General features: G+C 34.3%; 1 protein-coding gene across 1 annotated transcript; it reads left to right on the top strand.

Moving 5' to 3' along the window:
- The first annotated feature begins 17,597 nt into the window (after positions 1-17,597).
- LOC128554257 (uncharacterized) lies at positions 17,598-56,150 on the top strand. The gene is made up of 5 exons (XM_053535507.1): positions 17,598-17,666; positions 27,157-27,261; positions 35,629-35,741; positions 36,920-37,052; positions 54,937-56,150. Exons 1-5 carry the CDS (start codon positions 17,612-17,614, stop codon positions 55,956-55,958), a joined length of 1,428 nt encoding a protein of 475 aa, XP_053391482.1. The 5' UTR covers positions 17,598-17,611; the 3' UTR covers positions 55,959-56,150.
- The last annotated feature ends 9,798 nt before the right edge of the window (positions 56,151-65,948 follow it).

The following is a 65,948-nucleotide window of genomic DNA, read 5'->3' as shown; positions in this document are numbered from 1 at the left end:
CTTTCAAGTTCAGAACTGACTAGGACTGAAATAAATAAATTTCTTTTTAATTCACTGCACAAGATATTATATTTGAAAATTTCTATTAATTGACTATTTGAAAAAAGTACCTTGGACCTTTCATCAATGAAATTTACCAAAATTCTCTAATATAAAGCAAAGAAAACCTGTAATTTGTTCAGGATTATTAATATTAAACAGTAATGTTCAAATCAAATAAAAGTACATGAATTTGTATACTGGGTATAAATATACTCAAACAGATTTTCTGAAAATCTATTAATAGAACAGTTTTACAATATGCTAAAATTAGTTAACCACTGGACCAATAAAAAATCAATACTACCTTGTAATGAGGATGTGGAAAATTGCTGGAATCCCAAAATGTGTACTGTAACTAATAAATGGGGATCCAGAAACTGAAAAAAAAATAGGACAAGTCTAAAAATAAATTCCACTGACTAAGATTAGTATGAAAGTACTGGCTTGTTGAATATACCTTTTAATTGTTAAATATATTGTTTTTAAAAGAAATTTTTATTTTGATGGCAATTTCAATAGATTCAAGAGATAAAATTTGGTTTGAAAAGAGATAGATAGAAGATACATCCAAAGAACTACAAAATACATTATAGCTATTTGATACAACATGCAGAATCCTTCACCAATTATAGTTTAATTCTCTTAAAATCCCTTTTACCAAGTTAATGTGACTTGTGAATTTTCTTTCTATCTTTTACAATAGCACATCATCTTGGCTGATAGTGATTCTTTTTTTTTTTTTCATTTGTACTTTATTGCAATCACTCAAAAATCATAACTGATAACTGAAATACTAAACAGTTGTAAAGTTTCAACATCCAATTTTGAAAAAAATTGATTAATTTAAATACATATTAATTTTACATTCACTCTAAACCTGTATGATATAATGAACACAATTCTCTCAGATCACTAGCTGTTTACTGGAGTAATCACTGTTTAAAAGTCAAATCAAAATAAGTGTAGATCAGTCTGTAAATACTGTCTCTTCTGTCAATGTCAAACCTGTTTCCAAACTTTTCCATACACTAAAAGTTTTCATTTTACTAGTATAATCTTTCTATGTATGTTGTTTCGTCAGAATCACCGGATTTTTTCTGTATCCTAAACTCAGTGTTGTCGACCTCTGTAATTGACTTTATACTTCTGTTCTGTCACCCACTAACAGTATTCCTAAAATTTATTCACTTGACAAATTAATCACCACATATGTATAAACATCAACATATGTGTGAAGTCTGAAGTACATCTGACATTGTACTTATAATATAAAATTCTGGTTCATGTATTTTTTTAAGTATCCTGCACAAAGCTCAGTAAAAGTTTCTCTCAGAACTGATAATTTATAAATTAATGTTACTTGTCAATCTGACTGCACATCATTTAACGACCACACATTTACAGTTGACACCGCATCACGAACTCTCACTGGGGCTGCATTATTGTACTCGCTCTTACTTGGCACTTTACCAGTTATAAGAAGGAGAAATGTGGTCTGTTCTGCTCTTTATTATTTCCTTAGTATCTGTTCTACCAAGACATTTCTCAAACTGTACTCTACTCATATCTGGTTCTGAAAATAGACATAATCATATCTTGTTCTGAAAATAGACAATCAATATAATTCGCATTGTTACAGAATACTAACTTGATTACTTATAATTAAATATTTTAAAATTATGTAAACTAGGTCTTTATTAATTTATTCATAAATCATCATGATAAAACATATTTAAGCACAGTGGTCCATTACTCCAGAAAAGATAAAAGAACCTTAAGGCCTCAACAGATGTTAAGTTCTAGTTGTACGACACTAATTATCTCAAAGATGTACAATTTTAAAATTGTACATCTTTCACATTCAGACAGTATTCCACTCCCATTTAAATAATAGAGCTTTACCTAGTAAACATAGTGCATTAGGTACTGAAAAGAATGTAACCATTCTTAACTAATAAAAAATAATATCCCATGAATTTGATTATGCATGACACAAATGAGCCACGCCATGAGAAAACCAACATAGTGGCTTTGCGACCAGCATGGATCAAGACCAGCCTGTGCATCCACGCAGTCTGATCAGGATCAATGATGTTTGCTTTCAAAGTTTATTGCAATTAGAGAAACCGTTTCATAGCGAACAGCATGGACAAGACTGCGCAGATGCTGGTCGGAAAGGCAATATGTTTTCTCATGACGCGGCTCAAATCATTCAACATTTCACTGTCATCCTTTTTCCATGCATTGGAAGCCATTTTATATTCAGATCTGTGTTTATTTTTTGAGCAACTGTTTCTGGAATTTCATTCACTTGCCTCTTATCAACTAATTATACCAATTTGTTGCTTGTCAACGTGGGTGGTACGTAAGGCAAAACTTACAAAATAGAACATGTCCTAATCCGTAGGTCAAGAAAGATTTACAAAATCAAGGAATAGCATCGTACACACGATAACATTTTGCTGTACATCTTAAATCACAGGAGTCTGAAATTCTATCAATAAGACCATAGAAGTCTATCTTTACAAAGAATACCCCCTATATTATATTACATATATAGGGGGTATTCTTTGTAAAGATAGACTTCTATGGTCTTATTGATAGAATTTCAGACTCCTGTGCTTAAATTTAATTGGTGTTGTACAATAAAAACCTACCGTCTGTTGAGGGCTTTAGAATGAACTAAAATAATTAATAAACAATTACACTACAGTATGATCTACTAGCAAATGACAATACAATATATATATATATATATATATATATATATATATATATATATATATATATATATATATATATATATATATATATATATAAAATAGACTCACTAGACTTTTGGAATCTGTAAACCATAAATGAACAGGAACAATGGCACACCACTCTGGACAACTTCCGCACTCATTCTGATTCTGTGCTATTTTGTGTTGATTTCGTATGTATTTCCATGTTTTTTTCCCAGTATTTATTTTGAAAATTTTATGGAAAATGTAGACAAGCTTACTGTCGCTCAGTGGCTGCTTTTAAACTTCTGACTTTTTTAAGCTGCCTTGAAAAGTGGTCCAATTCAATAAGTCCTTCCTTCCTGCCATTCTGGAAACTGGACAAAGTCCTCATTGATCACTAGTGTAGGAATTCCGAATGCCAGACAAACTGTCCTTTTTTACGAACCATATTTAGATCTATAGTCTAGAAATACTTCACAGTCTGTTCCGGTACTCTCGACAGCTAACAGTTACTGCCTAAAACTGATGGCAAACTTAAAACAAATGACAGACGTAGTGAGACGAAGAATTCGTCAACTTTTCAGCATAAAAACTGCATCAAGACGACACTTCCGCATTGCGCCAAAACAAACGATCGCTTTACGAAACCGGTGAATGTCGTTAAAAATCCCGCGATAAACTTAGATTTAAAGCCTCAACGAATAGTTTCCTTCTACTTTTTCCATTAAGACGCCGATTATTGAAGATTCTCTTGGAAAGCAAGCAAGAAATAAGTAAAATTCAACACACTTAAATTTTTCGACTTTACGTAAACCGAGATCATTCGCGCATGCGTACATAATGTATCGAATTACCTTAAAGTCCATTTTAGAACAATATGAGACTGGAATTGTAAGCAGTCAGTAGGAGAGCAAGCCCAAAACCAAAAAGATAATATATATGAATCACATTTTACAGAATGTAGGATTTAATGGGCATTACATTGATGTTAAGGGCCATTAAGTTTACTCTTAAAAGAAATCGTTCACAACCTGAACATTTAATGGGCATTAAATCAAATTTAAGGGCCATGAATAATCCTGTTAAATTCAAATTATACAGAATTTCACTATTTTTTCAAAGTCATTAACTATTTTAGCTACCAAACTAAATTGTAATAGCATGATTCATGGTCAAAAATGGGTATTTTAATAGTATTTTAACATGTAACCCATTAATATTGTGAAACCGGTTAAATAAAGTGATGCAAGAATTAATGGGGTTAACTAACGGTTTTTCCTATTTTAATGGATATTTAAGAGGGTTTTAAACCATGTTTAATGGTATGTGCATGCAGTAGTGATAGAGTTATACAGTACATCATGCCTTAGCGGTCACCTACAGCTATTGATTAAGCATCCACTTGCCTTTAATAGGTGGCCAATCAAAAAACTTCTCAAACTGACGTTTCTATTGTTCCGAATGAAAAGTTCTAAGATATTGTTTTGATATAATTATGGGCAACACCTTTGACCTTAAGCCTTGGTTGATAACACAATCTTGAAGCTTATTTGAAACTGCAGATAGAAGATTAAAAATTTAAACTGGTGTCTACTATGTATGACATATTGACAGACATTATGGATTTATATAAATTTTATTCAATCGATATGATATACTCGTACACGTTTGAAGTTATGGTATGTGTAAACGTATAACAAGTGTTTATCATTAGGCTCAACACATAGGACCAAATGGGTTTTAATTTCCAAATTTAATCCATTCTTCTTGAAATAAAAGTAGATATACATACATTTCCAGTTGATGTAAGACGTTGGTTTTTCCTGTAATCTTTTGAATATCCTTACATTTACAATATTAAGGTTTCTGTCTGTTTATATTTTTCGAAAGCAGTTACCAAGAGATTTTTTCTCAAATGCAATGACACATCAGCTCATATTTACCAAGTAATGAGATTCAAGCAAATAAAAAGGCTAATTACTTACCTTGCGGCATTCACTTCGCTATTTGCATTTAAAAGCAGTTTCATCGGGCCATGTCTTTTACTAAAAATTATTTACTGACGTGTCTGAATCATAAAAGGATCAAAAAGAATATTAAATTATGCTACCCTGTTAATCACTTTTTGTAACAGTGGTAAAACTTTTGTTGATATAAATTTACATTTGAGCATGGTGAACATTTACAGTAAAACAAAAGAACATTTACAGTGAAACAAAAGGACATTTACAGTGAAACAAAAGAGTGCGCGTCTACTATAGAAATTACTATATGAATGACAGTTGTGAAATATTTACTAAGCTTTAGGACTAGGAGTGCAAAAATCTGCATTAGGCAAGTACATTTATTTTGACCGTATCCAAGAGTTTAGATATGCATATGCAACAGAACTGTTTTATCAACCACCGAGCTAATTAATAAATTAATTAAAAATGAGGCATCTTTAAGTCCTTCAAACAGGTCTTCGTAGAAGGAGTACGAAATAGATGCTTTAATCACATAGCAAAATGTGTGACATAAGAAAGAAGAAAGAATCGGTACTATATAGCTAACATACGAAACATCAATTTATATAATATAAAATGAAAATATTCAATACACGTTGTGGTTTAAAAATGTTTTGATGAGCACTGAAAGGTTTTTACCATAAATTCAAAAAGTGACTCCCATGTTTGAGGTCATTTGAAGAAGTTTTCTTGGTTTATTTCAGTATATTAAATACATGGTATGGTACAACACAAATTAAGAATTTCAAATATTACATGTACAATGACTAGGAGTTAAAACATATTAAAAAGACAATAAAGAATCATAGCTAACATAAAATGGCAATAATGCCAAAAATGTATCAGGACATGTTTTCATATACCCAGGATGACAGAAAAAAAGAGAATATGAAACCACCTCTTATTTCCATTGTGATCTTTGCAAATATTCACTCATTCACTCATTAATACTTTTATCCCTATGTTCTTTTAACTAAATAAAATGCCATTGCTTAATACTAAGTCATGTACATTTGTAATTTGTATTAAGGTATATTTATAAGAGTTGATATGATAGTTCCCTCGCAGGCAAGCAAAAACAAAAACAAAACTAGATACAATGTGTCTTGGGAAATTATCTCTGTATCGATTTAAAAAAAAGACATTTTTTTCAGGGATATGAAAATGAAAAAAAGTAAGTAAAACAAAACTCATTTTTTTCAATTTTCTATCTATTTTAGATATGAAATGCACCAATTTTCTACCTTATGATAAGGCATTACTTAAGGTATCTCATATATTACGAGAAGATTGAGTTACTTAAGGATGTACGAGCGTCTTTTTCAGGATATCCGCCATTTTGAAAAACGTTTCTTCGAATATTTCTTTCTAACAAAAATTTGGCCAAAAATTAACGCTAAATCATTAAAATATGACTAATAATGTACCATTTAATCAATTAGATTTTACTTTTTGCGAAAAAAAATGTTTTTCACCCTTATTTTTGGCTGGCATTTGCCTAAAATTGACGCAAGATTTACAATTGGGTAGAGGTAGGTAATTTCAAATATCTATGAAAGTAGATCATTTTTGGTTTTGATATTTTCCTAACTGATACATATAACAATAAGCTGTAATTGAAATAAAAGTTTTCAAGACAGCACTTTATTCTATCTAGAAAATATCGATTAAAACAAAAAGAACAAAAATATCAAAATTCACCAGTTTTTAACAGTTTTTTCTTAATAAATCTCTCAGATACACGGTGACACCAACCTTTTTTCTTTCCGTTTTGAAGCATTTTTGTGTGTCATTAAAGCTGCAAAATATTTTGAAAATCTTAGTGTCAGAATTTTTTGTAGACCTAATTACATTTTTTCCATTGAAAATAAAGTGGGTGGGGTAGTTATATCAACATGTAAAAATGAAAGAGATTTGTTAGTGACATTTATGCTTATATAATACTGACATCACCTTGTATTCATATTAACCTGTAAGACATGAAATCCCTAAATGGGATATTGTATGTTTTATAAAGTGCCACCATTTTTTCAATTTTACAAAATTTCAGAAATGCTTAAACAGTGGGTGAAGAAAATGCCCTAAAAAAATAAAACGAGTTCGGTGACCTGTGTTTTTGTCTTCTTGTTTGTCTTAGAAATTAATGTTCTTCCAGCTCACAGAGTATGAAAAAATTCTTAACGTTAGAAAAAATTCGCTCCTACGTCCTTAAAAAGAATCCATACGAGCAAGAAAAGTTGACGTTAGTTTAGTTTATACTAGTTTAGTTTATATTGATTTGTTTTAGCTCGATTGTGATGAAAGCTTTAAGCTTTAAGCTTATTGTAACCAATTCCGAGTCCGCCTCCGGAAAAAAACAATTTAATTCAACATTTTGAATGTAAAGTCAAAATTGAAATATGTTGCATTTACTAATGTACAGTGACTATACTTATCATGTGTCGCTTTTAGATCAACAATAGTTGCGTGGGTCCCCGTAGTTTGCTAGCTATAGCGATGTTCACCAGTGACGAGTATTTTATCTTTTATAGATAAGACAAGTGTTTCTTTCGCGTCCTTATGATTAACAAAATGTTTATAATAAATCGCAACGTTTTCATGAATATCAGTCCAGGCATGTCTTCGTGGCTTGAATCCGTTTGGTTTTGGAATACAGTACTATATTTTTTGTACTATGGACTATGTGCTTTTTATAAATTCTCGTGACGTTATTAGTAATACAGTCATAGTTTAGTTATAAAATGGTACCAATATCTTAGTTTTGATTTAATCCTATTTCTTGCACTGCAATAAATTAAGCCTTTATCACGGTGTTCCGTTTGGACAATCGTGGCTCTTTATTTAAGGTATTAGACCACTAAAAGTAATATTTGAACAATGGCCGTTTTTATAAATTTTGTGTAATTTATGGTATTTTCTCAAGCTAAAGTAAAGTGATAGAATTTGCAGAGACTTCATTATACCAATATATATATAATAAAGGAAACATCAAACTATTGGTAAACAGTTATAAAACTTAAGGTAAAACTGTCAATATCATTGCTTTTTAGGGTGTCTCAAGTAAACGGATTTAATGATGCAGAATTCTAACTCCAGCCTTGAAAAGTTAAGGTCGAATCCTGCGGGTCTGGTTTGAATTTTGCTTAGTTCATTCAAAAATAACCTTGGGGAGGAAGTAAAACTTACCTACATTTCTTCCACAATATGTAATCTAAAGAACGAAGGCAAAATAGAGAACTTTTACCGCATGTAACTCAGTATTTTTAAATATGTCTACCTCTACCCCTTCTGTTTCAGAGGTAAATTCACTTGAACAGCAAGAAATTGATTGTTTATCAAATGATTTTTTACCGCTTTTGTACAATAATAAGTCTTGGAAGAAGTAAGACCTTTCTAGAAAAAGGGGACAAAATTGGTCCAGTCGGGCTTGTGCCTACGCCCCCCTCCCCGCCCCACATCCCCCTGAAAATTGCAGTCAAAGTAGGTTAATGGTAGGAATTGAATACTCTTCAAAAAGGAGGTACTCTATTATGACCCTTAATTAAACCTTCATACTAAACCGGGATGCAGGATGGTACGATGACGAAAACGCTACAGCACGATGATGAAACAACGATTGTACGATGTTGAAAACGCGATGGCATGATGATGATATCGCGATGTTGTGATGGTACGATGGTGAAATGTCTTTGTAATATCGCGTTTTCATCACCTTACCATCGCCTTCTCACCGTCGCACAATCGTGCCATCGCGTTTTCATAACCGTACCATCGTGTCATCGTGTTTTCAGCATCGTACTTTTGCGTTTTCACCATCGTGTAATTGTGTTATCACTTCCTACCATCGCGTTTTCACCATCGTACCATCGCGTTTTTACCATCATGCCATCGCGTTATCACCATCGTACATCGCGGTTTAGAAATCATGAAACACCGTACAAACGAAACCGTACATTGATATATAATTACATATAAAAATGCACTTAAATGAAACTTTATCCCAGTAAAGTTGCATGTCGGACAAGATTTCAGAAATAGCCCTGTTATAGCAAATGCCTGGTTATTACTAGCTTGGGGTAAGATGGTTCTGGTCAACAACTTTTCGCGATAAGTAGTATATAGCAAATTTATTTGAATACCTAGCTTGGGACTGTGTTTGGGGCGCTAGATTTATTGTTGCTAAAAAACACTTTTTTAATGTGTCCTCTTGTATTAGGGTGAAACCTTGCCTACAGCTTCAAGAAAAACCAAGGCTCGAATTGTGTTTGCAACCAGAAGGTTCATTTCTAGATGTGCTGTACTTGAAAACTCCACTATGTGCAGTGATCTAAGGCGCTGGTCAAGAGCACATTTACATTTAGGAATTTTGAAGAGTTGTGGTTGAAATGCTGATCGGAAATTAACTTTGTTTTTGCAGTTTTGATGGTATTAGGTTAAATGCAGTCAAGGTCAAAATAACACACTAAAAATAGAAGCAATTTCATTTAATAATTAGATTGTCAAGGTGAGCAGATGGAGTCCAGTCAATAGCTTAAGTTCGAATTTACAAGTAGTCACCAAACTCTGTATATAGCAAGCCTCTGTAGAAGCTAGAGGGACCGCTAGTCAATGTCAAGGTCGTTAAGATCGCTAATTTTTAAAATAGAACAGAAATTGAACACAGTATAATATAATCATAGTGTGATATAACACAGAAATAATAATATTTAAAACAGAACAAAATCAGTTCAATACCTCGCAATAAGATTGAATTATTACCACAAAGCTTACAAGGATAGAAATGCTTGGATTGTAATTTCAATTAATAAAAATAGATCAAAAACAGTTTTCGGCCAACAACTTGAGCTTGAAATGACAGTTTATAGCTGAAGTACATAAATTGTCACCGAACATGGTATAAAGCATGATTATATAAAGACCCAATTACATGACATTATTTGCGACGGCGCTGTTTATTGAAACTGACGAGTTTCGAAACTTCTGTTTTGAGAATTCCCCAGGACTTTGACTTGAGTACATAGTACGTCTACATTTACATTTACAACTCCGTGGCCGTTATAAAATTCTCCTATTAGACCTTTATCGCGGATTTAAACGTATATGCACCCTGTACTTCAGTCAAATTTGAGGGATCATCTCAAAACTGTAAATTACTTGTTCATGTTGTTGAACGTGCGTGTATATTAAGGATATATTAAGGGCTTTACGCAAAAAGAAGCTAGATCTAGTAGTATTTCATATTTTCATTTTTTTTCTCTATCAAAATGTGCAGATTAAAGTTAGGAATGTTGAAATTTTCTCTCAATGGACTATGGTTTTCTGCAATTAAATATTTAGATGGATAAATAATGCTGATACATCTACAAGCAAGTATTTTAACGTCATGGTTGAAATAACGTTATTAGCGTTTCTAGCTGTGACGTCACTGATAACGTACGTCATTTACACGTGAAATAGTGTATAACGCTAGAAAAAAACGTGTTTTTGCTATAAAATAATAATAATAATATTAAAAACAACAACAACAAAAGAAAAAAAAACAATCCGCAATGGAAAAACTTTCCAATATTTACATGGTCATGTTGAAGGAAAAGTTATCTCTATCACATAACAAAAATTTTACCGCTCGCGAATACTGAGTGTTTTTCGAAGGTCTGATATCTTGTAAGTGTTACTTTTTGTAAAGAAGCTAAATATAGTTTACTAAAATGAGTTTCTATTTATTTAAGTGTTCTTTGAACGACAGCACGTCGAAGTATGGAGATATGAAAACTATCTTAACAATTTCTTTATTGAATATTAATATGAGACGAGAGTCTATCCGGTAGATATAGTCCCTACAGATTCGTAACATGATTAGATCTACAGTTTGGCAGTAAGAGGTATTTTGGAAGAGTAAAATATATTTCAACATTTTGAAGGTAACTAAGTCAAAAATGAAATATGTTGTAAGTTCTAATGTACTGTACATATCATGTGCCGCTTTCAGTTTAACATTAATTAAAAAATATATGCGTGGGTCTCCGTAATTTGATAGCTACAGCGATGTGTCATGCATTACCAAATCTAATGAAACATACACTAACTTGAGAAGTTTTATAAACTACTCTGCTTACAATCACAAACTTTTAAAAATGCATCGAAGCAATCAATTTTTCATTTCATTTATCATCGATTTCAATGAAACGGTGGAAATTTCAAATTCTATATATTCTTTCAGCATAATACAGATTTACATAATTTTGATAAATATTCATTTGAGTGAATTATTAATATTTACACTTGAATTTTACAGGCGTTGGCGAAATAAATAGATGATATTACATAAGTAAGTTCTTTTACTGAAATCATTCAGCTAGTTAATTAACATAACAAACCGCGAGGCTCGTGATGAGCATTTTATCTTCAAATGAATAAGGCAAGTGTTTCTTACTCGTTCTTATAATTAACAAAATGTTATTAGAAATCATAACGTTTTAGCAAACTAGTCCAAAGTTTTCATAAATTTCAGCCACAAAGACCCCCAGTCATGTCTTTGTGGCTTTAATCCGTTTAGTTCAGAAAAACAAACAGTACTACATGTGTTCTATGGACAATTCACTTTTTATAAAATCCTGTGACGTTATTACTGATACAGTCTTAGTTATAAAATGGTACAAATATTTCAATTTTGATCCTCCTTCTTGCATTCCAATACTTTAAGCCCTTTTTATACAATTACACATTAAAATGCGCTTAAATGAAACTACGTTTATCCCAGTAAAGTTGCATGTCGTACAAGAATTCAGAAAAAGTTCCTGGTTATTACTACTTTTCAGATTGGCAAATTTACAAGATAAATAGTATATAGCAAATGTATTTGGAGACCTGGCTTGCGATAGTGTTTGGGGCACTAGAGTCAATGTCAAGATCAATATGGCTAAAAACCTTTTTTTTTTAAATGTGTGATCTCAATGAATTTATATTAGAGTGAAACCTTGCCTACAGGTAGCTTCAAGAAAAACCAAAGCTCGAATTGTGTTTGCAGCCAGAAGTTTCAATACTAAATATGCTGTACTTGAAAAATTCCAGTGTATGCAGCGATCATAGGCGCTGATCTAGAGTACATTTTCACATTTAGGAATTCTGAAGATTTGCGGTTAAAATCCCGATCGGAACTTTACTTTGTTTTGGCAGTGTTGATGGCATTAGGGTAAATGCTGCCAAGGTCAAAATATTATACTAAAACTAGAAAAAAAAAATGATTCAGTAATTGGATCGTGGAGCAGAACAGATGGTTTCCAGTTTATAGCTGAAGTACATAAATTGTCACTAAACTCATTCCGTACAGTCTACGAGAACAAAGTATTTATACTACGCAGTAAAATTTAAACGGAGATTCATTTTATTCAGAATGTTTGAGTTTGTTTTGTTTTTTTTCTGTTTTTTTTTGTTTTCATAATAATATTTTGTAGTGTTTTTTATCATGTTGCTAGGAAAAGCAAGTCTATGACTCAACGGCCGCAAATTGAAACCAAACTGTTTTATAGGAGTCGCCAGTACTTTAAATCCATGTTTGAAACTACTTATTTAATGCATGAACATACTGAGGTGAAATATTATCGTAGTACCATTGGTTCGAAACTTCACATATCGTGCCGTTCAAGTCGCGCGGAAAATAGGTAACGCCAGAAATAGAGTATTTAGCTGAATCTAGAGGCATCCTACACGTAGATGTCATGAACTGAAAAATAATAGAATATGAAATTACGTGTGTTAAATTATATCACAATAAAGATGATATTCCTCCTTCTTAACACATTTCTCCTTCAAGACTGTCTTCCCTTTCATAGCTGATGGTAGTCGTCAACCCTCCTAGCGTACCAAATCTTTCGTTTGGGCTCAAAAAAGTGAACCCATGTCTCGTCGCCAGTGACGACATTTGCGGAAACCCGTGCATTGTAATATGGAAACTGTTTAAGCAACAATTTTGCGCATGGCACGCGTGCCTTTTTCCGCTCATCTGTCAACAGATGGGGAATCCATCTATCTCAGATCTTTCTCATTTTCAAATTACGTTTCAGAATTGTATCAGCTGCTCCTAATGAGATGCCAACCATATTAGCTATTTGCTTTGCGGTGTATCTTGCATCAGTAGCAACTATTCCTTTCACTCTAGCAACCATCTTGGCAGACGTTACTGTTTTCGGTCGACGGCCATGTGGTGCATCTTATCCTATGCCAAGAATACAACGATTCTTAATACAGGACCGTATTTTAACGGCGTACGCTGACCTTCTTCTAACCATTTTTGTATTAGTATACACGAGTAGGCATTGTTTAGCAAGCGATAGACAAAGCTAAAGTGAACAGATTTTAATGGGTTTGGTATCAATGTAAAGCTAATATGTTTATCTACCCAATAATCTTAATTTTTTTGTGAATTTTGTCGCATTATTGAGCGAGATAACGTTCTAGATGCATTCATATTTGAACAATCCTCGTAGATCTTATCTAGTTCAACAGACTTTGGATGCTCCAATAAAGTTTAATTGAGCATTGTATTTGGCTCTAAGATTACTCTTTCCAACGAACATTATCGCCATAGCCCTCTTGGAGTGTATAAAGAAATCCGAAAGCCCTGTGTAATCTTCTTAGCCGCTCAAATCGTTGATCATCGCCGACCATACAAATAGAACATTAGACTACACGTACGCCAGTAAATGATCTTTTTGAGCATTTCATTTGCCATTATGGCTTTCCAGAACGCTGTCATAGTGACCAGGGTTTGAATTTTGAAGGAGCAGTAATGAATATTTATGTAAGATTTTAAATGATAATATGCCCCGCACAGTATTTTTTCACATGTAAAATAAGTAGATATCAATAAAATATGCCATTGCAGTAAACTTATATTGACAAGTGGTTAAGTTTATTTTTGGGATGAAAGCACGTTTGAATGGAAGGCATAGTTGTTTTTAGGTTTTACATGTCACACTAAATTAAAAAGTTGTTAATCGGATTTTTTTTCTGAAAAACAATTGAGGCGGCGAGCAAAAACATTTATTGAAATATATATACATTTGTTTTCGTTTTTGACAAAATCAGGAGCGAGCAAAGAGGAAAGAAGTATATTTGTCTTGATTCTCGATTAAGTAATAAATACTTTAAGATACGATGTACAGTCCTTTTACATTAAAAATAATTCGCCAGGGATTAAAAAAATATGGGTTCATTTTGGTTTGGTTACATTTTGACATGCATGTGCACAACAAAGCGAGTGAAAAAAGGTAATAACATTGGCATACAATACAGTGTAATCAAATAATGTATGCGTTTGAAAATACAGTTAGAAAATTTGTAATATACAACAATGCATAACTTTAAACCACAATTGGGGGCCTTCGTGGCCGAGTGGTTAAAATCACTTGCCCCTCATCGATGTGGGTTCGAGCCTCAATCGGAGCGTTGAATTCTTCATGTGAGGAAGTTATCCAGCTGGTTTACGGAAGGTCGGTGGTTCTACCCAGGTGGTGCCCGCTCGTGACTAAATAATACACGGAGGGGCACCTGGGGTCTTCCTCCACCATTAAAGCTGGAAAGTCACCATATGATCTATCATGTGTCTTTGCAACGTTAAATCCAACAAAAAACTAAACCACAATCATGACATAGATATGTGACTTGACTTTTTTTGCTATGAAAATAAAGCAATTTTGACTTGACTTTTCGAAGTTTATGATAAAGTCAAATGTCTCTGTTACTATTAAAGCTTTTGAAAACAGTTATTTACTATGAAAGTCTTTTCCTAGACAAACATTCCCCTTAACTCTGATTTAGATTTTGGACATAGTTATGTCCATTTTTAACTTAGAATATTTTTACTTAAGTTTTATATAATGTCCAATATTTCTGTTACATTAAAATGTATTGGCTATTATCCCTCTTTTACTGGCAAAGCTCCAATTCAGAGCCAAACTCAGAAAAGTCGAGTATGCTGCTTTACAGACAGCACTTGTAACTTTAAATTTGCTTAACGGATGAAATTCATAGAAACAAAGTCTCAATTAAGGTCTGAATACATAAACATTATTCAACTCGAAGATTGGAAAATTTGAAGATCGTAATTTGTCTGAACACAACTCATAATGTAAATGCCTTACCCCTTATGCCTTATTCGTATTCAGATGCTGATCATTTGGACACGGAAACCAAAAACCAGAAAAGTGAAATGCGTCAATACGTATAAAACCTCTTACTAAAATACTGTAGATTCATGCTATCAAATAAATTAATATTTTTATCCTATTTCAATGAAATAAATCTGATTTTTGCAGCAACTTTATTTGGTATACATTCGCACTTAATATTAGTGCCATGATATGCTACTGACGATGTTTGATTTATTGTGAATGTGTACACTGTTACGACCGAAAAATGTAGCGCAGCAACAAATTTTGGCTTGATTTTTTTCAGTGGTGCAACCGCAAGCCAAAGTCAAACAAAATTATTTTATGTGCTTCTGAAAATATACGAGCGGGAAATCCGATGAACAACTTTTTAATTTAGCGAGGCGTAAGCTAACAAAACAAGTTTGCTATCACACTTTATGAATCATCCGTTTCGTCTTACAATCTGATATCAACTTTAAAATATTACTAACACTTTTTGCAATTAGGAAGAAATTTATTTATTTATTTATTTGTTTATCTATTTATTATCGGACAGTGTATCAGTTATTCAGCTCTACTTGGGGCACTCCATATTTACACAGACTGTTAACTGTGGCTTCCTTTTTAAATTGAATGCACAAGGAATACGGAAATATTCGCGTTAGAGCTAGCGATTTTCCCTATCTTTTATCTAATGTTTGACATGGAATACATCCATAACATAGTTTTGGTATTATTCAAATAATCTGGTTTCAACTTATTGAAACAAAATTCTGACGACTCCAAAATCACTGAAAAAATTCTGGCTGCAAGTCATAGTATAAAGATATGTTCGTTACTCTGAAGAAAGCCATATTGTTTGCCGTTAAGATTTAATATTTCAGAATTATATAAGAATATTAGTATGTAACATTACACTTTATCTCTAGTAGGAAGAGCAGCATGTCCATCAATATATTAATATGATATTGAATGCTGCCGAAGAATAGGGCGGGGGTAATTTGAAAGTATTAGAGCTATGTGGTTTTTCTTTGACTGCCATATGTTATACTGATAACTTAATATATTTACTATAGTAATCTATACTGTTGAATTGGCGTAAGAGCAGGGAGGTGGGGGGGGGGGGGGGGCACCACATCTCTTGAGATTATTTATCTTTCGTTCTTATTTAAAAGATCATACTGATAAATTAAACCTAAACGCTCACTATATGTTGAAAATTAGTTTCGACTAAGATTATCTTGTGTAAATAATCAGTTAACCTATGTTAATGCTTAAGCGTCGATAAAATGTTTTTAAATTTTATGAAATTATGGTACGTAAAATATTAATTATTAATTATAACGGATAAATACGTTGTCAGAATCAATTGAACTCTCTGTCAATTCAATACCTTGTTTGTAATTTTGATTCAAATTTATGTGTTAGGTCAGATTTTTGTTCGATATGTATAGAACTTATGAGAGAAGTTTCAAATAAATGCAATTTGTTTACCTTGCAACCTATCCATGATTCATTATCATTAAAGTATCTTCGCGAGAAAAAGTAGAAAATCAAATTAACACCTACCTACTTCCCCAATACATGTTGTCAAGTAACATTAAACACGCGTTTTTTCCGGTCCAGTGGGCGGGGCTAGGTTTGTCTGTATGAAACACTTTAAAGATATACTCTTCTGATACCTCTGATTGAAATTCAAATAAAGTTTCAATCAGATGTTCCTTTTTAGCTCCAGCAAACACATTACCCCTTACCCCACCCCGTACTCTTTAATTTCTTGTTATTGTTTCTAATCACTAGATCATCCAGTATCACAACATCCACTTCTGTCCCCATCACAAACATTTCACAACTCTGCAAAATCAAACACCTCTCCATCCACCCACGCCTATCTAAATATATATATTTGTTTCCTTTCGGTTTATTGAATTTCTCGATATTGTCTTTTAGTTTAACGTCAGTATTCCCATATCATACTTCTTCCCACACCCACTCACGTTACCCGCCCAAATTTATGTAGTAGAACTTTTTTAATCCTTCTATCAGCAAACACTATTTCAAATTAAATTCACATACATTTCCCTTGCGTTACAAAGCAATCAAATTCAATTTATATCACTATGTTCTCGACTCATTCGTATTAAACATTGTCTTTGAAATAAAACTAAGGGTTAACAGATAAATGTTCTCAAATCGACTAGTTAATTTTGATTTAATGTTAATACAAAAGAATCAAGTGATATGATGTGTAATTTTATTCGCTTTCAAACATCTTATTAAAATTGTACAAATGCCTTAGGTAGGAATTAAGAGCTTAAATTATGTCCCGACATTTAAGTGTTTTGCATTCGAGTCGTGTTGACAAGAATGCAAATTGATAAGGTTGCTGATCAGCAATTAGCCGATAATGGATATAAAAACTAGACAAATTGAATTTCGCTTTGACGTGAATTTGAGTTAAAGGGCGACTATATGGCTTGAGGTCTCGAACTGAAAAAAAGGTGGACAGAAAAGTTTGCAATACTTCATTAACTGGTTTAAGTTGGTTGAGGATAAAGTTTCAGTCAATTTCCCTTTGAACCCCACCCGTTACATAATTATTATAAAATGCCATAAAATGTCCTCCTCATGTATTGAAAGCTAAATTATTCACTGTATTGTTTTTCAGGAAGGACCTTTCCAAAGTATGGGACAAAAATTGACGAGGGCACAAAAATTGACATCGACGAAGCGTGACAATGGTATTTAAAATATTTGTTCAATATTTTTATTGTTGTCGAAACGCTTAATATACCTAAACTTTCTGCAAGGTTTACTGTTGATCCATCAAATATATACTAGGTTATATTTAAAAGTAATGTCTCCCCATTAAGCCAAAATTAAAACCAATATGTTTGCTCTTTTCCTTCCCATCTTTTTAGCATTTGGTATGGATGTTGGTAAATCATTGCCCTGTTTTCGTTATTAATTCAATAGTCTTTACACAGAGACATTTTGCTTGAGGAATAATAATGGTTCTATGAAAGTGTATATTCAAATTGTATGATGTGCATTTTGGCACCCGGTCAAACTGGATTCAAATATATATCTATTTTATACCATATGCCTACATCATTTACAAGAGATCTTTCACTGGTCTAAATATAAAACAATTAAACAAGGACTAACTACATGTATGCCTTTTTAGCTCAACTAAGCAACAAATGCTTAAGGTAGGCTATTGTGATCGACCTGTGTCCTTTGTATTTCATCAATCGTCAACATTTAAACAACACTCTACAAGTCACAATTTTAGCCCAATCTTAATGGAAATTGGTCAGAATTCTTCCCTTACTTTAATCTCAAAATACTTCGAAACTTGGTAATCTGGAGTCATAAATTAAGTCAGATAATCTAAAAACCATTGTATACAGTCTAAAGGCTAGGTCACTATGTTAGATTATTGACAAACTTTATTAATGTTTTACAGAATGTACATAAAGCGTGGTCAGAATGTTTTTTGTAGTGCGATCTAGATCAGATTGAATACAAGGTTACCTTGGTTAAGAACTAGGTCTGATGAGTATTACAGGGCTTTAATGGCCCTTTTATTGTATAAATTTACACCAGCATTTTTTTGTTTACATACCATTCCTGTTGTGTTGTCATTGCGTGTGTTAAGAATTTACCATGGCGGGAAAACTTTTTATTTTCAAAGCGCATGGTGGAGGTTACTTGCAAGGTTAGGTACGCAAAATAATTTGGTCAAAGCTCCAAGTGGTGTTTTTGCCACGAACCATTCAAAGTCGGTGTCTCATTATTTTCCTTTATTTGTTCGTTTTGCAATCCTGTGTCTTTTTTGTGCGCGTGTCATTTGCGGTTTTGGGAGGCTGCGTTTTCGGAACGTGGCTTTACCTATTGGATATTCAGTGGATATGTTCAAGGTATGTTTCAGATAAACATTTTTCAACGTTTTTGTAAAAAAAGAAAAGAATGTTTGGCCACCAAATTAACCCTATTTTTGTTTCTTAGACAGTTCAGCTGTATCCTTAAAATGGATTGACATTGACCACAAATTTATCAGAAATTACAAAACGGCCATGAGACAATGATTTTTTTCATTTTATTAGAGTATCAAATTGAAAACCTGATTTAAATGTATTTGTGCCTATAATTATACACCACTGTTTTCCCTGTGTCCTGTTGATTGTTGGTTTTACCATTGTTAGATTTAATATAAAATAGTAATATTTTTACACAACGTTAGATAATAATTTAACTATTTTCAAATCTGGTTCAACGAATCTGTATTTCAAAGGTTTTTATAACTCATAAAATTTTTAGAGGTCTAGATGGATAATGTATTACAACGATATTGCTTTATGTAAAATAACATTTTGCATACCAAATCTGTTTTGCAAGTTTAGCTATTCCTCAATATATTGATATCGGTCATTCAATATTTCTACTACATGTTTTTAAAAATAAAACCAACGATAAAGGTAATGTATCTAAAAGTGTTGTTAAATAAAGAAACCCACAATACTCGACAAGTACGTTTGTATATTTCATACTTACAGTACTAAATAAAACTTATTTTTATATAGTTATATTATTATTAATAATGATTATACCAGATTTATATAGTGCCTTTTTTTGCATGATAAAAACGTTCAAGGGCGCTTTACATATAGCAAACGCGAAATTCATCCTCTGCTTAGTACAGACAACGAGCGATATGACTAGAGGGACAAAGTGAGATAAAGACCCCGTATCAGATAGAGAGAAATCCTTTTTAGATACAGGTCTGTTCGGTCAACTATGCCTAGCTCTTATGCAAATAGACAAGCTTGTTCTTTAACGTGCCAGGTGTATAGCACCGATACACGCGAAGCCGTCTTTCTTGGCAAGAACTAGTACAGGCCTCTTAGTTAGGTCGGAGGCACTCCAGAGCATCTCAGAAATTCCCAGTGCCTGGACCGGGACTCGAAACACGGACTTTTGGATTGACAGTCAAGCGTGTTACTACTACACCGGCCCACCTATCAATAATTATAATGATACAGTAGACTAAATATAGTGAAATGATAACGTAAAATATGTAATTTAAAAATAAGTTTCCTCAAACTAAACCAATAACAAACAAATATAATTATGCTGTTGAAAATTTTGTTCATGTTTTGCAGCAAAATTTATAATGATTTGTATTTAAATTAGTCTAAATTTAGAATATTTCTTAGTAACTTGAAATGATGAAATACGTTCAATGAAATGGTTTTGTAAAGAATGCCACATATTGATTTTGTTTTTAAAGATGTGTTTACTAAAGATTTCATATATTACAGGTCACAAAATCACAAATTCATTCGTAGTATGTTTAAAATAATACATAAATAATGTGCATGTTCAATGACTTTACAGAGTGTCAGTTTACCCAACCTACCTAGCCTTGCCTTTACTCTACCATAATGCCAAAATATTATCTGTGTTACACGTAAAACCAGGAGAACATGAATCAAATTAGACTATAAAACAGTTTGGGTAATACTTGGCTGCTAAATCGTCTGGTAAAAGTAGATTCAATGTGTTGATAAAAACAATGACAATTTTCCGCCGATATTTTCACTATAAAGTCATATATTTTATATTTCCGACAAAAGTCTTATTTGGGTATGTAGTCGAACACAAAATCAAGAAATAACATTACTTTCCATTATCTAACAGACTCTTTGTAAAAACTGTTCAATTGTCATAAAGCTTTGTAGCCATGCGGCGGTCATCTTGATTTTTGGTCGCCATATTGATTTTTAGTTTCGGCCTCGATCAGTAGTTAAAGGTGTCAAACTATAATCAAGCAACATGTTTTGCTTGTAGAATTATCTAAACGATTGGACCAATTTGAAGCTCTATGCGCTCTAATTTTATACTGGAGTGCTTATGGAGAAGAGGTTTTCAAAGTTTTACTTAGAGCCATATGGGAAAAAACTAGAACCGACCCGACATTCTTGTTTTTCTTTTGACAAATAAAAATGGCATTTCACAATTTTAATATTGGGCCGAATGAATATATAGCTTTGGTGATTTGTTTGGACTGATTAGAATGTTATGAACTGTGTAAATGGCCACCGAGGAACGTTTTTGTTAGATTATGTCAAAATCGTACAAATAGTTTCTGATAAAAACATTTTCTCAAAGCATCAACTTTATGCATATAGTGAACTGATAGCCACGCTTTGACTAATCAGAAAATATTGGAACAATCTTGATAGACGGTCACTAAAACACATTCTTTTACAGCTATTTTGAAATTGTTCCAGCAGTTTCTGGTAAGATGTTTAAGTTCCCACGCAATATATGTATTGAATATTTACCACATCCTCTTGCGCCGATGTCTCATTTTAAAGTCAGGCTTGCAGTTTCTGGCCAGAAAGTTTTGCAATTTCCAATTTAAACGTGTAGGAGAAAGTGACCACGTCTTCTTTCAGGCACGTTTAATGATGATCCATGATAATTGAAACAATCGTGTAAGACGTTCATCCATGGAAGACTGTCATAACATTATTACATAATCAGTGCATTAGCAGATGTTGTTTGAGTTTTTAGCTCACCTGCACTTTGTTCAAGATAAGCTATTAATATAGATGGACGGTCTGGTGTCCATTGTTCTTCGTCCTACATCCTGCATCATGCGTCAATATTTTCAGCTCACCCGTCTGTTTACACTTTTCTTCAGAATACATATCCTCTGAAACTAATGACAGAATTGCACAAAAATTAGTCAGTAGCACTCTGGCATTGTCTTTTATCAAGTCTATTTGTATGTTTAAGCCTTGCCTTTTAAGGGACTGCTAGAGCTAATGCTTGTCATTTACCGTTTGATGGAGTTTCATCACACTTGGTTTTAAAGCATCTTTGTAAGTTCCTCTACCAAATTTGTTCAATAGTGATATTTGGCTCTTTTATGGGATAAAGTCTACTTGGCCCATTTTAGGGACTGGTAGAAGTACGAATATGGCCAATTCAAAGAGACCTTCGAAATTATCCTAAGCCTTCTCAAGATGTCTGTATGTACCTTTTTCGCCCACTTTTAAAGACCGAAAACCCACACAGTGTTTGAACTGTGTGTCATTTGTTGAACTCATTTATGTGATTAACTTCTACTACTTCTGGAAATTTTGACACCTGGGGACTATTTTGGACCTCTTCCAAACGTGTACATTCTTTAGTCATTGTAAGCTCTGAAATGCAGGTGAGCTATCTAGGGTAATCATGGCCTCCTTGTTATTAAAACATTTCCTCTCAAACAACTGGTCAGAATTACACCAAACTTTGTCTGTAAAATCCTGGAATAAACTTCTATCAACTTTGTTGAAATGATTTACCTTGACTCTTTTAAGGTGCCGCTAAAGTTAGAATTGGAAACACCTTTAAGAAACTTCTTGTCATAAGCCGCTAGATTAATATCTATCAAATAGAAAAAGTGGAAACTCCTGCCTGATCTGTAGCATCATTGTAAGATCTTCGCGGAAGGTTATTTAAGTTGGGGCTCTAGGGGCCGCTAGAAATATTTGATTGCTCTTGAAATTTGGTCTGTTATCATTCCGTTTGGTCTCTTTTAGGGGAAACAAGAGCTAAAATTAGACAAAAAAACAACGCTTTTGTATCATGAAGTGTTTGTCGAATGTTTATGAATGTTCATGGTATAACGGCAGAATATAGTAACAAGAGGGTCATAATTGCCCTTGATAGCTCACCTGATATTCGCTTGAACAGGTTTGATATATGGACATGGAAGGAAAATTTCTGTGGAATTATTTTAAAATGGTGCAAGTGTTTTCCAAAAAGAATATTTACAAGTTATTACTAAATAAGTATGGAAGCTAATGTGTTAGGGAGATGGAAGGGGCAGATGAGGTAAGACGTTGGATGACATAAGATACTCATAGACAATTAACAGTTTCCAGTCATACATATAGGGAAAATGGACCGCATCCCCTGGTGGCAATGCTTTTTTATGAAACATATTTTTACAATCTTCGTAAAAGGTCACCAAAGAAACATTTGTGTAAAATTATCTTACAATTCGGCCTGCTGTTTCTGACAAGAATATCTTTAATATTTCCAATGTAAACATTTAGCGAGGGTAACACAAGGACCATTTGTGTATCAGTCAAACAGTTTCATACAAGAAGATTTTTAAAGTTTATGTGATTTACAAACAGCGAAAAGTTATCACTCCCGTTTGCGGTCATGTAACCCATCAAGTCGGCATGTTTTGAACAATCTTAGCAGTGAGTTATATAAGAACCAGTAGTGTGAAATCATTTCAAAATCTGATAAAAGGATGTTCATCAAACTGGAGCATCAATATAAGGTCCTTTATCAAATTTGTTCCAATGGAAGCACATAGCTCCTTTTAGGTACCACTAAAGCTGAAAATGGAAAACAATATTTAAACAACTTCTTCTCAAGTGCCAATGAATGGATCTTCACCACACTTTGTGTGTAACAACGTTGTAAGGTCTTTGCCAATGATGTTCAAATAGAGACACCGGGACTCAGTTAGGGGCCGCTAGATCAGAATATAGAAAAAGGATTAAATGACATCTATTCTTGAATCTCTTGGTGGATCAAACTTTGTTTGTATTATAAATTCCAAGTCCTCTCCCAAATGTTTTGAAGTGGGAATGTCTGGTTCTTTGACGATGTGGTTAATAATTGAGAAAAAAGCATTAAATGACATTACCATGAAATACTGGCTTAGGATTTATTAACCTTAGTCTACAGCCAGCGTCGTTTAAAGTTCCTATCCCAGACTTTGTTCAAATGGGGGCACTTGGCCACTTGAAGGGGCCACTAGAGCAAAAATAAAGAAAAACCTTTCATGAACCGAATCATACATTTTCATCAAATTTTGTTGTAGGCGTCATTGTAAGGTCCTCTCTCCAATTTGTTCAAATGGTTTAGGTCTCTTAAGGGTATACAAGTAGAAAATGTTAATAACTTATTATCTTAAAGTTTGTTCTAAAGATACCGTGTAAGTACTTTTTCTGCGGGAACTTTATTTCTGCGTTTTCTGCGGAAGACAACACAAGACCGCAGATTTAAAATCCGAAGAAAATTTTATCCTGACATGCCGCGATACGATGATACAAGCCGCCATTATAATCCGGTTAAGTATAAGACAATGTCCGATAGCGTTATCGGCTTTTGTCCCACATGTAGCCGAAGGCCGACGAAGCAAGTTTAAAAAAATTAGTAGTACGGTAATATAATAGAACTGTTTTATTATTGTTTTGCTGTTGAATAAACATAATAAAAACATCAAATTTGTTTTGATTTTGGTTCAATATTGAACAGTCAGCTGCCAGTTTCAATTTTCTTAAATCATGTGACAAACACAATCCATTGTATCATTTGTGTCTATTGTTAACTAATCCGTCTGGTGATGGTCATATTTACCGTTGTTTTTATGGGACTTGAAAAAGGCGTGATTAAGAAACATTATCATACCGTTACAATGCACATATGAGAAAATATAGATTCAATCATTTTTCGTGTCTGTTTATAAAATGACTGACACGGGTTTTCTTGCGTTTTTATTTAACACTCAACATTATGTAATGATGACGATGATGACGATGCCACAATAGTATTCGTCAACTTTTGTTTTCAATCCGGAAGACAGTATTACTGTCAAAATAACAACAAAATACGTACCTGTCTATTTGAAATTAATGAAACAACTGGTGAACACAGAACCGCAGAAATAAATCCAATCAACGTGAGAAGAAGACACCGCAGAAATAAGGTACGCAGAAATTTAATACCACCTCATTTTTGAAAAAAAAATCGCAGAATATTAAGCCCGCAGAAATAAGTACTTATAGGTATCACAGTTTGGGCAGTCACTGCAAATTATAACAAAAATATAGGTGGGATTTGAATAATGCTCGATAAAATCAAATGAGAACAGAAGTCCAACAGGAAAAGCCACATTCACGGAACGCATCAATTTTATCAGCAAATCATTTAATTTAGTTCGTGAAAATATACACACATGACAAAACATTAATGAATGAAATAATAAATACGCAGGTGCAACAGACACTAATATTCATTCATAACGAGTGTAGAAAAACATCGCATTGAAAATTGAAGAAGGTGCAAACTATCACTCTGGATTGAAACAGGTGCACTGCACCAATATCATTCTTCAACGTATCACCGTGCTCCTAAATAACAAAGAAATGTATAAAAATGTGTTCCGCGTTAGTTGAATCCCTTGCACATAAAACAGTAACCACAAGAAAAATATAAGATAAAAAGAAAATCTAAGAATTGCCATGGATTCCCAACCTGTCCTGACATAGGAAATCATTTTGACGAACTGGAAAAGGGATAAACACAAAACATGAACTCTGCCCTCGAACAATACAGTAATAGTATCTTTCATAAAAAAAAAACATTTGATAACACAACTGGCAATGCCCGTGTACCTAACGACGTTTATAAATTACATATCCATCAAAATCAAGATGATATATGCCCTGTCGTAGATGTATCGCACAAGTGTATTTAAATTACCTTTTAAGTGATAATTCAGAATTATGATGATGAAGTGTGGTTTACAAACTTCGTAAGATATTGGGTCATGGTAATTTTCCAAATGTATTCGGTAAAATTATAAAACGTTTTATTAAAAGAGGTTACGACCCAACTGTTTTGAGACATACCGCATGTTTAGTGTTCAACCCGTTTACAGTTGGACACAACGCTTCCCTCTTTGATTGTGTCTGACGGAAGAGGGGGAGGACTCTATGATAAGCAGTTTATAAATCCTACCAGGACTGAACTGTTTTGATATTTGTCCTCTGGCCTGTTTCGTCGGGTCCTTAAGGGTGTTTCTCTTGTTGCTCTGTCTTCTGAAAAGGCATTGAGTACATACGTTTTTGGTTCTTAAGGTTTGCTTTTTATATATTTATACACGAGCAAGTGTTTTACCTGCCATGCCTTTTTGTTTCCTTTACGTGTGTAAGAGATTCACCTGGAGGGGATTACTTTTATTTACACTGTCCCGTGTCTTTGGAACATGGTGGGGGTAAGAGTGAGGTTGGGTGCGCACCATAAACCGGTTTAAGCTCCCCAGTGGTGTTTTTGCCACTGACCGTTCCAAGGCGGTGCCCCACTGTGTTCCTTTGTTTGTTCGTTTTGTCCTATGTGTTGGCTTTGTGTGTGTGTGTGTGTGTGTGTGTGTGTTTGTGTGTGTGTGTGTGTGTTCCTTTGTTTGTTCGTTTTGTTCTAATGTATTGGCTCTGTGTGTGTGTGTGTGTGTGTGTGTGTGTGTGTGTGTGTGTGTGTGTGGTGCACGCGTCTGCGTGCTGTGGGTTTCGTTTTGAGGATGCTGCGTTTTTGGTGCGTGGCATTCCTTGTTTGATATTTGTCTTTGTTTTTTAATAAATCTTTTTTGTTGTTGAAATAATCATTATATAAATAAAACTTTTAAATAGGTATAGTCAGAGGACGTTGTCAAAAAATGAAAAAAATTGATTTCTTTCTCTTATTTACATAAAGCACCTACTTTGGAGGATTGTATAGACCAAATGGGAAAGTGACTGCTCTATGTTCCAAATTGTTAATAAAGTGTGATATTATTAGGCAAGAATGTGGCAGTTTTAGTTTTGTCTTAGCTTTAGCTGTGTGAACGCATTGGTCGAGAGGGCTAAGACGCTTTCCTACGGAGGTAAAGGCCCCTGGTTCGAATCCTGGTTACTCCCACTGCGGTGTGTCCTTGGGCAAGGCACTTTATCACGATTGCCTCAGTCGACCCAGCTGTAAATGGGTACAAGCAAATTGCTGGGGGTGAGGTATAATTGGTTTTAACTGTTCTTAATATAGAGTCGCAGAAAAGCTCCAAAAAGCTTATGTTAATTGTTTCACCAAGCGACGGTAAATAAAACTTACCTTTACCTTTACCTTTATTCCTTATTGTATAGAAAAAGGTGTAAACCACTTTCGTTTTAAATTTCCAGAATTTAGTTTTATTCATATGCATAGAGAACCTGTCCACATACACGCCATTTCTTAACAACAAATTTCATGGAGGCATTTGCAGAGGGTGAACTGTTTTTCTAAAAGATTATTTTTTATTAAATAGTATTTACTTTATAATCATAATTTCCATTCATTAAACAAATGGTAATGTAAATGCATATAATTGAAAATATTCATGATGACGTCTTGCTGCTTCAGGGTATGATCAGCAGGAACCCGAGGATCAGCAGAAGTTGCATAGTGACCCCTTACAGCATCCACAGCGTGCACCACCATCCCCACTACTTTTACATCATGCTACAGGTACAGTATCATAAATGTCTGTGTATTATTGTTTCTTTTTATATCCCCGAGTATGAAGCGATTGAACTGCCTGTCGGTTTGTCCAGATTTGACCGTTACGCCTACAGTCCACATTAATGACCCAGTTAGTTTACACTCAACATATGATTGGTTCTTGAACGTTTCTTCAGTGTTCTGAAGCAATATTTAAAAACGAGTTGTGTGCCTGAGAAGCTTTATAAATGGTAAATAAAATCGACATCCTTCATAGGTTCCCGTTGATATTAATTACCAGGGATTGGGACAGTTGCTAGATTGTCATAAGTTTTTCGAGTTCGTATCTGCACAAAAGAACCGTGCATTGTAAGAAAAATGTTTTACTTTATAAAACTATATAACAAATGTTTTGATTTGTCAGTTACTGTTTAGTATTTCAACACACCTAAGCCAAAAATGCATGACGTGATCACTTATTTTCCGGCGTCCGTCCGTCTTCCGTAAACTATTTTTATATGACATCTGCAATGATCCTTTGGAATCATGAAGTCTATTCAGTTTTATTATAATAATGGAATTCCGCTTGTCGGCACATTTAATTACCTGTTACAGATTTTACCAAACCGGGTCTGTGTTGCAATAGAATTAACCTTCTTACTGATTTTGTTATTAATGTACCGAATAGAGGAAGAACCTCAATTTGTCAAAGATTAAACCTCATTTAATAAAGTCTAGAAACTGATCTTTATTCTGCTGCGAATAGCCAAAATTATGTAACAAGTATGCATTTTGAAGGAATGACAACTATTGCTTCTAGTGTTACTTACAAGCATTGGTATCTGTATTTTACTTTCCTTAAAATGTTGCAACTAAATAGGAAATGTAAATGTGTTTAGACACATTCTAAAATTTGTTTTCGAAACAAAGGAAATCTGTTTTTCATTTTTATTTGATCGGCAGCTTCGGGTGTTTCTGTCAGCTAATTTATTGAAATTAACTTTTAACAATTCAGTAAGTGAAGAATCACTCACTCTGTGGTGGTTTATATGAGGTTGATGCTTTTGTATTACCTTGTATTGCCTATGCCTATACCGACGATATTAAGTACTTGTATCATGCAATTATGTTTTTTTTAATTTACTACCGCATTTCGCTTGCAAGCCAATTTTCTCCTTGCCAGATGTCGTTATGGAAAAGCATCTTCATTTATTCACAACATTCATAATATGTAGAGGCAGTTTTTATTATAAAGTAATTACACATTTAAAATTTGCGTGACTGTGTAAAATCATTCGTCTTCTACCTCTGATTCATGTGGGAAAATTGGCGGCTACTTGCGGAGAACAGGTTTGTACTAGTCCAGAACCCAGGAACACTCAAATATATATATGTACATCTACCCATGTGTGCTTGTTTAAAATAAAGATCAGAAGTTGGCTTGATGGCGCAGCTGGTCGATTGGATACACGTGCAATCATTTTGCAGTGATAGGTTTGAAGGGTTGCATCCGTTGGACATTTCTTTTTATTTTGCATTGCATACTTTGAGTAAGGTTCTTTTTCTGGATTCTAATTCATTGTTTTGTTTCTTATTTTCGTATAAAGTCAGTAGTATCTTAAATTTAATCGATGCTGAAATTATGACTGGGCAATGCTTTTATTAAAGGCTATTGTAAGATTGCTATGGCACTCATAAAACAACTCGTAGAGCTTAAACATGTCACAGGAAAGCATCAAAAAGAATTAGGTCATTGTGTTTATACATAATTACATGTTTAGAGTGAAATATATAAGTTACTGAACAAGTCACAACTAGTTTGACTAACTCATGTTGTCTTCGTTGAATCGTACTGAAAAACAAAGATATCAAATACAGTTTTGAAAACAAAATTTTTACAGGTCTGGGAATCGAACTCCCGACGACAAAAATATAACACGTATACTGTAACCGCCTTGCGAACGAGGAATCACTGAATGCATCGTAAACGTAATTTTATGTAATATTATTGTTTATACTTCAAGAGGTCATAATAATGTGTGATACCTATATGTGTCATCTCTATTGATTATTACTGACGGAAGCAAATTATGTAATTGCTATGTTTTGGTTTGTTGCCCATGTGATGATAGTGTCTAAAATAATGTCGCGTGTCGTCCTATATTTATCAGTGTTTACATGAATAAATCGTTGCAACAGTTTATAAAAGTGCATGAGATAATCGACATTTTCGAAACTAGAATCTACAAAACAGTGGCGGCATTTTGCCTTTCGGTGATAAATGATTTTAAAAATCACAAATTACAATGTGTGGATTAGTCGCTTATATATAGACGCACTTAATTTTAAAATATTTCACTCGGTATTTTGGCAACTTACAGATGCCTTACTGATGTTCAAGGATGTTCAAGCACTCTGATTTTAGAAAAATGGTTTTCATTGGTGCCTCTTCTGTCAATAAAGACAGAAACCTCCAACAATACTATTTACAAAATATTGTCATGAATTAAATAAATTTCCTTACAGACAACAGTTCATGGGCTCAACGCGATACTTACATATTTTACCAAAAATCACTTATTTCTGATTTTTCACTAGTTTTATCTGATTTATGTACTGTGAAAACTTAAGCAAAATGTTTAAGTTATTTATATCATTATCTTGATATTGCAGTAAGGGTGTGGCTCAGATGGCCTCAATTTTTACGTGCAATTTGGAAGTAAGTTAACTTACTACCATATTACATGCAAAAAGTATCCAGTAGTCTTAATATCTATCCTGCAATACCTGCTTGTGTAAACTGATAACTTCTGTGATGTCATCATGATGAGATCAAATAATATTAGGGGCATTATCCTGATGCATTACCTTTAAAGTAAAGGTAGTATTGTCACATTTTATGACATTGAAGTCAAGAAACGCTTTTTATGCTGATAATAGGAGGTACTTACAAAATGTACTATTCATCCTGTTTGAATAGATGTGGTAACCTCAAATTAAGCTACAGTTAAATGATAGACCCCCCATTTATCTGATATTTAAAATGCGATTACAGCCCGATAATTCCAAAGGGAAAGTCATACTTGCCCACAATAATTATTGTCAAATACTAAATTCAAAATCAAGTACTTGTGAAACTGGTATACAAAACAAGAACACCACCTTGCGGAGGCAGACGCTCATCTGATTTTTTGCCCCTATATAATAGAAGTATTGTCCTTAAGGTAGTATGCGCCCTTTGTCGAGATTTTCAAAAGATCGTCGGATTCTATTCAAATCTGAAATAAATATGCATAAAAACATCACGATATATTTGTCGTTAATTCTCCGAGTGTGTGTAAATTAGTAAAAAATGCAACGTCAAAATGTTAAAAACGTACCTGTTTTTGACGCACTGTTGTATCTTTGACTCAGTATAATAAAAAAAACGCCGCGATTTTTTTTTCAAATATTTGCTGTGATTTTCTCTATTTTTTCTGCATTAAATAGGCTTATCAAAACACACCTTCTCGATTTAGATTTTGCAGCATTCAACTATAGATGAAACGCGATGCATTGTGCTTGTAGCGTCAAATATTTATCAAGACAGTTTACGGTAATTCATATCAATTGAATTTCTTACAATTTCGATATCTAAACACTAAATCAGTATACAAAATGAATACTTATGATATCTGTTTAATTGTGTTGGGTATTTACCAATAAGAACAACGCACATACACTTTAATTTACGGACATTTCATTGTCGTCATAATATTCGAAGCAACAGCGATTATCTACTTCAACCAGCTGTTTTCTATATGTGGTCATTGTAGAGAGTTAAAGGTGCAAGAACAGTATAACGCCACTAAAACACGTGTTCATTTGGGTAAAGATAAAATGCGAGTCGATAATTAACTGATTTACTGAAAAGAAAATGATGATACAAGACAAAGAAAACAATTCTCTCAAAGTTGTCCGGTATCTGGGATACAAGGGTAACACTTTCAGAGGGATAGGTTTTTTTTATGACAGGTTGATATTCATTTGAACATGCGTATAACGATGCGCAGTGAAATTAATTTTGAGGGTGATAGTGAAATGCGCGAATTTTATGCGCTACTGCTCATTGATAAATGTCATCAGAATCTCAGCGGACGCTTGCATGTAACGCTTGCTGATAACCGAGCATGAAAAGTGTCTTATTTCATGTTAAATTCATTATTTCATGTAAAATCCATTCAACGAGTGAAATAATGCGCTTTTTGCCTTCGGTTTACCCGATGTTTTATATATATATATATGTCGCGAAATTGGTCCTTTCGCGTTTAAAGTGCATTTCGTTAATTTGCATTAGTATACAGTGGTCTATGTAAAAGTCAGAGGTATGTATGCAAGTGACGTCATACGGCCATATAAATATCCACTGCGCATCCAGTTTGGACAGATCGTCCTGGGAGCTCGAAGAGTGCACATCGAAGAGAAGCTGGAGAAATAATTTATTTAATAAGCCATAATTATTACTGGGACTTTGGTAATTACTAGTTTAGGTGAGGCACCCTCATATTTGCAGCTTAGGCTCATCCTTGCTGGGTCCTCTTGATAGCTTTATTATTTTATAGGTCCGGGTCGCAGTATAAGCTGACGGTTTAAGGTTATAGGGCTGAACCTTGGTAGGTTTGAGACAAGGGTTAAAACAGTGTTTTTAGACAAATTGTTAGGTGTTTGAGACATTTGATTTGAAATAGTGTTAAGGTTTGGACCTAGGTGGGTTGTTGAAAGGTCAGTCTCTCATACTTGCAGCGTATGCTCATACTTGTGGGGTTTCCAATCCATATACTCATTCTAGGTCGAGTGTTTCGTGACAAGGTGTTTAAAACGTACGGTTTGAAACAGCTGGTTAAAGATCATAAACCTAGGTTGTTTGAAACCAGCTTGTGTACAATCAAGACCGCATAGTAAATTGATTATATGCTTGATTTTTAGTTAATTTATGTCTCAAACAATCATTTACAAATCATTGGTCAAACCAATCAGAAGCAAGGCAGCTTAAGGAAAATTCATTATACACGTTTTTTAGTAATCAAAAGCAGATAGCTTGAGAAAAATTATATATATACAGTCTAACTATAGAGTTACGCTCGGTACACGTGACAATTATTCAGCACTTGAAGTTCTGTGCCTGGGGTTTTGTTTGTGATTTTTATAATTCAGCCAGTCCAGAGTAATGGCCCTTACAAAAATGTACATAAATAGAGTATAAATGTTTGTGTCACACGTATCTTAAAACGTATTTGACCATGGGTCAAAGAGGATAAAACATAATAATAAATTATTCAGCACGTGAATTTGTGCACCCGGTTTTTATTCAGAATTTCTTTTGGTCAAACCAGTGTTTTGGGCATTGATTAGGTCAAAATAAAGGGCATACAATGTTGCCTGTATCTCACGTTTTATTTGAATAAGACATAGAAAACACCAGGGGATTGTTGCATATAAGGTGTGAACTTGTATATGTGGGTGTTCCTTTTAGGATTTCATTCAGCCAGGTCAGAGAGTTATGGTTCTTAACTCAGTGAAAAATTCATATTAAAGTGATGAAACATTTAAATGTGTTGCATTATCTTAGCCTAGTTTTCAGTTTATTAGTTTTAGCTCGATTGCTATGAAAGCTTCAAGCTTATTGAAGCCACTCCAGCTTCCTGGAAAAACAGTACTGGTGTCATATGAGAGGCCATGCTCCTGTGGCTCGAACCAAGACACCTTATCCGCTAGACCACCACTCCCCGTTTCAGTTTATTAATTAAATAGGCAAAACATGCTGTTACTGTGCTATGGTAACTGATGTCATCTCCTGTGTGTCATGTCCTATATTGTTTGGTGTTTTCATTTTGTACAAATGTAAAATTAAGTTCATTTGTCTTTAATAAAGCTTGTAAGAATAAAACTTCAGAAATAGAGCGACTCACAGATTACATTTGTCATATTTAGTATTTGATAGACTCTCTTCAAACCGGTTTGCTATTTCAAAGTCTTTTGAACTCGACTATTCAAAGAATAGTAGAGGTATTGGACTCGCCCGTGCGTCGGCGTCCGCGTCTGCGTCGGCGCCAGCGTTCCGATTTCGTTAAGTTTTTGTATGTAAGCTCGTATCTCACTCACCACATGTGGGAATAGATTGAAACTTCAAACACTTATTCCCTGTAATAGGCAGAGTTGCACTGCATAGGTTCCTTAAATCTATTTTGCATGTTTACAAAATTATGCCCACCTTTCAACTCAGGAATTTTTTATTAAGTTTTGTATGTAAGATGATATCTCAGTATCCACTAATGAGAATGGATTGAAACTTCACACACTTGTTTACTGTCATGATCTTACATGCACTGTGCAGGTCCCATTAATCGATTTTGCAATTTTCAAAAAAAAATCCCCTTTTTCGAAATGTTCATTTAAGGTTTTGTATGTAAGCTGGTATTTCAATACTAAATAATAGGAATGGATTGTAACTTCTAATACTTGTTCACTGTCGTGATATGACATGCAGTGCAAAGGTTCAGTAACTCTACTTTGCATTTTTACAAAATTATGCCCCTTTTTCGACTTTTGTCTACATTCAAATGACAATGTTGTTGAATAGTCGAGCAGTGTATTCTGTTGTATAATAATACCATTGTACGTGAAAAACTGGTAAATTCATCAGAAACTTTGATTGAAATTTTACTGCAAAAGAACGTTTTTGCCCAATTTGCATATACAGTCTCTCTGGATTTACATAGTAAATTATTGCTGTAAGTCTGACACTTTAAAATATACCGTTACATTCTTCAGTTTCAATTAAGTTCTTATATGTTTCATTTAATTTTAATAAGTATACAAGTTCAAGTATGGTTTAGTTGTATTTACTTTTTTGTACATACTACTGAGTTGCATGACACAATTTTACCAGTTTCAAAAGAGAATTCCCTGCAATAGAGGCACAAGTCCACTTACATCCATATTGCATATAAAATGACTCCAGGTTTATATAAAGTCTTGCAAAGGGGTTTAAGTCAGATGTATTAAAATATATTGTTACTTTGTCAAATTTTCATTCGTGTTGTTTAATGTTTCATTTATGGAATGTCTAATTTTAAATAAAAAATTAAAGTAATTCTGTATATGACTGAACACAAAAAAGCAATATATTTTTTTTGTAAAGTTTTAAAAAATGTAGTAACGCCCTTATTGCGTTGAAACCTCAAACTGAAATGGATGTACATTAATTGAAACTTACCCCTAGAGTCATGCTTTCCTCTGCATTTCCCGTAAGAAGTCAAGAAATATATAAAATTGACCTCCTTTTTACCTCAACAGTAAATGAAATCCACAACAGTGCTGTCAGCTGCATTATCTGTAACAAGGATTTACCTCTGATATTTTGGCAATAAAATTTATTGGTAGAGCAAATTGTCGATCAAAAAATATAACAAATGGATTCTACAATAACACAAAAACTACAAAAATTTTGTCTTGAAACTTGACCATTAGGTAAAATACAATGTTGAAAACCAAGCACACAATTTGATACTTAATTTCTCTGTCCGTTCGTCTATGTATCAGTCTTGTACTTTACAAAGGGTGAATTATGTCCGTTCGTTCATCCGTCAGTCAGAAAAGATAGATCTTCTGTAAACGTTTGGAGGTACATATTATTAACAGGCCTTCCGGTGTTTCTACTTTTTCCTACATTTTTCTAGGTTTTTAGATGCATTCTACTTGTTCTTACTGTTTTATAAAATCCTTATTTTTCTCCTACGTTTTTGCTTGACACATTAAAGAAAAAAAAACTTTTCAGTAATTATATTTGCAGATGGTGGATTCTTGATGTTTTTCTTACATATAGCTCCAGTGGTAGAATCTAGATAAGCTTGGAACATATGAATGCACGGCCTTGCCAAACAAATAAAAGCATATTAACTGATACCGTCTAATTCATGTATTTCGTGACAGTGATTAGTACATGTACGGGTACCTTGTCTAAAGTATAACGGCCAGAAACACGCAACAGTATTAATACTGTAAAATCTTTAATATCGTAGGGACTTATTTTCATGGATTACAAGATTAAGATGATCTACAAAATCATAAACTTTCACACACCATAGGCACACAATAGAAATATATATATAATCATACCTTTAAAGGCAGAAATAACGTTTTTGTATTTAAGCATATAAAATCTTCCACATAATCATATTATTGCTGATATTTGAATACCATGAATATACGTCCTGATAGCGGTATGGATAAAATGCATGAGATTTTATGCTGCCAAAATATGATTTTGTGGTAGTGTTAAAAATTATAGAAGGCAGTTGATGTGTGTAGATTTAGAAGAATCTATTTTAAATTCATTTGAATACATTTTGCAAGTAAGAAGACCTGATGAGATAGCTACAGAAAGAGAACCCGAGAATGCTTCGAAGAACAACGGCGACTCGGCGCTGACCGAGACGGAAAAACAGAGACAAAACTTCCGTCCAAACGTGAGTAAAATGAGACATGTAAGTAAATTTAGAATTGATGAGATAGGTTTAAACATACTTTCAAGATAAAAGCTCTCTTACAGAAAACAAATTTTGTTCAAAACTTATTTTACTTTTCCAGGATTAAGTGTTGCTTTGATGACCTCATATATTTTAATGTCTTTCAAAGGGTTAAAGAGATACAGAGCGGACAAAAAACGGAAGGTTCATTTGACTCAGAGTTGTGACCTTGATCTTGAGCCGACATGGCTCACTTAATAATAACTTTTACACTTGACGAGGTGATCATTTGACCCAAGTTTTATAAAATCCTTCAAGAATTTAAGGAGAAACAAAGCAGACACTAAATGGAAGGCTCAAAACTATGAATTTGCTGCTGACCTTGACCATAGGCGACATGGTTGACATCAGTTCTGCACAATATCTTCATAAGGTGATCATTTGACCCAAGTGTCTTGTTTATCCTTCAATGGGTTACGGAGATATAGAGCGGACACTAAATTGAATGCTCGAACATTTGACCTGGAATTGTGAACTTGACCTTGAGCCAACATGGTTGACTTATAAGTTCTGCACATTGTCTTGATAAGGTTATATTTTGGCCCATATTGCATGATTTTCCTTTAAGGGGTTTAGTAGATACAGAGCTGACAGGAAATTGAATGCTCAAACCTTTGACCTTGAGTTGTGACCTTGATCTTGAGCCGACACGGCCGACTTATTAGATCTGCGCATCATTTTAATGAGTTGATTATTAGAACAAAGTTTCATCAAAGTCCTGGATTAAAGAGATACAGATATAGAGACACTGACAAGAAATGTTACGGACGGACAGACGAAAGGACGGAAGACGGACGGAGACCTTCCTATAACTCCCCACTACTCGTGGTAGGGGATTAAAAAGATATTAGATACTATAGCAAGATTGTAATCTCTATAGAGAGATAGCATTTACTCGGGAAAGACTGAAATCTTGCAGGATAAAACAAGGTTAGTGCTTAATGATATATGGGACATACTGCTGGTGGGAGAGGGAGGGTAGAATTTCTTAAATATAGAGTTGAATCTGTACGCTTAAGATTCAGTGGACTTAGTTGGGTGAAATGACTGAAAGGAAATATGATTAACTGATGTTTTGGTCATTCTTGTGTATTTACAACTCCCTGTAATTGTTTCAGAGACGTGTGTCTGCAGATACGGTTGACAACGAACAACAATTCAACGAAAGTAAACATGTGTATGAACAGTTACAAGAAACTGAAACTGATACTGTTGCCAACAAAACAAAAGACATCGGAAAACGTCATACAGGTTAGAGATGATTAGTTTTACATACTGGATTATTTAACTTTAAAAGATAGGGCCCTCTGAGGGAAAATATAAAAGGTCCCTTTGTGGATAATAAAGTACACTTGTTCTACACACCAAAGTACCCAGTTACCTTAGTAATGTAACAAGCCTGTTTATACTAGCTCAGTATATCTACAGAAGTGAAATAGTAGTCATTAAAAAATATAAAGAAAAACAAACAAACAAACAGACAATTAAGCCATTGTTGATATCCCTGCTAGTATTTTGTAGTGACTTACAAGAATTAAAATAGAGCACCGGTGGCCCAGAGGTCAAGGTTGCTTACTTTGAATCACTTGCTGCTTTACGCTCAAAGATCTTTAAGAAAAACGCTTTACAGAGTTTCCGTTACACTGAGTCATTAACGTGTTTGAAAAATATTACTTTCATTTTATTTCTCCATATTATAATTTAAATGTACTTCTCATTTAAACGATAAACTGTAGTAATATTTCGATATTACTGAAAATCGTTAACATTATAAATACCGACATTTCCTGCTCAGATCGTTTACTACTCAGAATGTTTCGACCAAATTGTACCCATTGCATAGATTTTTTAGTAGTTCACGAAGATACCTTTTTCATTTTTAATATAGGCCTACTATAACGTTAACGGACAGTGTCTTTATGATTAATTTCTGGTTCAAATATAATAATCAGGGAAAATAATTTTCTGACCCATTGAATTTTTGCTCGCAAAAACATGTCTAGGCAACGATGGTTGAAAAGCTATGATATAACAATCCCCTGGCATTTGGGATCAAAACCTTACAATCCGGGTGGTATTTCAAGATAATGGCTTCGTCCCCTAATGCATAAATTCGCAATTCAAGTGCATGTTTAAGTACTAAAAATTATCAATCACAGTACTGTAAATATGATGCGAGTTTTCTTTAACGATTCTCAACACGTATGAGTATTAGTTGCTTACATGCAATTTCTCGTCTTCCACCTTTACACGCAATAAAATCTCGGATGTGCTTGATACTGAGTAATATTTGGTTGAAAACTAAATCACAAGGCCAAATCATTGAATAAAACAAGAAACATTATCTAATAGGTCACAAAGTTAAGTTACAGGACACTCCATATACCACAATGTTTTATAGGACCTGAAAAAATGCCTTAAAGTTTATTAAGTCTAAATCAAGTAAAATATCAGGTCATTTTCGTTAAAAAGTAGGCCACCAGCTTAAATCATAGATAGACCTTGCCTTGAAATATTGTTAAACTTGTGTGTTCTCTTTCATTGTTTCATCTGAGGTGATTTCTTGTTTGCCCTTTGTCTGTCTGTCTGTCGTTTATCAATCTATCTGTCACTCAATCCATCTGTCAGTCTGTCAGCCGCGATCATATATATATATATATATATATATATATATATATATATATATATATATATATATATATATATATACAGTGTGTGTGTGTGTATTTTCGAGTACATTTTAACTTCGTTTAAAAGAATCGGGTATTTTCAACTGTTACAAGCGGGTACATTTTGACTTTTTATTTTTGGGTTCATTTTGACCTGCAGAGAGAACTAAGGCGCTGGTTCAGAAAACTGTTTTGTCAGGGCTGCGGGTTCACTTCAAGGAGTAGACAATCTTTTTTTCTTTATTTTTAATTATTTTCAACGATATAATCTCAAAAATAAAACATATTCAAAGAAAAAGAAAAGAGAGAAACATTGTCCTCAGCAGGGAGCGAACCCGCGGCCAAAAGTTTTCTGAACGAAATAGCGCGCTCTCGGCCACTACGGCAATCGACCTTAAGAATGAGTACTTTCATGATAACCACTGATGATATCGTCTGCGTCCAAGTTCTTTCGGATCTGTTCTCGTATTCAAGCAATTTATGTTGTTCAAAACGCTCTTCGTGTTAATGGTTTGTACAGAACTTCCATCTTGAATTTTTGTGCGAAAGACGTCATTCAATTGTGCGTCATTCCGAGTTTTTTACGAACTGTCATCGGAAAGACACGCCAATAACCATCGACTAAATATATAAACACTGGCAATATTTGGTCATCCATACAAAATATTAAACTACGTTTTGCGGCAATTATTTTTCGAAGGATAAAGTGTCAGCATAAACCAAAAATATACAGGAGCTCTACAATCTGACAATGTTTCTTGGTCTTCTTTCTAATTAAAATAATGTTATTTTAGAGAAATAATGGAACTTTTAACTATTTTGTTCAGCTCCTTTTAGGGACTTCAAAGTTGCAACTTGAAACACCTTCAAAACATTTAATCTAGGTAACCTCTTCAGGGACCTTCTCTACACGTGGTCTGTAATATCATGGTAATGAATGCACATAATTCTGCTTGACCCCTTTGGAAGGTCCACAACAGCTAAAACATAAAACCTTTGAACGATTTTGCCTGATGGATTGGTCATTGGATTTTCATCAAACTTGGGCGTGGTTTACAAATTCGCAAAATTTTTGGTAATGGCAATATTTCAATTGTATTTAGAAAAGTTATTAAACGTTTTATCAAAAGAGGTTATTATCCATCTTCTTTGAGACACACCGCATGTTTGGTGTTCAGTCATTTTACAGTTGGACGCTACGCTTTCCTCTGAAATCCCACTGGGACTGAGCTATTTTGGTTTTTTGTCTGAAAGCTTGATTTGTTGGGCCCTTTATGCTGTTTCCCTTGTTACTCTGTCTTCTGCAAAGGCATTGAGTACATGCGTTTTAAGTATTTAAGGATTGCATTTATGTAAATACATTAGTACATTTTTGTGTTTTACATTGCATGCCTTCTGTTGCCTTTTCGTATGTTAGGGCTTAACTCGGCGGGGATAACTATTCTTTACATTGCCCTGTGACTTTGGAACATGGTGTGGGTAAGAGTCAGGTTAGGTCAACATAAACCGTTCCAAGGGGCTGCCCTTATGTGTTCCTTAATTTGTTTCTTTTATCCTTGAGTGTTTGCTTTGTGTGAGTGTGTGTGCAGGTCTTGTGTGCGTCCGCGTGCTGGATTTACATTTGGGGAGGCTGCGTTTTAAGAAGGCGGCCTTTCCTTTTCGATATTTACCCTTGTTTTGTCTGTATCATCCGTAGGTCGACCTTTCTCAGTTTTATTCATGTTGTTTTTTGAATGCCCTAAGGGCTCATCAGAGTTTAAATTTGACATTCCATCTCTTAAAAGACTTCTTCCTATTACCCACCAACCTTGAGTGAAAGCAAGATAAAATGTAAAATGGCAAGGGTCAGTTGAGCAACTGTGAGCCTGATTTTCCTCTTGTCTTATATAAACGTACACTTCTTTACGAATGATGGTTAAATTTGCTGATAAGGTGAAATTTGCCTGAGCTGCATTATGAGGATGTAGTATATTGTTTTGCTCATGTTAGACGGTCTGTACAGAACCGTCTGTCGGTAGACTACCTGGTGTCCAGTCAATAACAAGATATTAAACCTCAGAGAATGATTGCATGTGGTCAGTAAATGTCAGTAGGTCACAAATCAACACAATGACCCCGAGACTAAAAATACTTTCTGTTAAGGAGATGTAGAATGATTGGGCAATCTGACTAAAGTACAAATCCTATTACGCTACGCATAGGATCTGACAACGAGCTATTGATAGCCTCGTTCTGACGACCTTCCGCTAGCCAATCGAAAGCTAACTTGCATAATTATGCAAGCCTTGGCTTTTGATATCTACAATTTCTATGTCGAAAGATGTCAGATAGCCGGTTAGCTCGGTCGGTAGGGCACTTGCTCTGTAAGCTAGAGGTTCCAGGTTCAAACCCTGGATTGACTGCAAATTTTTCTTACTCTTTGACATTCGAACAAATTGTCTGATTGGTTAGAATAAAAATAGATTTGCGAAAATAAAAATAGCAATACTGGAAATCTAAAATATACAGAAGACGAATGTGAATGGGTCGTTCTCAGATCTTCGTTTAGAAGATCAAGTACTTTAGTCAGATTGAATGATTGGGTTTACGGTGGTATTTATCCATAGCATTTACACTTGATAATTCTTAATGTCCAAGGAGTCAGTTTTTCTTTGTTTGTTTGTTTGGGGTTTGACGCCGTTTTTCAATAGTATTTTACTCATGTAATGGCGGGCAGTTAACCTAACCAGTGTTCCTGGATTCTGTACCAGTACAAACCTGTTCTCCGTAAGTAACTGCCAACTTCCCCACATGAAATCAGAGGTGGAGGACTAATGATTTCAAACACAATGTCGTTTATCAAATAGTCAGATATCAAACTGCATAGGATAGTTGCCTTTGGATGCTACATTAAATAATCGTTCCACGAGTCAATGGGTTTTATGTTCACGTCAAAGTGACCTTGAGATTAAACACAAGCTTTGAATCAGCCAGCACATGCACCTCGGTTGTCAATCTTCATCGGGTGTCTTTCGTGTCTGTATTATCCTGTTTCGAGTCGGCTGTATTGAAACTTTGAACATAATCTCTTCTAAATCTAGAGCGACATGTTTTAAAAGTTATCTAGCAGAAAACGTTCTTGGCTAACTACTAAAATACTCATAATATTGCCAAAATTTAATTTTGCCTTCCTATAGATCTAGATTTTATTATCAGTTACTTTAACACGACTCGCCATAATTGCTTAATAAACATATAGCAAACAAGCTGTATATGAATTTTCGATACGATATGAATCGCTGATACATTTTACCCCCTACGATTGTAACACAGGAGATTCTACTTCTGTTCCCTTACATATGAATTATTCCAAGCCCAAAATGTTGTAGAAAAACGTAACAAAAACATTATTATGTTAAAAAGTTGTACTAACTTATGTGCAGGGCCGTAAATAACCGTCATAATGATGCTACGTCATACAAACACTGGGTCAAATAACAAACATTGATGATTTTGTTCATAATTAGTTTGCGAGCTGATAGACTACTGGATAAATAAATATATCTACTTCTCAAATTTCTAATAAGAAACAAATTTCTAAAAGTTCCGTTGGGTATCGGCTATGCAATAAAATCTGTAAAAAGATCCTTTCGAAGAATAGAGAGCAACCAAGCAGAATAATAGCAAACACTGTTTGACTGAGTCTGTTCATGAGAGGTAATGAAAAATGCCTCTCATGCAAAGTAGCCCCGGCTTAAGCGAAACTCTATTACACATCCGTTGAATAGACTCGATGATCCTAAAGGACCAGAAAATATAACAACACAAAATTCACGTACTGGAGACACACGGCACTAAAAGATTGCTGTTGTGATATTTATTTATTTATTTAAAAAACAGATCACTTTGAAGCATAGACTGCACAACCAAGCAGAATAATCGCAGACTCGGTTTGATTGACTCTATTTATGAGAGGTAATGAAAAATGCAACACCTCTCACGCCCCCCTAGCACTGGCTTAAGCGGAACTCTATTACAAATAAATTACATTGACTCTTATTAAACATTGGGGTAAATTGTAACAGCGTATGACCCGAATGGCCTTTTATGCAGAAGATGTAGTACTGTAAGGTAAGAATTATTTGGGTTATTAGAATCGAAATAACATGTTCCAATAATTGTATCAGTTAATATAATTTGGGCTGTCGTTTGGATGCAAATATTCAAATCACTCGTTTTACCCAAACAAACACGTGTTAATTTGTATTCTGAAAAGATAGAGTCCTGTGGACGGGATCAAAAAACTTTATTCAAAATGACAAAGAATCTTCTTGGTAGAGACGCGGAGGCAAGTCACGGTACAGTATAAATGAAAATAATCCCCGCCAGGTGAATCTCAAACACACACAATTGAAACGAAACAAAGGCTTGGCATGTAAAACAGAAATAAAATGCTCCTGTATAAAAATAAAAAGCAAACCTTAATATCCAGAACGTATGCACTCAATGCTTTTGCAGAAGACAGGACAAACACCCGAAATGGTCTGACGAAACAGGCCAGAAGACAGAAATTAATACAGTTCAGTCTAGGTGAGATTTAAAAACTGCTTATCTCAGAGTCTTCGCTCCCCTCTTCCGTCAGACACAATCACAGAGGGAAGCGTAGTGTCCAACTGTAAACGGGTTGAACGCTAAACATGCGGTGTGTCTCAAAACAGTAACCCTATTTTGATCAAACGGTTTATAACTTTGCCAAATACAGTTAGAAGAATACTTTGATTCAATATTTTACGAAGTTAATAAACCACAACACCATAAAAATTGGGTTTTGTAATACCTACTCTCAGAAGTCTTGCCGAAGAAGTTTATTTGTAATATATATTGATTACGTTCATTGAAATCCTTTGAAACCCTCGACATGACTCCAAGCTCAGGTAAACCGACTAAATCGAGAAATATATACCCTTTAAAAGTAGACCGAGGTACATCTCAATACAAATAGGGAAAATTACCATATAAAAATTAAACTCATCCCTCTTGTCATAAATGTTGGTACATGTATGTATTATATTGTCATAAACAGAGAGATGTATATCTAAAAATGAAGCTGCAGTATTTGAATTGTTAGTTTTATTTAACCTGGGCTCTCGAGGATAATGAGTACATGTATCCACTAATTAAGCAAAAGACGGATTAACCATATCAAGAATACCAGATAGCGTGATGTATTATCATATGCAGTAATAATGTCTTTCCTGCGTATCTGGAGAAAGACCCAACATTAAGTATCTTTCATAACAATATAAAAACAAATCTGCGACTAAAGGTGCGCAGTTTTTCCCCATAGGAAAACCAATTACTTGCCTGAAAAAGCATCCCAAATCTGACGTAAATTTTGTTCAATAAAAAAGGAAAGGGCTTTACAAAATTGGTTTGTAGCATCCTTTTCAGGTCTTCTCAAGTGTGTTCCAATGAGTTTGTTTTGACTTCTTGTACGGTAGCTATAACTTAAAACAGAAAAATGTAAACAACTATTTCTCATCAACAGTTTCATGTAACTTTTCTACATTCATATATTGAATATTGGATCTCTTACCAGTTGGTACAAATGGTGCCACGGCTAAACATAAAACCTATTCCGAATAACTTCTCTTGAAGCTTTTGATGGATCTCTGCAAACTAAATATGTGACATCCTTGACAAAACTTCTCTCGGATATGTTCAATGATTTTCTTTGAGTCGCCAAAGCTATACATAAAAACCCTTGAAATAACCTCTTCTTGTGAACTGCTTAACAGCTGTGTAGCATTTGGTCTCAAATTTGTTCTATTGAGACTGTTTGACACTTTGTAGGGGCCGCTACATCGTAAAGCAGAAACACATTTTTATGAACAGTCCGCCAATTTTGGCATGTCGCATCCTTGTATAGACCTTTCTCAAGTTTGAAATAATTATATCACAGCTAGAAAAAGAAATCGCCTTGATCAACATTTTTTATTGAACCGCTGGATTGGATCTTCGGCACGCTTAATAAGAAGTATCAATGAAATAGAAAAATCAATTTAAAACGACTTCTCGGAGTTATTCAATTGAACCCACTAAACTGCACTTAAGTGTCACCAAAACTTCAACTATAAACACATTTTAATGACTTTTTCCAGCACCACTTGATACATATTCACGAAATCTGGCCCCAGTTTCACGAAAAATAAATAAGCAATTACTTAGTTAGGTCTGTTTTTTTCATGCCTCCAAAGGCAGGCATATAGTTTTTGAACCGTCTGTCCGTCTGTCCGTCTGTTGGTCTGTCCGCAATTTTCGTGTCCTGTCCATATCTTTGTCATCCATGGATGGATTTTCAAATAACTTGGCATGAATGTGTACCACAGTAAGACGACGTGTCGCGCACAAGACCCAGGTCCGTAGCTCAAAGGTCAAGGTCACACTTTGACGTTAAAGATCATTTTTCATGATAGTGCATTGATGGGCGTGTCCGGTCCATATCTTTGTCATTCATGCATGGATTTTAAAATTATTGGGCATAAATGCGTACCACAGTAAGACGACGTGTCGCGCGCAAGACCCAGGTCCGTAGCTCAAGTCAAGGTCACACTTAGACGTTAAAGGTCATATTTCATGATAGTGCAATGATGGGCATGTCCGGTCCATATCTTTGTCAATCATGCATGGATTTTAAAATAACTACGCATGAATGTGTGGTACAGTAAGACGACGTGTCGCGCGCAAGACCCAGGTCCGTAGGTCAAAGTGCATTGATGGGCGTGTCCGGTCCATATCTTTGTCATCCATAGATGGATTTTCAAGTAACTACGCATAAATGTGTGGCACAGTAAGACGACGTGTCGCGCGCAAGATCAAGGTCTGTAGTTCAAAGGTCAAGGTCACACTTAGACGTTAAAGGTCATATTTCATGATAGTGCATTGATGGGCGTGTCCGGTCCATATCTTTGTCATTCATGCATGGATTTTAAAATTATTGGGCATGAATGTGTACCACAGGCCGTAGGTCAAAGGTCCTAAACTCTAACATCGGCCATAACTATTCATTCAAAGTGCCATCGGGGGCATGTGTCATCCTATGGAGACAATTCTTGTTTTTTCAAAAGCTTGATTTTTTCCTGTATGCGTCTTAAATATTGACTTTTTTACCTATATCAGAACCTTATATGGTTATTTCATAGATCAAAACACAATTATTTTGAACTTTACAAAAAGCGAAGAAATTAGATATAAACTTAAGCATATACTTAAGTTTGTTATATTGTCCTAAACAGAAATCATCATATTTTGCGTGATTGAAATAAGTACTGCACATAAATACTACTAACCAAAGTGTAACTGAGCTATAAATATATCGTTATAGCAAAAAAATCAAAATTAAAAAACAAAAACTTGAGGAATAGTATGATTTTAAAATTACAGACTTAACTAAGTAATTACTTGACGTCTGTAGCATCATCAGATGCCTTTTTTACGTTTGTTTAAATGGTACCGCTCAAATAACTAGAAAAATATATTAAAACTACTTTTTCTCATAACATGTTTGATGGGTTATCATACGTAGTCTGCCACATTATTGCATAGATCTTTTTATTTTTATAGAATGGTTCGGGTGAACTATTTTTGGGGCCGTTTTCTTAAAAGTAGAAGAAGAGAATTATATTTGAAGACTCTTTCATTAATACGAGGGTCCTGTAAAAAGTTTTGTCACTAATGGGTTTCCGTAGTTTTATCCCAGGTATTTTTAAAACGCTTCATTACGCTCGAATGGTGTGTCCAGTGTCTAACGATATCCGTTTATTTCCTGCAAATTGCTTTTCAAATGACCGTTATTTCAAATTGAAATGCATAGTCATATACTCTGGTCAATGTACTTTTCACATGGTAAAATGGACGAAAAAACTGAAATTCGTAGCTATTTAAATGCCACATTAGACTTAATATAGATTCAAATTTAAGCCGATACAGTAAACCTCGATTATAAGGAACAGCTCGGGACCTTTAAAATGTGTTCCTTATAACGAGGTTCCTTATATCCGTATAGCGAACTAGTTCCTTGTAACCGAAGTTGGTATAACGAACACAATTTGTATAGCGAACACTATTTGAATAACGTTTGAAAATTGCTACGTGTTCTCACTTCGGGCCGACCATGAATCTTTATGTGAGGAATTTGCGAGTCTCTGTCTATTCTTTATAATGATCTTGCACAAGGAAATTCTACACTTAAAATTACCAAACAAAAAAGCCAAGAGAATATATTTCGTATCGTATCCATTTTCAAAACAATGTGAGACAATTATTGTTTACTTGATTCGATAACGGCTACAAAAAACAACACAACCAAGCTTGTGACTATCCTGCAAACATTTTAATTTCAATCATCATGTGATCCAATTATCGCGATTAACGATGAACTCAAAACTCTTAAGTAAGCCACGTGTTAAAAACCAAATTATTTGTTACATAATCAGAGTGGTTTGTCGCATGTTGATTAGATAACGTAAACACACAATACCACATGTACCTTAATCAATCATTCACCTATTGGAAAATGTGGATCTCTGACTGGCCAGGAGTAAAAAGAGTCATCGTTAACTCCGCCTTTTGATCGACAGAGCGCAACTGTTTTCCGTTAAATAATTCATTGTGTATTGAACAATATGCGTCCTGGGGAATCGCGTCTGGGATTTTCTAGCATCCTTTTCAAACAAGTATGCGTCTAAATAAATTATGCAGAATTAAGCGTGTTGTAATATTTGGTTAGGTTGATTATAATACTTTTTGTGAGTCTCTACAAATGTAGGAATATAGATTAAACAGTGTGTTATCTACGAGTATATAGACTGAAGCATAATACTTATCGTCTAGTATTTGGTAAATGTTAAAGATGAAATTCTAGTTTTTCAATTTATCGTGTCCGTGAATTTATAAACTATAGATCATAGTAATGAAATTATTTGGGTTTATGTGCGTGAAAGTGCTGACGTAACTCTGACGTCATTAGCGATTCACTTGTTTATTTCCGGCTTTAAATATTTTATATTTTTTCTGTTCGCTATAACCGAGGTGTTTTCCATTGAATTATGTACTTTGGGACAGGAAAAAGTGTTCCTTTTAACCGAGAGTTCCTTATAACCAAGTTCCCTATAACCGAGGGTTTTTATATTGAATAAAGAAGGAATAAGATCGGGGAATTGAAAACTGTTGCTTATAACCGAGTGTTCTTTATATCCGAGTTCCTTGTAATTGAGGTTTACTGTATTATTTGATGAATTGTGATGTACATACGGAACTCAGGCCAGGTTTAGGTGGGTTAGAGCTTTGTTTTAAAAGCTGGGACATTATCAGTCGAAGATTATACCCAACCAAAAATCTGTAACCAAGGCGAACATCGCTGCTGTAAAAGTTGTGGTTGAATAGGATGCGATGCGCGATTGTCGGTGAAAGATATAGCCAGCTGAACTGGCATATTAGAAGACAGTGTGCAAACAAATCTGAAAAAGCGTTTAGACCTGAGAAAGGTTTGCTCTAGGTGGGTAATTCATTTGCTCACAGAGGAACAAATAAAACAACGCCTTAAATGTGTCCGGGACCTGTCGAATTGTTAATAGAGAATAAAGGGCAAGGTTTTGAGACAATAATGGACTGACATATAGGGCAAGTATAGGATTAAAACAGTAATATATGATATTAGACTATTGGTTTATCATTGATGGTTATACGTTGATAAAGAACCCTGAAAATAACAAAATATCAGTTAAGTGGGTGTACTATTATAAAAGATGTATGCAATTTACTTCAATTCTAGAGGGCCAGTCATTCAAGTGCCTTGACTCTACAAGAACTCTGTACTAAAGAAAGTGAAAGAGTTCAACAATAAGACACGTCCAAGCAAAGGATGGACAGGAGTCCATATCATACACGGCAACGCCTCCTCTCACAAGTACGAGGTTGTTAAGTCTTGTTTTGCTTCTGAAATAGTGGAAGATGTAAAGTATCCGCCTTAGTCACTTCACATGAGCCCCTGTGAATTTTCTTTTATTCCAAGGCTTAAAAAATGCTTTTTGGAAAGAAATATAAACCCAGACGTTCTCTTAACAGCACCATTTATCACTACCTCCGACAGATACCAGAAGAAGACTGTTTGTGTGCTTTTCACGCTTGGGTAAAAATATTACAACAATGTGTTTCGATGAAGGGAAAATACGAGGGGTGTTCAAATATGAATGCAACTAGGCCAGTTTTCAGAAGTGCTTAACAAACAATGCCAAAATAACATGAGCAAATCTATATGCCCCCACCACTCATTCGGGGGGCACAAACATGGTATTAGACCATGGTCAACTAGAATGTGTCTGTAGGATACAGTGTGTGCCCTCTCACTGGTACATTTGTCACAAATAAGGTGAAATAACTCAAATGTCTGCAGTCTTAACTCATTAATACCTGCAGCCATACCGCCGCTTAATTACTGGTATCAATTTTCCGATACATTCCTGAGCCACTTATCAATTTATCTGCTTTGTAAGCCTGTAGATTTCACTGATAATCAATAATCGATAAGATCTAGGCATCCTTTGATCAATATTAGGGACAAACATCTGTTTATAACAGATGAATAAAACTAAACTTTTCACATCCGATACTACAATTTATGATCTATTCAATAATTTAAAATTTACCATTATCTTAATTGAAATAACATGAATATGGAAAACTGCAATATTCAAGAAAGATTTGACATAGAAAAACAGTCATTATTTGATTATTTTATATTTATTCAAATATCATCTACTGCTTAAATTTAAAGCAAATGACAATATGAAAGAACAGAATTATACTTTATTTGATAAAATAAAAAATACTGAATAAAAAAGAATGACTCTGCAGTATAATTGAATGAGAAGATAAAACAGGCAATACTTAGAAACAACTTTCTAGTTGAGATATTTAGTGATGAGTATATTGATCCTCGGCATACACGCCTGTTATCTTTTGACGGATAAATACGACATGCGGTAATCGATAAGAGTAAAAATGAACGCATAAATGCGATCTGCGTCCTTAATGAGTGAATGGGGTATAGCCTCAAAAAAAGAAATATGAGAAGGATTCATTATTCTATACCATATACTTTTTGAACTATGAGCATCAGAAACAAAAAGTCCACTATTTTGGCTATTTTATGGGCCATAACTCTGTAATAAATGCTAAAATTCTCAAGAAGAATGCCAAGTGTGCAAGGTCACGTTATGATCAAGGCTCATGCAAGGTTTCATGAATTTACATTAAATATTTTCTGAGTGAGGCACATAATTAGGTAAAAATGTGCATTTTTTGACTATATCAGGGGCCGTAACTCTAAAAATAGGGGGCGGACTCAGATGAAAAATAGCAGGTGTGCAAGTTTATATCATGATAAAGACTCATGCAAGGTTTCATCAATTTATATCAAATACTTTCTTAGCTAGGGGTGTTACAAGGCGAAAATGTGCATTTCTGACTATTTCAGGGGTCATAACTCTAGAAATAGGGCGCAGACCATATTAGAAATAGAAGATGTGCATGTTCATATCATGATAAAGACTCATGCAAGGTTTCATGAATCTATATTAAATACTTTTGAGCTAGGCGTGTCTCTAGGTGAAAATGTGCATTTTTGACTATTTCAGGGGACATCACTCTAAAAATAGGGGGCGTAGCCAGATGAAAAATAGTAGGTGCGCAAGTTCATATCATGATAAAGACTCATGCAAGGTTTCATCAATTTATATCAAATGCTTTTTGAGCTAGGCGTGTCACAAGGTGAAAATGTGCATTTTTGACTATTTCAGGGGCCATAACTCTAAAAATAGGGTGCGGAGCCAGATGAAAAATAAAAGGTGCGCAAGTTCATATCATGATTAAGACTCATGCAAGGTTTCAAGAATCTATACTAAATACTTTTTGAGCTAGGCCTGTCTCTAGGTGAAAATGTGCATATTTTTACTATTTCAGGGGACATAACTCTAAAAATAGGGGGCGGAGCCAGATGAAAAATAAAAGGTGCGCAAGTTCATATCATGATAAAGACTCATGCAAGGTTTCATTAATTTATATCAAATACTTTTTTGAGCTAGGCGTGTCACAAGGTGAAAATGTGCATTTTGACTATTTCAAGGGCCATAACTCTACAATTAGGGGCGGAGCCAGACGAAAAATACATGGTGCGCAAGTTCATATCATGATTTCATCAATTTATATCAAATACTTTTTGAGCTAGGCGCGTCACGAACCTCGGACGGACGCACGGACGGACGCACGGACCCACGGACAAGAGCAAATCTATATGCCCCACCACTCATGGTGGGGGGGGGGGGCACAACAATCTCAGTACTTCAAAGTACTTACCACCATGTGATATACACAGTTTCAGTCTTTTAATCTAGTTTTAACGGCATTTTCATAATCTTTTCGAGGTATCTTGTTTATATAATGGAAAATAGCCAAGTCCAGATTTTTCCGCGTTTAATATTTTCTTTCAGCAAGGTGTTTTTGAGCCTCGGAAATAGGTAAAAGTTACAAGGGGCAAGGTCTGGCAAATAAAGAGGGTGAGGAAGTTCGACAACCTTTTCCTGTTTCAGATATTCAGGTACAATGGCCGCTTAGTGTGACGAAGCATTGTCATGCAATACATTGACACCACAGAGACCAGTTGATTGTCGACGGTTTGCGAAATATCTCTTTAATTTATAATTTAGTGTACAAGAGTAGTTAGTGTTAATCGAGCTATTGTCAAAGCTAAACTGAACGTATTTGAACATGTATTGTATCAATGGAGAACTTACACAACTCTCGATACATGTACCTATTTCGTGCAAATCGTGGTTAAAAGCGAAATATTGGAGTAGTTGCATTCATAATTGAACACCCCTCTTACTTTGAACTTTGAAGGTTAGTAATGAAAATAACTTCAATAAAACGTAGCTGTCACAAACTGACCTCATTGTATATGTAGTTTATATACAGGTATTGCATCATCTTTTTGTAAATTTTTGAGTTATTGAGGTAGACGTCTGAATTTTCGCATAAAATACCTCTCATGTTTTTCTGTATTTCATAACTTAAATTTCCATGTAAATTTTATTAAATTCGGTTCAGTAATAAGAATGTTAATATTTTATAAACTCCAGTAACTCCTGTTTATATCCCCAAAACCACTATAACGGGCCTCAAATTGTCAATTTCAATCCGCGCCAAAGTAGTCGGATTTCCCGGCTATATCGTGATTCCCGTGGAAATACAAATAGTCAGAGTACACGCATAAGCCGTGAGTCCCATGAAATTTGGTGTTTGGCGAGACATTACACTACAAATAGACTGGACTAGATATGCCTAGCGCACACCACTTTCGACATTAGACGAATATACGTCAGATTGATTTTTCTTGGTAGAAATTTATGCTCGATCGAGGTAAGAAGTTTATTTGTTAGATTTTTTGTATAATTTTTTAATTACGATTTTATTTAGTAAATTTTCATTCATTCTGCATAATTTTACAACATTACTTTTCGGCATGTGATTTTGGCTAGTTTCGGTATGTCAGGATTATTTATTAAATTTTCCAGGCTTTTGTAAATTATTTCGAAAGAGGAATCTGAAATGTTTCGTTTATATAAGCTGTAAGATTTGTACTGAAATTTGTGTAACATGATAATAGTAAAGTACTCTTTGTCAAAAGCATATGTCAAACATTTCGTTGTTAATTATGGAATGCCTTACTGCATTGCATTGTTATGTCAAATTTATGTGGCAAGTCTAGTACAATGTATGTAATATGTTATTGTAATTTGAAATTATGTTGTGCCAGTCTATAGCACATCTAAACAATGTCCGTTTTGTAGAATGGAAATTGATACCAGCTATTGTATAACGTTTGATTTGCATTGAATTGTGTTAATTTGTAGTTGTAAATAATAGCTGCAGTTTATCATTTCCTTATCTATAATTTTTCATTATAAACTTTTCATATATTTTCCATAATTTAACTTTAGACTTTTAATTTTAAAAATAATGGAAGTAATAAGTGACGTATTTTAATCCCGTGACGTATGAACTTAGTAGCACATATATTTTGTATAAGTAGCACGTATTATATATAGTTTACCATATGTTATATATTTTAGCTTCTTCCACCAGACGACTTTTACCTGGTGATGCTGTAACGACCCGGTTCATTGTCTTCGCCTCGATGTGATTTTCCCAGCGCAGAGCTTTCGTCCCATGGTTGTGCCGTAAACCGCAAAGACGATGACTTTTATCCATTGAAGTCAGCTCAGGGATCCAGTCACCTACCATCATAGGGAGCCAAAACGGAGTCAACGTATTCACGGTTTAAAGGGACTTTATATGAAGATATGTTGTATTTTTGTGCTACTTAAAGTTCACAATTAACGGAAACATCTGTGTCAACGAACAGTCAGTGTTAGAACTTTATACTTGATAAAAGTTACTGAGCTCAGATTTTTTTCTTTCTTTCTGATAATAAGATTTGTTTTCACTTTCCATTTATTTATTGTAAATAATCATTTTCTGTAAATAAATTTGTAAATATTGTAATGGGTGTTGATTTGTTCTGATAGTTATTGTCCCCGGTACGTCCATCCTGTCACAGTAGCACTTATGAAATCAGAACCGAATGAAAGAACTTTTTGCAGGACCCTCATAACCACTTGATGGAACTCTATGAAAAGTCAAAATTGATTAAATAATTCTACTTGACATTACTTAGGGGCAGCCACCAAAGCTGTTACTAAAACACAAGAGGGCCATGATGGCCCTATATCGCTTACCTGAGTTTAGTTGCTTGCTTGTTAAAAGTTTCTACAAAATAAATACAGGCAGATTATGTGTGTGATATCATTTTGGAAGTTAGGGGCACTAGGTGAGGGTACAAACTTTACATGTTGATAAAAACAATTAACTGAAAATAAAAAAAGTATTGGGGTGCATGATCAGGGTGGTGGAGATGACTGGGTGGATGAGTGAGGTTTTGGGGAGGATACAACTTTGCATGTCGATAAATATTCATGAAAGGTTTAAGGTTTTTAAAAAATGAAAAGTGAAAAAATAAATTGTTGGGTGGTGGGGGACTAAAATGTGGGGGGGGGGGGGGCGGGAGGGAGGCCGGGTGTGGGTTTAAAACGTCAAATATTGATAATATATTTTCCTTTAAGGTAAAACAAGGAACCCTCGGGCGTGGCATATATTGACCACAGGGTCATAATTTGAATATCCTTGATAGTGAACCACTAGAGTAAGTCACATACTAAATATCTAAGATCTGGGCCTTATAGTTTGAGAAAAGAATGTTTTAAGTTTTTTCCCTGTACAGTCTTGGTTGAGAACTAGACGATGCTACATACAAATACAAAGTCCTAGGCCTTGTGCTTTTGGACAAGATTATTTCTAATTTTTTCCTGATAAAAGTCTATTTAAGCCATGTGACACCAAGGAAGGGGCCGTATAAGACCCTAAGGGAATAGTTTTAACAATCTTAGTAGAGGACCACGAAATGGTAGTCATTATTAAAGTAAGGTTATTGGTCCTGTGCGCGACTTAGGTCCTCATGACCCTCGTGATCTTTAATGGCCTTGAAATATTTTTATTTTCAGTCACATTTATTAAATTATTAATCCCCGCCACAAGTGGTGGGGGGTTATAGGAATGGTCTCCGTCAGTCCTTTCGTCCGTCCTTCTGTCCGTCCGTCCTTCCGTCCGTCTGTCCGTAACACTTTCGTGTTCGCTCCATATCTCATAAACCCCTTGAAGGATTTACATGAAACTTGGGTCAAATGATCACCTCATCAAGTCAATGTGCATAAGTTATGAGTTAGTCATACTGGCTCAAGGTCAAGGTCACAACTCAATGTCAAAGATTTGAGCCTTCCATTTTTGGTTCCATTTGGTGTCCACTCTGTATCTCTTAAACCCCTTGAAGGAATTTTATTAAATTTGGGTGAAATGATCACCTCATCAAAACAATGTGCAGAAGCCATGCCGGCTCAAGGTCAAGGTCATAACTTACGGTCAAAGGTTTGAGCCTTCCATTTTGTGTCCACTCTGTATCTCCTAAACGCCTTGAAGGATTTTCATCAAACTTGGGTCAAATGATCACCTCATCAAGAACTCAAGAGTCAGCCATGTCAACTCAAGGTCAAGGTCACAACTCAAGATCAAAGGTTTGAGCTCTGTATCGCCTAAACCCCTTGAAGAAATTTTATGAAACTTGGGTCAAATGATCACCTCATCAAGACGTTGTGCAGAATTTGTAAGTCAGCCATGTCAGTTCAAGGTCAAGGTCACAGCTAAAGGTCAAAGGTTTACCCTTTTACTATCCATAGTAGTGGCGGGGGATTTATCTGTCTTTCAGACTGCCTTGTTGTATATATGAAATGAATTTAGTTTGAATTTCTTTATTTCAGATTGGGAAGATTTTATGAATTGTTGGGATAAAGACATTGCAAAACGTATCTTGGCTGATCGCATTTGTCCAACTGAATTTGAATTGAACAAGATATGCTGGCATTTAGGTCGAAAATGTGAGATAGTCAAAGGAATGGTAACTTTAATTTGTAAATGTATCATGGAAAATAATAGCAAGATAGAAAGTTGTTTGCCATTTTATAGGCAGTACGAGGGGGACAAATGTCTTAAGGTTGTATTTGTAATTGAAACAAAAGAGAAAAAAGTAAATATTCCCGAGTATACAATTATGCAGAGAAATAGAGAAGAACTGGACACAGAACATTCTTTTGTTATTGAGCAAGAGATAATAAATGACAAACTCCCGAGCACAAAAATAGATAATGCCTTTGGAACGACACTTAAGAAAGAACTTGATGAACTCTGGACTGCACATAGTAACTTAACAACAATTACAATGAGCTGTTACAAGTTAAGCAAATACAGTTTAAAGTTGGAAGAAAAAGACTGTATCGTTTTTTGTGTTGATAGAAAGGGCTTGATTCCTTTTGAAGAAGAGCTTTTCCCAAAAAAGGTAGGGGATTTTGAAACCGATGTTAGAGAATGTCATTTTTATCTTCACGACAACTTAGGAGGTTGGCCAACACATTTTCATCAAAATCTACTTCAAGGATGCGAAATTGGCTTTTATGTCGCAAATGAAATACAATTTGGAACAATTGGTTGCTTTCTTACGAAAAGAAATGATCCAGACTATTATGCTTTGACTTGTGCACATGTCGCTTTGAGCTACGAAGAGTATACGAACATAGAAGGAAAGGGTCCACAAAAAAAATGTTTCCAACCAGTTGCGTCTAATAAACAGGCGGGTACATTAGAGGAATCTGTTTCCGACGGAGAGGTCGACGTGTCAGTCATCAAATTAGAAAAAAGTAGATTTCCACAATCGTGCAACTTTCCAACAGGTAGGATAAGAAAGGTGTCAACTGTACGCATAACAAAACCACATATATATTTGTAATATATTCTTAATAGATTTCATTATGATTAAAACTTTAAGGCCGTGGTATGGTGGCATATTTCTGCATCCGCGAAAAATAAAAGCTTTTCGAGAAAATGAATGCAGATATTTAGTGGACAATTTCGCGATAGTACCCACTTCTGCAGTTAAGATACAAGATCTTGAAAATCAATCTTTTCATGAAAAGTTGTTAAAATTTGTTACTGAAACAAAAACAGAAACATTCGGAATGCTTTGAACAACGATATCAAAATGCTTGAAATGAAAGACACGGACTGATACAGAATGTAGTATGTTTAGTAGGGTGACAATCCAGTCAAAAGGGCTCTATTTTTAAAGTTACCCGGACACCCCTGTCTCTCTGAGAAATCCAAGCTGGCGTACAAGATGGCCGCCAAAAATTCAAAGTATCATTTGTTTGCAATTTTGTGGATCCCTTTATTGCACATAATGATTTTAATTAAATTTTATATAAATATGCAAGAATACACATTGATATAACCATTTATTGATAAAACTTTTTAATTTCCTATTGATATTGCAACAACTGAAAAAAAATGTTCCCATAAAATGGTTAAATTTAGGGTATTGGGTGGCGTTTTTAACAGCAGAACAAAGGTCCGTTTACAAAATTTGAATAGATTTGTGGCTGGAAATCAACTGTAACCTTCAGGTAATAAAAATAGTGACATGACATAAGAAAAGAGGTTAAATACTTGAATCCATAACCTTTGATAAGTTGGTGGGGTAATTTTGCATGCGTTTTAGATACAAATGCGTACACCGGTACATTTGATGTTTTTAAACTATTTATTAAACTTTACCTGTTAGCTTTGATTGCTCTGTGATATATTACATCCATACTACATTTTGGCTAAAAGAATGTACTATCTGAAAGTGAAAATCAAAGATGGCTTCCAAGATGGCTGCCACTTACACTGAAAATGGTCCAATATAAGGCTAAATTCCATTCATATGAGTTGCAATTGGACTTAATGACATAAAAGTAACGAAACATATTGTATTAAACAGAATTTATTCATATTTATTCATTTTGGATAAAAACTGATATTAAATATACTTTTAAAAGCTTTTATAAACGGATGGGGTACTCCGACATGCGTTTTTAGCTCACCACAGCACAAAGTGCTCAGGGTGAGCTATTGTTAGCGGACATTGTCCGTCGTGCGTTGTCCGTCAACATTTGCCTTGTGAACACTCTGGAGGCCACATTTGTGACCAATATTTATAAAACTTGGTCAGAATATTAGTCTTGATGATTTCTAGGTCAAGTTCGAAACCGGGTCATGTGGGGTCTAAACTAGGTCAGTAGGCCAGATCAAAGGAAAACTTGTGAACACTAGAGGCCACAGTAACTGTGACACAATATTTATGAAACTTGATCAAAATGTTTGTCTTAATGATTTGTGTCTAGTGGGGTCAAAAACTAGGTCAGTAGGCCAGATCAAAGGAAAAGCTTGTGAACACTCTATAGGCCACAATTGTAACTCAATCTTTATTAACCTTGGTCAGAATGTTTGTCTTAATGATCTCTGGGTCCAGTTTTAATTAGGGTTATTTGGATCCAAAAACTAGGTCACATGGTCAAATCAAAGGAAAAGTTTGTGAACAATCTAAAGGCAACAATCTGGGTCATTTGGGGTCAAAAACTAGGTCAGTAGGCTAGATCAACTCTGGTGAACGATATAGGACCATCATGGCTCTCTTGTTACTTTACAGTACCGTACAGGTGTATCGATTTATTGATTCACGCCCCTTGTGGTATTTCTAATGTTATAAAGTTAATGTAACCTTTCTTTAATCCAAAACAATCGCGATGAATCTGTATTTGCTTAAAACAAAATATATTCATCGAATTTTGGATATACTTGCATTATCAGTTCTGTAGGAATGTATTACTGACTACATGTAATGTAGTGTAACTGAATAACACAAAGTTAGATAAATTATGGCAAACTTAAAGTTTGCTTAAAGTGTAAACAGTAGGATAAGATTACAAGGGACAGTTCTAGTTTTTAAGTCTACTAGTCATCAGTTGCATCAAAAGCTTATATTGTAAACAAGTTTTGGCATATATTTGTGCTGTCATTGTAGCCTTTACATTCACAGGCATGTGTCTCATTTCTTGTGCAAATGCAGTCAATTGAGCAAAAATCTTTACAGAGAAACACTAGGTCACTTAGGAGGTCGGGTGCTGCTGCAGGCTCAGACATCATGTGTGGGCTCTATAGACCAGTATCTGGATCAACCCTGAAACCAAAATCGAGTTTGATTAGCAAACTAAAATCTTTATATTCTGCAGTTCTTCAAATTAGTATCTGATACGTACAACGGAGTAAATGCAGCATAAGCTGTCGTCAGTTAGAGGTAGCTTTCTTGGTTTCACCCGCTCCTTTTCGAGAACGATACTTGAACGCAAGGAATTAAAAAAGACAGTTTGAAGACCCATAAAGGTACCCCACAAAAGCAGTGGCAGCAGACTTGGACTCGAAAGACAAACATGGTGTACTACCAAGACTGGAGAGATCATGAAGTTGTACTGTATATTTAAGCAGTACCTGGAATGCCTTCTTTTTACCCACACCATACATTGAGGAACAAGTGTCACATCCTATAACACAGTATACAGGTAAAAAGATATCCTGTTGGGCTGGCGACAACTTTGCAACCGCTACATGGATTGGTATATATCCGGTAAGGTCAGTATGTGTAGATCTTCGACCAGTTTTGAGAAAGATTGTGTCAATACAAATACTACTGGTGTGATGAGTTAACAGAACCAAAACGTCTGTGTCCGGACTAATAAAATCTGTAAAAAGATCCTTTGGAAGAGCAAAGAATGCAACCAAGAATAATAATAGCAGACTCGGGTTGATTGAGTTTGTTCATGAGAGGTAATGAAATGTGCAACACCTCTAACAACGGCCTTCCTGGTGCCAAAACTGGATGCATATGCCAAGTGTAATATCATCCTACCATCAGCTTCTTCCTGACTTGATTCCATTTGATAAACAAAAGAAACAGCACTACAAGGGACTCGTATGACTTTTTCATCCATACCACCTGAAACAAAAATAACTTTATCTGTCTCAAGCAGATTATGACAATTTTCTGTCAAAAATTTTGTATACAGCTTTATAAATTCATTCTTGCTTTTGCTGCTAGTCAAGACTTTCTTCCAGTCAGGAATCAACATGTTCATTTGCATAGCAACTGGCGCAGTGGTACTAGTGTTATCACGTTACTGGCGTGTCTGGGACTTTAAGCTATTTGTCAAATATCGGTCAAAGACAACATGAACCTGTTAACAATGCAAACTGCTTTTAAAGATATAGCTCCAAAAACCAAGATGCCATCTGAATGTATGTCTGTTTTTGATCTGTAGAAGGTTGTAGCAGTTGAACAATAGCCACAGCACCAAACACAATACAGCCAGGCTCAGAAACACTTGAGACAATCAAATCAGAACCAGCAAGTTTCTCTAGCTTCTCACCAAAATCTGACTTCTTCGTTGACATCATGTCTCCATCATCAGAAAACAAACTACAGGGGCATTTTCAAATGAAAGTACTTGTTCAAGTGGTACTTTCTTGGGGGCATTGATGGCCAACAGTCTTAAATACATTCCCTTCTCCATTTTATACTGACAGCTTTGAATTAACAAAATCATTGTCCTGAACAAAATATTCAGTATCTTAGACTTGTCTTCTTGTTTTAACTTATTTTTAGGCTTAGTTTGATTTGACAAGGTCATGCACTGTTTACATTCTGCGTTTCAATATTTTATTACATTGACATTGTGTATCATTGTAAAAATTATCAGGAACAATAATGTAAAATATTTTCTTCTAAATTTATCCTTTATTAGGCTTTATTAGTTTGTAATTTTGTATATCTCTACATTGTTTACATTTATTCATTTGAATGTTCCCGCTTCCAAACATTAACAGGTGATATGGCTATTTGTACCTCAACAATTTGGTCCTACCCAAAATACTATTGGTAGCCCGCAAAATGTGTTGCAGCAACAAAATAAGTGTTAAAATGAAAGTAAGTGAAACATATAAGATCAATACTACTTACCAGTTTCTTCCATTCCCAATGGTCAGCTATTCTTGGTGTTATTTCATAGGGCAACATCACTGGAAATGAGTTACTCAAACAAGGCACAGCCCTGTTTATTCCATAAATACCGATATGTAAATATTATGCTCAGTGCTCTATAAGTCTGGCTTTTTTCAGTAAAAAATGTGGCCATTTTGAAAGCCAACTTGGATTCTATCTATTCTATATGCCCAAATATAACATATTTTCAACATTATTTATACAAACAGTGCTTGGAGCTGATAGGGAATGTCAGTTTCTTGTTATATTAACCTTTTACATTTATTTCTACAATTCTGGTCAAATTACCCCCACCCACTTATAAAAGCTTATGAATTAAAAAAAAATCTAACTCTTTGTATATATTTTCATTATCTGAATGTTACATTTCATATCTGAGCATAAATACATATACATTTTGTCATATCCTTTTACCTGCTGTTAAAGATAACACCTAATACCCTGAATTTAACCAAATTCGAGGGAACAATTTTGTATTTTTTGCAAAATTTGCAGGAATAAATATAAAAAAAAACAACTAATTAATGTAATTCCTATGTGTATCTGTGCATATAAAAACACAAAACATAATTAGTCATTAAGTGCAACACTGGGGTCCACAAAGCTGAAAAAAATGATATTTTTCAATTTTGGCGGCCATCTTGGATTTCTCAGAACGCCACCATTTATGCCGATTTATGCCGGTAGTTTCATAAACTTCAGACTTCTACAAACATTTTGGTATATAACTTATATAGTTGTACGGAGGGGTTCAGGTTCATATTTTTAAAGCCAGAATGTCACCCTACTAGTTGCTTATGGCTTTCTGAAATATTTTACTATTTTCGTGAAAACTGTTATTTTCGCGAAAAGATTTTATTTTCACGAAAACCTTACCGTTTTCCATAAAGGTTTGGTCTATTTTCTCGAAATTTATCTGGTTTACTTATGCAGATTTAGGTACTAACGCATTTTTTCCACTTAATTTTTGCAGTTCTTTTCATGAATAGCTTTTATGTTTCCGTGAAAACTTGATATATTTTCGCCAAACGTATCTGGTTATCGTATGCAAAGATATGTCAACATACCAGGGTACTACAAAATCACATGAACCCCGTATCCCAGCTTTAGGGAGGTATATATGAGTTATCTTACGATAGGCCAGTCTGTTGAACAAATTTAGTCTACAATTTCTCTCACAGGTTTAAATGAATTATTATGAATATGTTTTCAATCACAATGTGTATAAGCAGACAAGTCATAGGGCGAACATAAGTGTTCCACATTGCAACCTATACCAAATTGCGGAATGGTGCCTATGGTCACCATTTCTCATGTAAGTGCATATCATATCTCCCTCTTTAGATCCGCAACAGGTGCGTAGTTTTCATGCCATGAAAGTAAGGCCATTGCAAAATGATTTTTGTACTTAATATCGATGTTAATATTAGTGTTATTTTAAAGCGAAACATAAATAGTTTTTGGTACTTCATTATGGCAATGATAAATGTTTGCAGTTATTCTGTAACAGAAGTTTAACTACAGCAAATTATATTGATCAAGTAAACATAATTACATGTATCAGTTTTGTAAAGAAAAATACAGGCATTCATATTGGAAAAAGATCAGTTGGATATTTGTCCCAATTTATTCATTATAGTTCAGAATTAACTACAATTTATATATCAAAGACAATCTTCTTAACCTTGCAAGCTATCTTACAATACCGGTATGTAAAATTGCAAACATATGTAGCAAACCGTAAAATGACAGATATGACAAACTTTGACCAACGGTTAATTTTAGACCAACAATCAATGTTTAGTATTTCGTTTTCTCATCGCTTTGAATGTACATTAAAAGTACTATTATTTGAATCAGTCTGATTATCATAATTTTGAGGTACTCATTTTCGTTTTTCATTGCTGCAAGTGAAAAAATAAATACACATATTACATATCTTAAATATTAAAGCTAAAACATAATGAACTTCTTTAGCGTAAGGAGAATCGAATCGATAAAGTTAAGTAAATCTCTGTTAGAACATGCAATTACAAATTAAGTTGTATTTACAGATCGTCAGCTTGGCGCAGTAGCGGGTTAACTCCGATTTTTAAACTTTTCAGATGAAGCAAAAAACTGATTGTTTTGTTAGCAGACATGGGGCCGATTTCTTTGAAAAGTAATTGATTATTATTAATCGATTACTAAGACATTTAAATAAACGATTATTAATTGATTAACGGACCAATTTCTATTAATCGATAACGTTATTAATCTATAACCCAAAGTAATCATGAGTAATGATTATTTTTTAAAAGCACAGAATGAAACAGCCGTATGACGTCCCTTGAACCGTTTGTAAGCAATCATAAATGACTCCAGTGTCCAGCCGAAAATAAAATGTCCCGTAATTCCTAAATAGCCTTTCATTTGGCAATTAGACCATAGATCAATAGTCAAGCACACCCTTTGAGCAGTTTGTAATTTTGACTTCAGGTTAGCCTGAATTCCAGCTTAACATTCCCAAATATGAATGATTTACAGTGCTTGCACTGTGCTTTTACAGTTCCTTCGGCAAGTATATTATCTATTATCCGGAAATTCGAAATGCTTCCTAGCAGCCATACTAACAAGTCTGAACTACTCTGGGTGCAAATTATTTTATAAATGGCACAAATATATTTTCAAACAAAAGTATAACAAAGCACTAAACAATGTTGACATCTGAGGAAGATTAGTACACAAGAATTTAACTTAAATAGAGTTAACCAACTTATCAAATTATAGTCAAAAGAAAAGAGCAATTATGAAATTCAGTCTTTTTATATTTCTGGAATAAACAGGGTGTCTTTTTCCCCATATCAACTTTACTAAATTTTAAATCTCCACTCAAATTATTGTATGGTGATTTAAAACTGTGCCCTTAGGCAAAATCCAGGCAGATGTATAAAATTTGGTACACCTAAATTAGGTGACAATTGTCAATCAATATCCTGAAAGTGTAATCTTCTAACTATACTTGTTAATTGCCACACATTCATGACATGTATGACCACAATGCTGCACATTATAAGGTAATGATCAGCCTCATATATAAACAAGTAATCATGTATTAATCGTAAAATAATCATGATTACAGCTTAATTTTCTTCATTAATCGATCAAATTATATATCATTAATCGGAAAAAAGTATAAGTAATGATTAATGATGATTAATCGATTACCCCATGTATGTTTGTTAGAAATTCAAACAGCCATTGAATTAATAATTCTATGCATATTAAAATGTAATAATTTAAGTATTGTTAATGTACTTTTATCAAAATTAGTATAAAAAAGAATTATTTAAAAAAAAACATATACTTAGCAGAATTTGTCGCTGATATTCTATGTGCAAAATGGGATAAGAGCCTTTATCATTTTTTGCGCAAAGATATATTTGTGCAGACTAATAGCCTTTATATGGATTTTTCACTAACTGTTAAATTTGATGATAAATTTCTATTATATTTTTCATTGTAAAATTGTTGAAACATTTATCTGCTTTTCTCATTTCAACATCTTCTGTTATTTTTTTAATAAAAGGTAAAATAGGTGTTTTGCCATATAGTTAGGACTTCCAACAAATGAAAGGTCATACTTCAAAAAAATTGACGCAAAACAACTGTTTAAAATTCAACTTGATTGAATAAATTAAATACATTTGTCCATGATTTTGAAAATAATTACATAGAGATCACGAAAGGCTGCCCTTAATGCTAAGCCAGTTTAAAGTGTAAGTAATATTCTTTGAAAATAATCTAATGGTTTCTAAGGTAAAATCAAATCTACATACTTCGAAACAACTGTTCATTCTGATTGCAAATTTTCATTAAATACCTCATCACCATTTTAATGTAAATAATGCAGTGCAAATATAGACCTATGTAATTGAAATCTTCCAGAATTCAGTGACTTTCAATTTTTTCATAACAAGTCTGCATTATTCAGAGAAATGTATTGTACAAGTAGTTAGGAGCAATTCCTTGTTAACAGAAATTTAAAAAATACATATATACAATAAACATGACAAACCAAACATGTCATATCTGTTGTCACTCGTCAGCCTTCTTTAATTTATTTACATCTTTAACTTAATTTTTCTCGTGGAAGTTCTACAAAGAATGTATGATAAGCTGCTGGTAAAACATTATTCAGACAGAGCTTTAAATTTGTAAATAATGGTAGTTTGCCTTTGTCAGTTTTAGGGTATCTCCATGTCTGAAAAATCTCTTTAATGTAGGGAGGGACTTATCTTGGTTTCTAAGGTTAGACTGCAAGTTAACATATGACAAAAGGGCCATTGTAATCATACTGTATAGCTGCTTGATCAGGAGAACTACTTTCAAAACAGGTAGTTTTTATTTCCATCCATTTTATTTTACAACCCTTTGTATCATGTTTTATTTTCTGATTTGATCACTTGAATATTTAAAGTAAACAAATCTCTGGAGGTCATTTCAGTAACAATGTAAGGCTTTAATCTTCTGGCCAATTGAATAGATGTGGCAAATTAAGATGCTGTATACAATTGAATGTTTCTGATTGCCTTTTCTATAGCTGAATGAACAGGATCGGTTTCATTTTGCGTGTGAGCTCTTTCTAAGAATTTGTGAGAAAAATCAAAATGTTTTAAACTATACCACAGCATGCCTACAAAATAAAATTGTTTCGATTTCGACCAGTGCAGTTATCGAAAAAAATGTGATAGACTTTATGTTCTTTTTAGACATAGTTTTGTTTTAACAACTGGAAACGCATTAAGCAATTTCACATGTACACCGTTTAGTAGCTGTCTCATTCCAGACATAGCAGTATGAATCTGGGGAACCTTAAATATGCACATTTAGGTTACAATAGTTTAGTTTCCTTGAATAATACATGTACATGCATGACCTGTTGAAGGTCAAAACAGGCAGCATCAGTATGTGGACTTGACTTTGTTATATGTTTGTCACGCTTTTCCTCAAGCCTAGTAGACTCTTTATTTTGGATGTGCCTATTAAACATTGGTGCGTTTTGTTTTGTTTGTTTGTTTTTTTTTTTCTTTTTGTTGCTTCATTTCTAATGTCAGATAACCATTTCTATTACAAAAGTCACATTGATCTTCTAAGGGTTTTTAAAATGCTTTGTTATATTGGGTGTTGAAGACATGTCTGTACAGGACAAACATTGTTACAGTTACGTCGTTCTACATGTACATACAGCCGATACATTTTGGGAGGCTTATTCGCCTTCAAGACGCTCCTTTTAGAGGACTTCCTACATGGGGAAACTCTCAATATGTTCTTTAACATCATCCCTAACGGAAATGTGTACTATTCTGATGTGTCCCCCTTAAATCTTTGCAGGTTGTATGAATCAATACACCCCTCCATCTAATATATTAATCTGGGAGTGTGTAATATCTAGAGGTCAAAAATAAATTGCTAACAAAAACTTCAACAATTTTTGAATTTAAAATAAAAGTGTACTTTCTTGAAACATTTCTGTGTTTTTGGCCTCTGTTCCGAAATCTTCTTCTATAGAATGTGAAATAAATTATTTTTATTAAAATAAAACCTGCAGACAAGAACTCATGAAATATTTTTTGTCTTTGGTCGTTACCAAATCTATCATGATGGCATTTCTTTTTTTTTTTTTTTTTTGTAATTTTGTAATTTCTGATTGGACAGAATTACACAAAAAGGGAATTCTAGCGGAAGTACCAGCAATATGTTTATAGATGGATTTTCAGTTGGGTTCTCTGATAGTTGGCTAGAAAGTGGGCTACAAAACGGGTTCCCATGTGGTTGTGTAGTAGGTGGGCTACCTGAGGGATT

This window comes from Mercenaria mercenaria, unplaced genomic scaffold (genome assembly GCF_021730395.1).
Source record: "Mercenaria mercenaria strain notata unplaced genomic scaffold, MADL_Memer_1 contig_4878, whole genome shotgun sequence".
Lineage (NCBI taxonomy): Eukaryota > Metazoa > Mollusca > Bivalvia > Venerida > Veneridae > Mercenaria > Mercenaria mercenaria.
Note: the sequence above shows the minus strand (reverse complement) of the source record. Positions and strands in the feature narration are given on the sequence as shown.

What these genes read in the sequence shown, in the direction of transcription:
- LOC128554257 (XM_053535507.1), top strand. Translation starts at nt 17,612, where the DNA reads ATGGGACAAAAATTGACGAGGGCACAAAAATTGACATCGACGAAGCGT. An exon ending in ATCGACGAAGCGTGACAATG is followed by an intron (nt 17,667 to 27,156) that starts GTATTTAAAATA and finishes TTGCTGCTTCAG; the next exon opens with GGTATGATCAGCAGGAACCC. An exon ending in ACTTTTACATCATGCTACAG is followed by an intron (nt 27,262 to 35,628) that starts GTACAGTATCAT and finishes ACATTTTGCAAG; the next exon opens with TAAGAAGACCTGATGAGATA.